The sequence below is a fragment of the Plectropomus leopardus genome, chromosome 10 (genome assembly GCF_008729295.1).
Source record: "Plectropomus leopardus isolate mb chromosome 10, YSFRI_Pleo_2.0, whole genome shotgun sequence".
Taxonomy (NCBI): domain Eukaryota; kingdom Metazoa; phylum Chordata; class Actinopteri; order Perciformes; family Serranidae; genus Plectropomus; species Plectropomus leopardus.
Window position 1 is genome coordinate 17039077 of NC_056472.1, and position 72089 is coordinate 17111165.

The 72089-nt window shown below is 38.6% G+C and overlaps 1 protein-coding gene across 1 annotated transcript; it reads right to left on the bottom strand.

The window, feature by feature from the left end:
• Window positions 1-32773: 32773 nt before the first annotated feature.
• Window positions 32774-58332, bottom strand: fign (fidgetin). Its single transcript, XM_042495166.1, has 3 exons — window positions 58203-58332; window positions 57359-57393; window positions 32774-35235 (listed from the first exon to the last, which is right to left on the bottom strand). Exons 2-3 carry the CDS (start codon window positions 57381-57383, stop codon window positions 33008-33010), a joined length of 2253 nt encoding a protein of 750 aa, XP_042351100.1. The 5' UTR covers window positions 57384-57393; window positions 58203-58332; the 3' UTR covers window positions 32774-33007.
• Window positions 58333-72089: the final 13757 nt, after the last annotated feature.

Sequence of the window (72089 nt, forward strand, 5' to 3'; positions counted from 1 at the left end):
TCCCTACTCAGCCCTCGTTCAGAGATACTGAGGACGATATATATCTGCTTTGAGGCTTTACATTTCTGAGGCCGTCCTATAGTGCAGCTGGAAATGGTGAATTTCTCTGAAAGGCTGCTTTCAACATGGTCAGCGCTGGTGTTGCAGCAGGGTCATATTGTAAACTGCTCAAATGATCCATATGATTTATGGCTTAAATATGTTCTGGCTGTGTTTCTGGCTTTCACTTTTAATCTCTGGACTTTGAAAATATATTGTAGGCCTCAGTGAAATGTATATTGCAGCTTAGAGGATAACTGAGATTGATACTGATTAAGTTATTTTGAGAGAGAGAGATTTAAGTGCATGAATAATCTGTTATTGCAAAAAATATGTTGTCATAAAACAGCACCAAATAACAATGATCATAATAACAATACTACTACTACTACTACTACTACTACTACTACTACCACTACTAATAATAATCATAATAATAAATCTATATAGCGCCTTTTAAAACAGTGTTAAAAAGTGCTTCACAAATTATACAAAATAATACAACCCCCCACCCCCAAAAAAGAAAAAAACATATCAAACAAGTCGGTGAGGTTGCGAGATGAATTTAAACAGGAAGACTGTTCAGAGTTTTAGGGCTCTGGCAACAAAAGGACAGTCTCTTTTAGTTGTAGGTCTAGACTGAGGTACTTTTAGTCGATTTTTGTTCAGTGTACAATCTGAGATTGCATGCAGGTAGACAGGGGCATAAAAGTTCACGGATGTATGTTGGAGTGAGACCATGTAGTCTAGTAAGTAAAACTTGAAGTCAATCCTGTGAACAACAGGAAGCCATTATACAGGTCACCAAAATGGGGTTTATGTGATAGTCCTATTTGTGTGTGTGTGTGTGTGTACAGTGCCAATTGACATACACCTCCTGGCCACTTTATTAGGTACACTTATACAACATAATACAGTCCTATACAATGGATTAGCAGCACCTCTCAATATAATGAAGTCAAGTGTCTCTCCAACAGTGTCAATCAAAACAGGATCTTATTATATTTGTAGAATTTATGGAACAGCTGTTCTATTGGATTGCATCAGATTGTACCTAATAAAGTGATCAATGAGTGTGTAGTATAGCACAGAGGCATTCTAGGCCCTTAAGTTTTTTATTTGTTTGTTTCCAAATAGTTGACGAATAGGTACAAGTTGTCTGGTTAACCGTTTAAAACCTGTGCAAATTGGTTTGATTTCTTTCACCAAATCACCAAAAACAAACAAGAAAATCACCTAGAAAAAGTTCTGGAAATATATAAACATATATATATATATTTCTTCTTTAGAATATTCTTTATTTAACATTATTGTATTAATAAATATATTACAATCGAAATGTTATAAATATAGAAAAATTAAAATTTCTAGGGCAAATTTCTGGCAATTTGTTGGATATTGCTTGTCAAGTTAGTCATTGCCTTTTCCCTCCATGTTTTCAAAAGAAATTTAAACCAATTTGCTGCATTTTCACAGGGTCAAATAGCTTGTGAAGGCTGTCTGAGGACAGTACAAGAAAACTGATGTTGATCCAGGTTTCAAAGGGTTGATGTTGTTGCAGAAATATTGATTATCAGTCTGACTGCTGTACCTTTATACTGCACGAATCACTGTGCTCAATAGGACACATGCACCTTCAGTATAGATCCTTTTATTAAACAAGCCGTAAACAACAACACATATTTTGTTGCTTGGATATATTTATTTTTGTAGTGTCTTGGAATTAAAGAAGCTGCTTCTAACTGAGAGCGTGAGGTACTGGGGAGGCCACGGCTGCTGGGAGCTGGATGAGGACTGACAAGGCCACCCATACAAAGGAAGGGGCAGCCTCTAGTCATCCAGTGGGGGGAGGGGAGGCAAATGAACAAGAACAGCCACAATAATAAACACACAATTACTTTGATATTTGCTGCTTGTTTCTTTCCTGTTGTATGCATATAGATCTTTTATCAGTCTCAGTATATCTGAACCCTTAATGTCTTTACGCAAAAGCATCTAAACAACAGAAAATGGTGCTTCTGTTAACCTCTCACGAGGTGTTCACATGTTTAAACAGAGAACAGATTTTTAAATTCACAACCATGGATCTAAGGATTGTGGAGCAGTGCCCCGACAAGGCAGCAGTCAAACGCTGGTTTAAAATCTGTTACAGCTTCTGTGCTGCCTTCTTACTGCATGACCAACCAAATGGAACTAAAAGCAATTATGAGCCACAATAACACTTAGGTAAGCATGCCATTTATGAGATTGACAAAACATCACAATTATTGTGTATGTATTAGCAACTCATTAGCAACATACATATTGCACAATATCCTGAGCCATTTAATTATATGTGATTTCATCACTTACACCCCTCCTCCCTCCCACACGGACTCCTTTTTAATTTATAAACAGACAAACACCTAGTAGCTTACAAATCACACACACACACACACACACACACACACACACACACACAAACAAGAATAACTGTATCTAATGATAGTGTGATGGTAAATTATCATTTGTTTTGTTTCTATAATTCATGACTTCATAAAATCTCTGGCAGGGCAAAGCAACATTTCAAAAAGTGTTTGTGCCAAGCCCTGGTTACTGTTTTTGGCTTCCTCTTCCTGACATCTTCTACAAAATATCTGGCATAAATGTGCATGTGTTGTGCACACTGTGCAACTGTTGGAGAAAAAAAGTTATGGGCTCAGTAAATAGGTAGTTAGGCATGCTGGTCATGCCAGTAACAGCTATGCAAAGGATAGCTAGACAATAGCCCCTAACTGGACTGTGACAGGGTAATTACTGTGCGCACATAATAAAATTCTCTTTACATAGGTCACTCGGAAAGTGTAATTAAAAAAGCGTTATAGATTATTTTTATTGAAGCAATTAAACCAAAAAGCAAAAAGTAATTAAGTGTGGAGGTAATAACAGTGTTGGTCAACAGCATTTGTTTTGAGGGAGAGATTTGTCAGCCTCACCCCTCTAATGCAGCACAGACATCATTTAATTTACACTCTACGATTTTATTATGTTAAACGTTGTTTTTTTTTTTTTTTATTGTGTGACAATTATGTTTATAATGCCAAAAACTGAGCAGGATTTAATGAAATCATTATCATGTGTGATAATTGTGAGTAAATGCTAGATTTGAATTATCATCTCCCTCTATGTGCTGAATTAATGAATCGTTACTATTCATACTACTGGTTTATAATTATGTTAAATTGGCCGTCTTATCAGCAGTCAAAGACTTGGGATTATCAGCGTCTTGACTGTGTGGACTGTGCCAAATTCCTTGTGGATATACGCCTGTTCCCTGCACAAAGAAAAAAGGGAGAGATAATATTGGGAGGTTAAACTCCACAATTTTCTCTTAAAAGATGTAAAGAGAGCTATTGCACAAATGCGCTGCTGCTTTATGAAGGAAATCAGACAGACGGGTCTGTGGGGCATTAACATCCACTTGACTTTGAGTGCAGCCGATTTCACAAGCCAACACATACATGTAGCTGACACATCAACTGTGTTGATCTCTGCAATTGTGTCAGGTAACTGAATTCAGATGATATGTTAATGTGAAGGGGAAATATGTTGCCCTAGTTAGCATATGGGCCGCTTGCATTTCAGAAACTTATTATCATTCAGCGTGCACATTTCTGGAAATCACAGCAATAATCTAATTGCCAGGTAGGGGGGAATGCATCATTTCATACAATGAGGTCGAAATTATTTTGTAAATCAAATGTGAAAGAGGTTGCTAAAGGTTTTTCCTTTAGTGTGCCAACACAAATGAATAGAATATGATGTGAACAGAACAAAGAATTAAAATAAAAATAGCTTTTTTGCTGTCAAAAACCTGTGTTGATCGCCTCACTGTAAACATCTGTCTGTGTCAGATTTTAAACAACGATCTGCTGAAGCTGAATCACATTAAACACTAAAAGCTTTATCCACAGGTACCTAATCAGCTACATCTACTAGCAGCTTCAACTCCACATTCCCCCACCCATCCCCATTATCGCTTACATCTACATCCCTGGTGTCACTTATGTGTAAGAAAAAGCGGTGATAATAACCCTTCACACGTGTCCTTTGATTGCTCTATAAATACCCACCTAATCACAGCGAGAGAAGTTCAACATGCACCATGAAAAAAAGATACCAACTAGTGATGTGCCATATCATATCGTTCAAGATAATACCAGTATAATTTTTCATGTGATAAGAAAAATTCATATTGTGATCACAGCAATATTTCTATTGACATCATACCATTATGCACAGCAACAACGAGCATGGCTGAATGAAATCAGTGGTGTCTCTAAGCCTGGGCATCCCCAGTGTTTTATGCACAGCCTTGGACTTTTCAGTCTCTTTCAGCAACTTACTACTAAAAGCAAAATCATCTGGCAGCAACATTTTTCGTATTCGTATCGCAGTTTGTGGTTGATTTCATTTTGTTGTAATATTTGTATTTTATACAGAATCTGACCTTCAATCTGAGTCACTGTTGTTTGCAAACTACAGAACTGATAGATTGAATATTTGAAGGCCAACTGTTACATTTATTTTGACATATACAACTATAAGGCATACTTTGTTGCAGTTTTATGGCCTGCATTTTTTTCAATTTGTCGTCATATCAAGAATATCCTTATTGCAACCAAAAAAAGCCCTGAAGAATTGTGATATTATTTTAGGGCCATATCGCCCATCCCTAATACCAACAAGTATGTTTCAAGCAGAGGAACATGAATGAACATGGAGGGTTGTGCTGCTGATTTCACACGTCAGACTCGCAGTCATTGTGATTTGAGATGAAACTTTTGTTTTTTTGTGTGTGCAATTTTCTTTTGTTCCACTCCTGTCATTGGGAATGCGAACAGCAGAGGGCAGCTTGAATACATAAATACAAACTAGAAGGGTGCATCTCTCAGTCATCAAAGGCATGCACTCTTTTACATCCCAGCACACCCCGCTCAGCTCCTGTCTGACAGCCGGCCGGACCACAGAGAGCCAGTGACTGTGATCAGCATCAACCCTATCACAATACCACACAGGGGACACAGCGGAGGAAGTGGGGGAATAAAAGAATTGTGGAGTGACAGGTAATTGACCAACAGCAGCCAAGTAGCAGGTAATGTTCTGAAAGCCCGGTGTCAATTTGTAAGTCACATCAAATCTTGAGCTCTCTGCCTCTTCTTTTTTGCCTCTCTCTGCCTCACTCTTTCCTGCAGCTTGCAAAGAGAGTTACAGCGCCTTGCTGCTGCAGAACAAACCTCAAAGACAAACACTCTGTGCTGTTTTTATTGTTAAACCTGTGTTCTGCCATTGTCTGCCCTCCCTCCTGAGCTCTCTCTCTCTCTCTCACACACACACACACACACACACACACACACACACACACACACTGCCTCTCTCTCTAACCCTCTCTTACTCTCTCTCTCTCACCGTGGCTCAAGATGAATCTGCCAGCATGTGCCCATGCTCTTCATCACTGTCAGGTGCCCCATGGTGGTCCTCCTCCTCTTTCTCAAACTGGGCACCAACCGCTGGCTGGAATTATTCCTCACCTCCAAAACTCTCCCCACTGTTTCTAAATAAATGTGGCTGTAGTAACCGAGGAGTGTTGCTCATCCATCTTTACCGTGCGGTGTGTGGAGTGTGCAGTGTTTACTGAACTAGACAGAGAGCCTAATAAGCCACACAGTCGGTGTAGAGACACAAAGTGTGTAATGTAGCGTAATGTGGATTTCAGGCAGTAGTTTGGACTGACAGTTTGTTCTTCCCTTAAAGTCAGAAAGAGTCTTCATTCATAATTGATTTTGCATTAATATCCTATAAAATCACAGAAATAAAGTCTACATTGTAGCAGCTCATTAGCGGATGTTTGACTCCTTATAAGGGCCTACTGATGGGTAACAGTCTGTTTTTGTTTCACTTGACACAAGAATAACTGCTAATGTTAAATTTGTAATTAAGGCACACAAGGTAGCTGCACCATCTGTTGACAGACTGGTGCCTTTAGTGTTTGTGCGTGTCAGGATGTGTCTGCTAGGTGGTTGTTGTTCAGGTTTACAATGAAAGCGTGCTAAAGACACAACACTATGTGCTTCAGTTTTATGTTAAAGCACACCTACACACGCTGTATCACGCAGCTGCTGTTGAACAAGGTGTGCAGCAGTTTCTTTTCTCGGCGTTGGTTATCAGCAGACAATTAAAGAGGATGCATTAATTTGTTTTTCTTTGAGGTAATTAAGCTCTTCCGCATGAGTGATGTTGTCCTTATTGTCCCCTGCTTCATGCAAATGTGATTAGCTTCCAATCCTTTGTTACGTCGACTAAAATGCCTTTCAAGCACATTCCTATGAACGCAGAGAAAACACATACACGTAGTTAAGCAGTTTTATTTTCACTTTTTGATGACACTTATTGAGTGCAGAGGTTGTAAGTCACTTAAATAAGGAAAGCACCTGCAATACAACTTGATTAGCTGTTAAATCAAATGACCTGCAACGCCAGACCTCTGGTTGATCTCTTGTGGAAACACATCATCCAGGATTCTCTCTCCTTTTTTTCATACTGAATCTCATTCCTCAACACAAATATGCACTTATTAAGTTCCCCAAGTTCAATTTGAAATGGTTTTGCAATTAACAAGTAAGCCAAGCTTTAAAATGTCACATTTATTGTATTTTCATATCTCTGAAATTCAGTCCTGAAACAGAATGATGTGTGTTTTATAGCAGTTATGATAAGAGGCTTACACAGTCAAAATCTCAATATAGATCATTTGACAAACGTCTTTGGTGGCCACTCGTTAAATTGGTTTCACCCGCATATTTGGGCCTTATTTAAAAGATATCTTTGAATAATGGTAAGCAGTTTAGCTCCTCTGAAAAGAGGAGGGTGATGCAAATGAACCCCATTTCACTCTGTTTTGTTTAATCTATAACACTGTAGGTTTTCTGCAGTCTTTTCTCAGAGAGTTTCTATATTCTAGCATAGATTAATGCAGCTTAGGCATACCTATCTGGAATTTAAGTCAGTCTAATACTCCTCATTGCATATCAAGGACACAAGAACATATTATCTGATCATTCCTTGCATTCATTACATTAATGAATCAAATATGAATAAGTGTTCCTCTTCAAAAAAAGTCCATTACCATAAACATTAATATTAATATCATTATGTAGTGAGCTACAATATCTAATGACGTGTTTCAGTATGTCAGTGTTTGCAAAAAGAAAAAGGAAACACTAGAAAACCAAAATAGTCTTTGCAATTGGTCCTTTAAAAATGCTATTTTGGATTGTGGGAAACTAATATTTCTTTACAAAAGCAAAACTGCTCCACTAATCATAATTAACATTTGCTTACAATTTGCAGTCTGTCACCGAGTTGCAGGCAGGTAGGATCTAAAAGGCATTGTCTGCTCTCTGTGTGTTTGCTTCTCTCAGACACATCTGTTTGGAATAACAATGTACATCTGCTGAAAATCACTGGATTTAAAGCACCTGCATTTTTGCTCTGTGTATGGGAGGTTTTTTTTGGCAAAAAGCATAACACAAGTCTATCATGGGAAAATGAAATTTCAAGAGATTAAACAACAAATACATACTTTATATTTTACTGATGTGAATGTACTTGGCACTTACTTACACACAGTAATCACACTGTGTGCATGAAATGCGGAGTGCAGATCGTCATAAAGAAAACAACACGTTATGGCACTCTTCTCAACAACGTGCCACAGATATTATGAAAAGCTGTTGCTATTGGTCACTTTTTGGTACCAAATGCATCAACGAGCTGGTTGTATTTTACCCTTACTGAAACGTTGGCTGTCAGCAGAGCTCCCATCAAAAAGCAGCGGTACCATCCAGCGCCTAGAGCGCCTGGCTCTGTCCTCTTTTTCAGCCAGACTGGTCTCTGGCAGCTGCACGCATGCACACTGGCCGAGGTCAAAGCTGTCACTTCAGAGGGCACTGTCAAATCTCAGCCAGCATTGGATGATGTGGTAGTGCTCCCTACAATCACCCAGATGTTTCCAATCAGCTGGGCTTCTCCTATACTCCTCACCCACTTTCGCCACCGTCTGAATTTGGAGTGCCACCATCAACCACTGGAAACATTTTATGAAAGTGAATGAGAGAAATCTGATTAATTGAAACCTGAGCTGACATTTCCTATGATAATTTGCTTTTTTTTTTTCATCCGACTCATCACCTTAACTGGCACATTTCCATTCCTACTGAAAAGAGAAAAAAAATATTAATAAATGAAATACTGTGCAGATAATGAGCAGTTTAATATGTGAAGTTTTGTCTATACTGTATAACAGATTTTCAATTAGACATGTATAAAACGTTAAAACTACATATTTTGAATGATTTAGTGTTATAATATGTGATGACAACTTCAGGTACATGCTAATTGCTTGGTTCTGTATGCGTGTGTGTGTGTGTGTTGCTCGGGTGCTGCGGATCTATGGTGTGTTTTTGTGCCTCTTAACCTTTCTATATCAAACCTGTATATGTTTCCTGTGCATGTTAACAGTGTTAATCAGCGATAGTAACTTTACCTTTCTTCGACTCAATTTCTATCAGCATGACTGATAATTCATGAACTTGATTAATCCCATATGTAACTGTAGAATAGCACAGTTTATATACTGGTTTCTTGTATAATTCTTTTTTTACATCTTGCAATTTGTGGGAGCTAATATAAAAAAAGGTGTATTAATATTACCTGTGTGTAAAACATGATATGAAGCAAATCTGTTGCTACGGTTTGACATTCAAGCAGCAAATGGTGCCTGAAACAAGTTGGCACTTTCTTCCAACTGACCTTGTCTCAAACAGAAATAGTACAAATCTTTTCTAATCGCTGGATAAAAGGACTGAGAAAAGGTGTGATGTGGACCACTTAACATCAGCCTTCACAGTACTCACAGATAAACTCCAAAGTATGAGTCAATAATAATTTTGTTAGATAATATGCTGTTTAGACAACATAAATCACTTTGTGCATGGAAATAATTTAACCTTGTACAAAATAAGTAATGAATACGGAATAAAAAATTAATAAGCAAATACTGCAGTAAGGATCTCAACAATGTGCCTCACATATTGTGAAAAGCTGTCGCTGTTGGTAACTTTTTTGATACCAAATGTATCAACAAGCTGGTTCTGTTTTACCCTTACTGAAACATTGGCTGTCAGCTCCCATAAAAAGCTGCAGAGCGCTTGGCTCTGTCCTCTTTCAGTGGTTCAGATTCCAAAATAAAGTTGTCTTTAACTAGTTGAGACTTAGAAAAGACTGTTCTCATTGTTTGTATGTCTGTCTACGAAACTTAACGCATTACAGTTCATATATAACCCACATAACCATGAGCCAGTAACCTGCGTATAACCCACATAATCATGAAGGGGTTTATTATGGGTTACAGGAGTAAAGAGGGAAGTATTATAAACACAGTCCAAGTTATCACTCATCACCACTTTGCCAGTGGACTTCCGAGTCTACACATTACGCTCTAGGTATCCTCCTGCATCTAGTGTTCATGTCTATGCTTCGCAACCAACGGCTATATGTCAACAAAAGCAAATGGTTAGGATTAGACAATGAAAGCATGTGGTTCTGTTAAAGCAAAAATTGCACATGGCAACCCCGCAGAGACGTCAACAAAAGCAACAGGTTAGGAAAAGGCTACAAAGACACAGTTGGTTAGGCTTAGACAAGAGAAGAACATTGGGAGGTTGAGGAAAAAACATTATGGTTTGGCTCTACATTCATATGGGAAGCAAATACCTGGCCCCCAAGTAAAAGTCTGTGGTTAGTTGGACCAATCCACCACGCCTCCCACTCGTTCTATAGTGACCTTCCAGTTCCTATTGGCAGCGTTTCCGTCTGGCCAACCGGTGGGGTTCTGTAGGGTTCTGTCCAGCTGGTGTACAAACTAACGCCGCCTTGTGGCGTATTATACTGCCATGAAAGGTGGCTTTTGACGTTGGTATCTCGTGCCCAAATCACTGACAAAATAGTGATATTTGACGACAGAATGGGGTGGTGGATGTAACCCTAACCCCTTAACCCCCCCACACCCCTTCCTGCCTTTACAATACATAACTAACTTAGCATTAAGTGCATACATCATTCGCAGTTCACGTATTATTCCAGCACAGGGGCAGTGGACGTTTTCAAGGTGTCTTGGGATTTTGGAGGAAACAGGGTACAAACACAATGCACAGAGGGCGGTAGGTTGGAGTGTCAATAGGAGGTCAACAAAAGTCCTACAGCAACAGGTTAATTCAGCCATGCGAGCATCAATATTGTACCAAAAAAGGTCATTATTCCTGCTACACTTGATGGTCAGTGGCTCTGAAACTTCAAACAAATCTTAATGATGTCCCATTTTTTTTAGTAAGCAATGTAAGCATAACTGCCCAGCTAAAGGCACATGCATTAAATGAGACGGATGGCATTATTAAATTCTAGATACTTGTACCTCAAGGAGCAAAAATGAATCATCCTTGACTTTACAACGGCACAACAGTGAGACAAGGCGTGCCTCAACCATCTAATGCAAATTACCACAATTTAGAGTGTTGTATTCAGCGGGAGACCATTGCTAAATGGTCAGACAAGCTAGTCACAGATATTAAAATAAATTATGTCTAATTTGAATTTTAGTCACGCTACATTAACTAATAGAAAGTTATTAACATTTCAAAAGACAGAAAAAAAAAGCTTTTGCCTGCAAAATTAACAGTGGCTGGGCTGACCTGTAAGCCATGCAGTCTGATCACTGTAATGACAGCGTAATGGCATATTTACATTAAAATCTGGGCAGCTAATATGGGATTCAGAATGGGAGGCTCAGTCAAGGATTATTTAGTCTGGCCTGCTGGCCTCTCGCTGAATGTTTCTTTCTTAACTTCAATACAAAGCAGAAAGTTCTCATTTCATGACTATTTATGTGGCTGGTCTCTGTGGCTTGCTTTCCCTCTCACCACCCTAATGTTCTCTTTAGTTCCAACCTTTTATCTTTCATCTCCTCTCTCTTTTCCCTCCTTGGTCTTTAAAGGCAATTATCATTTCACTTCAGAAATGTCAGAATCCTACACTTCAGTTGTATCTTGAGGAGCCTTGTTGGGATGAATGGAATTCTTCGCCGACAAAGATGAGTGGCTCTCTCCCACTAACCCCCAAAACCTTCAGATATTACTGGTCTTTGAAACAAGAGAAGAATTTCTTTGCATTTTAAATATTCCTAATTCATTTCCCCCTACTTTGATATTTTCCAAGAAAGTGCTGTTATTTCAAGATATAGGATATGTGAGCACAGGAGTGATAGAATCACACTGGTGAAGAGGTTTAAGGTTTCAGGTTTAATTGGTATGAAAGCAGCAACGGCATAAAATGATTCTAATATAGAATATAAGCTGCCTTTAAGTTAACCTATGTATGAGTGCATGGGTGAATGTGAACTGTACAATATCACTTGCAATTAATAATTCATATGTCGATTAATTTAAAGATTTAGTCGGAAAAAATTGAAAAATCAGAGGTTGATAATTTAAATTTTTTGTCTCTACCAACAATCCAAAACTCAAAGATATTCAAATCATGTAAAATGGATAAAAGCAGTAAATGCTGACTTTTTGGGAAAATGGAAGCAGCAAATGCTTCCTTGATAGATGACAAACATTTATTGGAATATCAAAATTGTTTATACATGGCTTCTTGCCAGTTAGCCAATCAATTCACTGACTCAAGGGCATAGGTTGTGTTCAACATTGGGGCAGACACAAATGAAACAGGGGGTTAGGTGGTGCTGTGAATTACAATTTCGGGGCTCAAACAATTATTTTTCTGCATTTATGCACCAATTTGTGCCTTTCATATATCACTTTATGGTGTAAATGTCTTAAATTTTGTCCTAAGCTACTTTGAATGTTTTTATTGGTGGGGACAAATGTACATGTTCTAAATATTAATGGGGACATGTCCTTTGCATCCCCCATGAAATCTACAACTATAACCTGACCAATCGTCTCAGCACAAAATATCACAAATAAAAATTGAATCAAATCACGTGTGATGTTGCATTGCACTGCATTTGTCTCAAAACAAAGAAAGAAAGATGAAAGAAAAAGAAAAATGATAAGTATCAATAATTATCAATAAATATGACAGGGAGATAATGAGTGTTTCAGATTATTGTTTGAGGATTTATATTAAGTTGGTAACAGTTCATTTTAAACCACAGTAACCACCTTTTTTGTTTGCAAATGCATTTAGTAAAGTATAAAGCATTTATTAAGCATTATCTTTGGTGTTAATGTACTGCCTGTGAATCGGGGTGTTTAAACAAAGAGTGAACATAGTCTTTGAAGGTGCTTTGACTCTACTATCCTCACTTTACCTTTTGATGAATTTTTCCAAGTGTCTTTGAGAAACAAATCTATTATTGCCACATGCACTCCACATGACTGCTGGCTGTGAATATTGGACTCTGACATCCTGCAGGTGGGAGGAGGTGATATGTATTTAAAAATGCAAAATGACATCTAATGTTTAGCGTTGCTGCTTGTTTCCCAGACCCGGGGTGGACCTGACCATCTGCTCCCCTGGTCAGATGGAGCTATGCTTTTGGCAGTGCTCAGAGCTGTTCCATTGGCCTCCATCTCAAAGGACACCCAGTATTATCAGATTTCTCTTCCCCAGAAAAACTGAGACAGAGGCGCTATAAGAATAACAATATGCTCGGAGAAGGAAGGGGGTGGAGGATAAAATGGGTTGCATGGAGGGAGTGGGACAACAATAACAACAAGTTGTCTTGCTAGCCGCCAGATACTGTCACATTACGGATGGAATCACTTCAGAAACGTGGAGAATTAATATCCTAATGAAGCTTGGAGTGGCCATTAGGTGTGTGTAATGTGGCTCCAGGGGTCTGGGATAGATGTCCAGCAGCTTTAGGCCCTTATTTGCGCGCAGTCACCTCAGCGGTTGCTTTTATTAGGGTAACATTAGAGGAAAAGGGAAGATGCCACAGAAAGATAGCGTTTTATTACTCTGGTTCCCAGGGAGCAATGCTCTACCTGTCACAGGCACACAAAGCATGCTGTTTTTTGTTTCAGTTTAGTTTTTACAGCTAAATATCTCTGTTACAAATGCCTTTGTCTGTGGAACAACATTTGGGTTATTATCACCAAAGTGTTCCAGCGATGTCTGGAGATGAGTTATTTTGGTGTAACGTTTCAAACTGTGCGAAAGGATTTTTGTGCGGACAGCCGTGAATATAAATTTCATTCACATTTTCCATTCACATTAATATACTCCATTTCTCCACACATCTCTCTCTCTTTTTCTCTTTTGACAGGACTATTGCATGCCTCTGCGTTTTATCTCCTTACATTTTCGGGGGGGAATGAATTGCTCTCCACTGTCACATGGGCTCTGGCCAAGAATTCATTTTTAGTGGGTCAAATGTTTCAGAATGTCATCTTTGACAGGAACCAACCAGCACGATGAATACAAGGAAAGACACGGCCTGGTGATTTTTTTGTGTGTGTGTGTGTTCGATCACTGCATACACTTAAAGCATGGTAACCATGCTGTACACAAAGCACAGGCATAGTGTCTATGCAGAAATCAATATTGAATTAAAACTCATTCCCCACTCGTGAATAAAAAAAAAAAAAACTATAAAAAAACAAAAATGAAAAATGGTAAGGGGCTATTGGAGCTGCAGGACTCTACAGTCAGCTAATGAAGGTTATGTTGCATGGCAGAATTCAGTAATTGCGCCGCACAAGTGAGGTATTAGACAGGATGTAGCTAATGGAAAACAATCACATTTAACATGGCTCCTTGGTTCTAGCTGTTCAATAAGTGAGCAGCAGGCTGGCTCACAGCAAACAGGAGGCAGGAGGAAGGAGGGGGTGTTCGCGCGGCACGGGGTTTTAATGTGATCGGACTATAACAGACAATCTATTTACAGTGTGCTCTGGGGAGCTAATAAACAAATGTTGAGTAATTTCAGCCAGCAGTAATTACCCTTGCAGCTGACAAGGAGAGTGTGATACTCTCTCCTTCACCTCCGGCTCGGTCCAGGAGGTGTGGGCTCTTCGGAGTGGTCCTCCTCTGCTCATATAGATGTGGCTGCTGGCCAGCAGTCAACCGCACAGGATCATTTACACTACACTGCTTCTCTCTGTGCACCAGGGTGTCAGATTCTACACCATTGTTCTGTTTTGCTTTGGCAATGGCCGGGCACAAACGATGAAACTGGAGCATATAACAATTTAGAGATTCACAACTTGTAGAATTTTTTTTACATCTATGTGTTGAGATAGTTTTCATATAATCCAATTAAACAGAAACTCAAGCAGCAGGTTACCAGCTGGAGTGTTAATTAACATTTTGTACATGATTTCAGTGAGACTCCGCACTTCCTTCAGCCACATGCTACTGCACTCTAACCCCATTTATAAATCAGTGGTGGAAGAGAACAAATATTAAGTTTAGGAAGCAAACAAATTACTCTGCAGGTTAGACGGGCGAGAAGGCCAAAGGCATCTTTATCCAGGGAGCTCAGTCCTGATCCTTCAGTTACGGTGAAATAGATTTTTATGCAAATATGTCTCTATCGATTGCTCTGCCTTTCTTTGATGGAACGGGATGGAGAAAACCGCATGTAATTAGATAGAGATAATCATTACAGAATAATCATTAACGGAGCATATTTACATTGGCGTAGAGAAGACAATCTGTTGCATACTCAACAGTTTCTGATATGTATTACTCAAATTTGTGCAAGGATTATTACCAGATTAAATGCATGATAATTTTCTGGTTGCACTGCACTTGCAGGGTTTTGTGTTTTAAGCAGCTTGTGCCAAACAGCGATGCTTTCTGCTGCAGATCATGCCTACAGTGCATTAGCCTTCATCCCCTCTGTCTTTCTGACCAGTATGGCACAAACAATGCCTCATATCAGATCCCTGCGTTCTCTCCAGAATAACAAGGAGGGAGTGGAGCAGTGACGTGAGGGGTCCAGTCTGAGGGGCTGACAGACGGATAGTGAGCCAGCCTGTCCCTTATCCTCAGACAGGCAGATGTCCCCTCTCCCTGCGTGGCCGGCTGCTGACCAGGGGAGAGCCAGGCGGCTGCTGAAATGAAGAAACTTGAGAGCTCCTCGGGGGGTGAGCTGGTCATTTGATGTCCAGCACAAGGGCAGGGTGTGATGCTGAATGAGCTGAGGGAGAGAGGCAGCCTCTGCAGTCTGTTACAAAGGCCCAGCCTGACGGGTAGGGAAGGAGGGGAAAAATACTGAGCACAGACAGACCATTACTATATTTCATCTATTTTGTCAGAGGGAAAATGGTCACGAAGCACATGTAGGAATTTGGTGTGTGGGGCAAACATAGGGGATTTTTTTCAAGCACACATACGTAAATCTGCTCACAAATGTCAACAAAATAATAATTATTTACAATGATCCCTTTAATTAATTTTCTGGAACGTACTGTTTTATCAGCTTTGTTATGGCCAGGAACTGTCCTTAATAACACACCGGACAATGGAGGAGTAATACAACTACAACTGAAGTCCCATTGAAATATATGAAGTACAGTCACAATGGAGCCATGGCATCTTTCTTACCTGGCCTAGGTTCAGTCTTACAGGCAGTGGAGAGCCCTTTGAAGGCTACAGAGAGGCTGAGATGAGAGGAAGCCCTGCCTGCAGAGGGATCAACCATGTCGAAGTGCCAGCACCACAGTGCTGTAATTAATCGCCAGCGATGGCAGCCTCAGTCCTGCAGCCCTGCTCAACTTCTCCCTCACGACAAAACCTGCGGTCAGGAGACGTTAGGCAACATTAACTGCTCGTACCATTTCCATTTTCTGAAAGGGGGTGTGTGAGAGGGGCTGGTGGAGGCGTCCCGGGGTGGGTCTGTAGATATAGGACTACCGTGGGGGCTCAGGCGGAGAGAGCGACGGTGCATAAGCCATGGCTATGTACCTTTCATCTTGGAGGAGATTTGGAGAGGTTTCAGACCACAGAGACTTCTTAATTCTCACTAATTCATTTGCGTTCCAGATTCACTGGGCCTGGGATAACCTGAGAATGATAATGAACTCGCAAGGGGAGTGCATGGTCCCTTGCCTTTGAATGTGCTCAGAATAGATTCAGATAATCTTTCCTTGTGAATCTTTCTGGAGGAGAAGAATCCCATTAAGAGTGATTGCTTGTCATGAGATGTCCTCCAAGTTGGGGTGCTTTTAAACTTGTGGACACACATACCCACAGAGCGTCTGAGGACGTGACCCTAGCTCTGTGAAAACACAAAAATGCAATATGGATGCATCCACGAAAAAAAATAGATCTGTGCAAGTTTTTCGATTTCAGAATCATACTTTATAATGAATATTTATTTGCAAGCTGTATATCCTCAATCGATAAATTCTACCCACAAGCTTATATAAAAAAGTGTTTTTTTTCCCTCCTTGGAAATCAAGCTTCATCCAAACAATACATTATCATTACAAATGAGGGAACAGGAGATTTACATTTATGGATTGAAATGCCACATTTTCAATACCATGCACAGGCAAGTAGACCTGCATGTTTACATCCTACAGGCAAGTAATAATGGCTCTCCAAAACTTATTGCCTTTATTTTCTTACTTTTTGGAAAAATCAACATTAAGCTATGTTAGCAGTTACAGTTCTTTTAATGTCTAAATAAATCATGCTTTAACTCATTCTTTGTATTCCAGTCTTGATATTCTGAACCACACCATGTTTGCTGTCAGATCATGACTGAAATTTGGACTGAAAGAATTTTCCATATGCTTCTTTATAGCAGGCTGACAATGACTAGAGAGATTTCGGAGAGATTTATAGGTCTGCGGAGTTCTAAGGGATAGATTGCAAACTCTTGTGAGAAAAGGGAAGGAAAGCTGCCTTACTTCAGGGCCTGGTCTCATCTTTGGTCAAACAGAAGTGAGCTTAATTTGTGGGTCTGCCTGGGGAATTTCAAAGGAAAAAAGCTTTGAGTGACGCCAAGCTTGAGCTCCCTGATGTTAGTGAGATGAATGAAAGCAGGGTCTATAGGCTACAGGCCTTCTCACACTCCCACATTAACAGAGGTCTTTCAAGTTCTCATCAGGATAATTGTATAGGATGCGGTAAAATGCAAGACAGTGTTTTAGAGGAGCCATGCAGCACTTGTCATCAGTCTGATTAAGATATGTTTACATGTGTGTTAATATGTACATGCTTTTTGTTAATTATAAAATAATATCACACAACATGTGATTCCTGGTGCATAATGGCTCGTGGTTACAGAGAGATTAAAACTCACTTAAAAATAGGACTGCAACAAATATATGTTTTGATAATCCATTAATTTGTTGGTTATTACTTTGATCACTTGATCATATTAGAAAGAAGCTAAGGATTTTATTCACAAAACAAAGTCTATACCTCGTCTTCATATACAGTGTCTTTTTTTACAACTTGCAAAAAAAAAAAGAACAAATGTATGATATAGGGTATTAAGAGTAAGAAATTAAAAAGGTACTAGCCTAAAATAAAAAAAATAAAAAAAAAAAAGGACACTGGGGCAGCAATTATGCATGGAGAATAACTAATATAATTAATCAGATATTGCTCAACTTTGTGTAGAAATAAAGGATTTACTTTAGTCTGTCAGTTTAAATTGATATAATCAAGTTGTAAGCAGATATACTGATGAAAAAGGTTTATTAATGCACAATATTTGTCATCAGTTATGACTGCTCCTATGAAGATTTGTAGTTCACTTTACAGAGATTCATCATCTACACCAGCTTTCACTTATGGATGCCCACAGGAGTAGTCATACAAATATATAAATAAACACTATCCGGCTCTCAGCGACATTATAGTGTATCAACAGTTTTTTAGATGTTAGTATACTCCTTATGAATGCTAAATTCAGAATTTAAATTATTGCTTTAAACATCACAGTCATACCAATTTGAATTCATTTGTAATTGCCCACCTTCTGTAAAAAATAAATAAATAAAAATAATCTGCATCAAAATATGGCGAATATGTGGTATTTACTCAAAGCACTAAGCTATGATATCTGGTGGGCAAAATAAAGGACAGCAGGTTCCTATCGCAAGAAATACAAGAATTCATTCTCTGCCTCTTGGTGTTTTTCAACAGAAGACTTACTGTGCTACAGAACAGGCTGGCCTTGATAGAATGACCTAACATTTTGACAGGACAAAATATAAAGCTGCTCTTTATTCTGTGGACAATTCACCAGATGCAGGCATGGGAATGGCTTTAATCAATAGAAATGTGGGTGTACTGCATGATTTATTCCAGGCTTTGCTTTATGTACAAAGAAATCTCGGACATTGCTAAGAGTGCAAGCAATAATGGGGCCCACTCAATTTTCCCTGAAAGCTTGTGTTGTGATGGTTGTTGCTGCGAGTATTTACAAGTGCTATCTGATCAGCCTCAGAGGCTTCCCAACGAGACAGATGATTAGGTGCGGCAAACGAGCCTCATCACCGGCTAAAATTGATGAGTCAATGCTGGATGACAGACAACCCTATTTGTATTAAGATAAGGCGCCGACAGTTGTGTATCAATCAAAATTGAGTTATTATTGAGCATAAAGAAAGGCATTTGTAATATCATTAAATCCAGATATGCCTCTCTTCACATCTGGCAGGCAGCCATGCATGTGAAAGGGGGTGGGGGGGGGGCAGAAAGAGAAAGGCAAAGAAAAAAACAAAAAAAAAACAAAAAAAAAAAAAACACTTGGGGCAATCATTCCTGGCAGTGTGCTGGCAGCTGCAGTGTTTTTTTTTTTTTTTGTAATTTCAATATGTTTCTCTGTACCTCAAGCTTGGGTGCAATAACAGCTTACAGATTGCTTATGTCATCAAATTTTGACAAACTTCTCATAATGTTTTGACCTTCATCTTTAGCCATCTGCTTTCTACCTTTTCTTCTTCTTAGCCCAACCCCTCAGTCTATATATTTTCACACTACACAAACCGTGTACCCTAAATAAGTTATGCCTGACAACAGGAATTTATAGTTATTAGTTTTGGCAAGAATTATTAGCCATTGTTTATCTTTACCTATTGGACAGAGTTTTTGCCCAGTAGAGGGCAGCGAAAACAGGCAGTGAACACAACTCTGACATATTTACATTTTCAAAACATGGCTAACTTGTTAGTATACATTTGCCTTTACACGTAAAGCAGATACAGAACAGCAATACTCTCGAGCCACCCCATGAATAACTTTCAATATTCACTCTCAGATTTTGGTCTCCACCTGCTTCTGAGGGAAATAACTGTTTCTTCATATGCTGGATGCTTCACGATGTTCACCAGCTAGTAGCTAACATTGCTTGTTCTTTGGTGTGGGGAAGGTAGCACACAGCAGGTTTTAAAGCCTTTTCTGTTAAAACAGCTGCCTTCTGCAGTCAAAAACATCACCATGACAGCAGTGAGATCGAACTGAAGCCACTAAGTTGTGGTCAGAAAACAAAAAAAATGAACTGATAGATGTTAAAAAGATCCTCAGAGCTGAGAGATACTGCAGTTAAATCTGAACCTATCACAAGACATTCTCCTACAATGGTCTGAATGATATCTAATGTATGATCTCTTGTTGAATGACACTGCTTACTTAATGTAAATGTTCTATAGTTTAAACATTTATCTAGGTTAGGTTTAGGGAAAAGAAACATGGTTGCGTGTCTTTAGGTTTAGGCAAGTAAAGGAATGCCGGGTAGGTTTGAGCAAGTAAAGTTACATAGGTTAGGTTTGCGAAAAGAAACGTGGTGACAAGGCACCTCAAAATAGGCTAACTCAAAGTTTACTTGGTTTTACATGGTACACAAACACCAGTCTCCTTGGGGAAGTTTTGTGTTTGTTAGACCAATCCACCACCCCAACCCACCTCCTTACGCGGACTCACAGCCTTTAAACTCAATTATAAAAGAATAATTGGCTGATGATTACATGGGTTATATTCAATCTGTAGTGCATTACTGTCCTAGGTATATGTATGAACAGTGTATGAAAATAATCTGCAATAAAAGATCACTTTCACACAGGAATAGCCTTGTTATAAAAATATTGATTATAGCAGCTTTAACATCTACATAAGATCTCCTTTAAATCAATCACCCATTAACATTTGTCCTCTTATACATGCTGCACAATACCTTAATCATCCTTAGTCCTGTCCATTCTGTTATTCCAGCCCTGTGTCCTAGAAATTACATTTATACACAACCAATTTGAAAGAAAAAAAAGAGTTTTTGAGAGAAATGTGATGCAGAGCTTTTCTATTAATGCAATGAGGAGATGTTGCAAATGAATGTACCAGCAAGTTACAAAAACGTTGATACTGAACGTAGCCTATCACCAAAGCACTTACTGACAAGGCATATCTTTTGTTTTCTACCAAATTTGCAATAGACTATCCATTTGTAGTGACAAGAGCATTATTCTTACCTATTAATACCTTTTTTATAAACATTCAAATAAAATAACAACCTTCTCCTAAGCTTAACCATAGTACTTTTGTTGCCCAAACCTGACCGCAAACAGGAACCTAGACACAAAACCATAATTCTGGAGTCACAGTCCTGCCGTTATATAAATGTAGTGTTTCATCAAGTCAAAGAAATACTTTCCCTGAGCATAATCCATGTACCACAATGTAATATACAAATGTAACTTTTAGGAGACGGGGCTGGTTACTCTGATGTGAGAAAACTAAACTCTAAACTCTTACAGATCAAAAGCAGAACAGAGACCTCTTAAACGGTCTACTGACAACGTGGCATTAAGAAGTATCTTGTTCCGTGAGCCGGTGATCAGAGTAAACAACACGCTGCGTATAATATAGTCCCTCCACAGTTTGACATTTCCCTCTGATTTTCATATCTTTGCTTGAAATGACAGTCTATGTAACATGTGGAGGCCTTAAAAATGCCATGGCTGATATGAAATCAATTTGCATTTCCCCAGTGCCTGGATAACATGGCCCTGTCAGAGAACCCTGCAGATCTGCTGGAGATAATGACGTTATAGAGGGCGGCTCGCACAGTGGAAAGGATGAAATTGAAAGAGTGACGTTCTGTGTTTCCCATGATTGCCTTGACTGGAGGATGTGTGGCTATCGGACATGTACTCCTCTGTCTTTGCTCCCCATTAGCTCCACTTGTTCCAGGGGTTAAGACAGACTAAAGAGATCCACCAAAGTCAAAGCCTCTGTGTGTCAGCAATGATATTTCAACAGTATCAACTTTTAAATAAAGAAATGATGATAAAGCTCATTAATAACTATTGGTCAAGGTTTTAAATTTGTGGTGACCTGCAGACAATAAATGCTCTAATTATTCAAATCTATTACGGATTTCATAATAGCAATTAGGATATTATGAAAAAAAATTAGACTTTAAAGTCATTTTTGATGTTATGCCACAATTTATAGACATTAATTAATACACTGATTGACTATTCAACAGCTAGAGAGAAAGAGAACATATGTTACAATGTGATATTATAAGTTAATGGACAAAAGAAGAGAAAAAGAATTTAAAAAAATCCCTCCATACCGACTGTTATCCCATTGACTTCGTACTGCAGCACTGGCTCTGTGTTAAAGGAATGGTGTGTGATCCCATCATTATATTTTTCAAAGAGGACCACACAGTAATGGTAACTACATGCCACTTTGGCCACTTTGCGAAAATGTGAAAAGGAATTATCTGAATGGTGTAGATCACACACAGGAGTGTACTGCATTTGTAAAGCCATATTACAGTGCACAACCCAGAATTTGTTATAAACATAGGAAGTGGATAGTTGACGGCGCTGACCTGAGGACATTTAGACGTGATCACGCTGGTGCAGGGGGCCAGCTTGTTATCGAGCTCAGCGTATGCTGAGAGAGAGGGACATCTCTCCCGCTGCTGCAACACTAATATACACTGCTATAACTACAGGTGATTCCAGCAGAGTTTTTCCTCACTTTGCCTATTTCAGGCTGTTGAATGTGAAAATGTTGACCTCTACACCCCGAGTCAGACAGCTTGCTCTCTCTGTGACGGCTGAAGAGGAAAAAGTTGTGAATCATGTCTATAAATTTGTGGTGGGCAGTAATGGATACACTGGACACCAAAGTCATCAGGCGGCTCTAATTTCCTCTCACGTTTACCTGGACACGGAACATGTTTTGTATGTAGCCAAATGTGAAAATCACCATTCGAAATAATCACTATTTTCACTACAAAATTTCAGGAAAAATGAAAGTGAGGTTAACACACACACACACACACACACACACACACACACACACACACACACACACACACACACACACACACACACACACCATATTTTGCAGAGGAAAGTAAGGATTACATTTTAAGCGTACAATTCAAAATCAATCTGTGGTGTCGCTGAAGTACATTTTCTCAAGTTCTGTACTTAAGTATAATTTTAAGGTACTGGCTCTTTATTGAGACAATTTAAACACTGCTTACATGTTAATTCATCAATATTTGATATACTAATATTTGAATAACATATACTGAGTTAATTATATATATAACACATATAATACTATTATAAGTACCGTTTTGCATTAGTGCTTTTACTTAGAATGCATTTTGCTGATAGTACTTTTACTCAAGTAATGGAGTTGGTTGATACATATTGCCATAGAATATCATGGAAAGATGAATAGTTTAGCAGGAATAATTCCACAGTGTTATTTTGAATTTACAGAATTAATTAAAACTTTTCCAGAATGTAATTATTTATTTATCATTCATAGCACTTGAACTATTATTGTTTTTATATATTTTCATGCGTACTTTTAAGTTTAAATTTTAAGTGACCTTCGCCTTACGTAAGAGTGATGTCACAGCATGCTAGTTTCGTGTTTGCTGTGAAACTTTACAGTCAGACTCACTGTCAATCACACTTTACGAATGGTAGGAAAAAGAGTTTCCAAAGTAAATATTTAGCAACACTTTGCAGGAAAAACTGAGAAAATCATGCAGAAGACATTCACACTCTAATTACATTCATAGGTCACGGTTTGACTTGTGAATACATTTTTTCTTTGTTTCCATACATCTCATTATTTTTTCAAATCAAGATAAAATTGCTTTGAATACCTCGGGATTAACAAGGTCACATCATAAGTATCTAAGAGTATATGGTGGGTTTGATGTTGCAGGGGGATTAGTAAAGTACAAAATGTGCCGTTTTCCACATAATGGCAATAAATAAAGTCTGTTTACACAACTGGTCCACTGAGTCTAATGTCCACCTTTTGTAAACTGTCAGGTGCGTATGAAAGTCGCTGCAGTACACTGGGATGTCCAACGTATAATAAAGAGCACCGTTACAATATATGAAGGAGACAGGCTGATAATGAGACATCCTGGCTCTAATCAACCTTATAAAAGTCTGAAGAGGAGCATATTGCACCAATAACAATTTTCAATTAATAAAAACATTATTTTGTCCAGTCCCCCAGGATGGGGATTCGGTATAACTTGAGGGCCTTCCCTCACATGGTGTGAACAAACCTTTATGCTCTGCAGCTGTGTGAATGTGTGTGAGACAGTCGCTCTCGATTGTACTCACAGACACTACACACACACACACACACACACACACACACACACACACACAAGGAATTATACTTGTCTGTATGGTTTGTTAGCACTCAAGAGATAAAACTTTACATGTTGCTCCCAATTAGCACAGCAGTGACCGTGCACTGTCTCCTGTGCTCAGCTTCCCCTCTGAAGAGGGGCTATTTATGTGAAGACTCATGAGAATGTGAGAATTGAGGCGAGAGAGACGAGATATGGACTGTGTGAGATAGAGTGTGTGTGTGTGTGTGTGTGTTATGAGGGAGAGAGAGAGAGGGAGTGAAAGAAAGAGATAGAGAGAAAGGGAGAATTGAAATGGCTTAAGCATCCATTTTGAGTGGAGAGACAGGTCCTATTAACATTTAACAGCATTTGTGCAACTTGGTGCCGAGGTTATGATGCAAATGAGGAGGAATTAAAACTGGCCAGAGGTTTGTCATTGATGGATTGCAGTCTGGCAGTGCTCACACTTCCCAGTGTCCATCAGAAGCGATTACTGTGTAATTAAACCTTATTTCTGGACTCTCTAGTGCATAATTACTTTGTGAATGTAACCATCATCTAAAAGCTACAGAAATGCTTTACCATTTAGTCTAGCAGTCAGTTCCACGGGCTTGTGTCAGATATAGCCATCAGACAGAGCAAAAGAACTGTCACTTTTAATAAGAGGCAAAAAATTAAATGAAACAGTATGCTTATTACAGAAAAATTAGGCTTTCAAGAGTCCTTTCTGTTATTTGCATAATTTATCCCCCCCACCCCACCGCACCCCACCCCACACATATACACACACCGCGAAGCTTTAGGCAATTTCCCTCACATTTAAATAGATTGCACATTTAAGGCTACTTAAGGAAAATTATCACTTTGCATATTTTAATTGTTATGAAGGAAGTGATTTGAGAGAGGTCTGTGGCTCATCCTCTTGAGCCATGCGGTTGCGAAGCTGTCTGATTCTGCTGCTCAGCGCTGCAGCTCCACAGATAACCTCCGAGTTCACACACATCCACTCCAGTTTCATCAGAATGCAAATGAAGCACAGAACACTGGGACAAGTGGATCTTTGATATTTACAAAATAGCCACTAATAACTTGAGAGTAATTTGTTTGACTCAACTTTATTTTTCTCTTATCAGCCCTGATTTTTTTTTCTCCTCCATCCTGGTCAAATGGCTCTTGTTTAAAAATTCAGTGGAAAGAAACAAAGGGCGTGTTTGCTGCTAGAATTTCAGAGACAGCAGGATGTGGACTGTGTCTATATATATCTGACTATCTAGCTGCCTCTTATAACAGGCATGCTGCTGTGGCACAAGCCCAAGATACACAGTGTTAAACATGAAAACAAAGCATGTGTATGCATATGCAGTTAGGTGTTTTATTTTATCTGTGTATGCAACAACAAACAGCAGTCGCGCTTAACACTGTGAAAGGCAACAACCTGCTTAAGGAACAATATTATGGAGAGGCTCGACAGTAGAGACTCAGCTTAAGGTGTTACTGGCAGTCGGATGCACGTTGCAGAGGCTACATCTTATTATGGAAAATGGATTTAGTTGTCATCACACTTATATGAATTGTCTTGATTCTTACCTCCCGGTACAGACTGAATTGAGCAAGTAATTTGCTGGATTAGTTTTTCATTCAGAACCTAATTATGTTACAAACACACACAAAAAAATATTGTAATAGTGGATTTCTACTCTAATTGCACCCATAAATCATTATCACATTTTTTTTAATTAAGATACTTTGTGTTTTTTTTCTTTCCATTCAAATAGCAGAAATCACAATAAATGGTCTTAACAGACTTTTTTTTTTTAAAACACAAAATGTAAGATTTTTTTTATTTTTTATAAATGGCTTACTCATATCAATGAGCAAGGTGGTATTTTGAAACACATTACATCTTTTATATTTTATTTCGTATTTGTCATCACGACTCAAAATATTCCAAATTTCTAAAGTATTTCCAGAAAACAGTACATGGTAAACCTCCTAAAATAAATATTTTGTGAACATTATAAATGAAGTTCATTAGAAACTGACTATATCATTAGAACATCAAATCAGAAAAATATCTAAACAGTATTTTCTCTGTTCGTTTTCTCAGTGACACTCAGATCCACTGTCCATGTTTTTTTTTTCCTTCACATTTTTTAAGTTAAAGTTGTAAATCTTTCATATGAAAGTCTGTGATTTTTTAAACATGTATAATATAACATCTCATGTTTACTCCAAACAAATTCTGAACTTTAACAACGTGATTAATAGACTGAGGCGTGTCGTACGCTACCACTTTTCCTAATGGTCAGCCACGCTTTTTAGAAAAGGGGGTGTCGCTCTGCTGCGGTCCACTTGAGATTATGTGAAACACTGTGATTGGCTTAAAGACATCCCATTAAATAGGTCAGGTGACAGTAATCATAGATCTTTACATCCTAGAAAAGTTCTGTCCATCGGCATGGATGAGTTTACGTTTAGGAAATGATACATATGCAAAGCAACAATGAACTTATTTAATAGAACACAACAGATTCAAACAGATTCAGGCTTTGTTATGCTGAAACTAAAAAAAAAGATTATGGATGTGGCTACGCCTGCATTGGAGGAGTAAAAATAAGTGGGTTTTTTTTCATTTTAAACTAAAAATACTAAAAAGCTGTCCATTCACACAGGCAATGTCTAGAATTACCTTGAATGAATTACACCTGTTTTCTAGTAGACATAATTTGTCAGGCAACGCTCTTCAACATAATAACCATGCTGAATAAGGCGAGTGAACAATTCCCTCCTCCAAGGACAGTTCTCCGTGGGAGACTGCAATGTTTTTAAGTGTTAGTGTTCTCGCCTTGACAAGCTTATCAATGCTTGTGAGGGAGAGTGTTCAGACACTGACAGCGCACTGATAATATGAAATTACCTTTTTCACACCCCTTAGTTGATGTAAATTAGTTAATTTTACTCCACATCATGTACGACTCTTTATTTAGAAAGGCTCTGTGGGGATGAAAACATGTTTTATTTACAATTTCGAGTGCAAAGTATGGATGTTTCCCCAAGTGATTAGCATACATGACATAATACAGGTACAAAACCTATGTTTTTTTTCTTTTTTTTCTGCAAAACCACTTTTCACCCAGAGTGCAGAATCATGATATATGTTATCTAATGATAAACTGCACCCACAGCTGATATTGATGTACTCCCATGATAAAAAAAAAATGAAAGAGAAAGAGAATCACCAACACTGACACAATATGCTGGGTCTTTTCTCATTTATGTTGATTGCACAGAAACTTCCCACGCATATAACACCTACTACTTAATGATAACATAAAGGAGGAATTTTGGCCATTTACTTCCTTATAAAATATCTGCAAATGTGGATTTATATATTATTATGGATCATGAGAGGTGTATTGGTGGGAGGAGTGCAACACAAAGTCAGCCTTAAAATCAGCCTCTGTAAACTGCTGCAAAGTAATTATTGTCACTGTAATATTGTTGAACACCGGTGAAAATAAAGAAACCATGATTTAAGTTGTCACGGATCGAACACAGACCTCCACAATAAAATTGCTTGAAACGGAAATAGCACAGGCTTTAAATCAATCACACCATTGCAAATTTAATCAAGTAAAGGTACAAAATGCATCCAGTTTTCAGGAAGAAAAAAAAAGAAGAAAGAAAACATCTTTATTCAGTATTTCAATAACCTTTATGTACCTTGAAATTAAAATACATTTAAATCGACTGTACTGTAAGTATGGCAATACATACACACATATAAACATGTATGTGGTGCATTTTTTTGTATGTATGCTGTATATCATTAGCAAATGTACAATACATACAGCTATGTGCAAGTTTATTCTCTGTACATGAATATGAAAAGTAAAAACTCAGATTTTTCATATCGTAGTGTTACCTCCTCATACTTGCATGTCGAATTGCAAGTGCACATACATACACATTAACATGCGCACTATGACAATTCACGAAGGATTAAAGCAGTTTGTTACTTTTTAGGGAAATTTGCACTGGCAATCTTGTAGATGACCTACACAGCCTGCAGCAGTCCAATGGAAACATGGTTTTGTAAATAAACTGTACGTCAGTATGAGGAGATTGACTTCATCTTTGCCCTCAAGGTGCCTTATTTTTTTCTGTGACTTGTATTCAACAGTGTAAAGACAGTCTTTGTGAGGTAGACTGCTCAGATTCAAGGGCAAGCTTTCTTTTTTTTTGTTCTTTTTTTTTGTTTTAACGTTTTTTCTTAATTCACAAATGCATGACATTCAAAATGACAGGACTTAAGTACTACATGTACAATATGTAGCAATGAGGTAGAAATGGTTATAAAGAATGCCAGACTGTAAAATGACATAAGGATGGAATCAAAATCTTAAAGCAGTTCTCCACAAAATGTAATTACAGAAATACTGAAAGGTTTTGAAAAAAAAAAGAAAAATCAAGTGGCTGAGTTGGCATCACTGTGAGACTCAATGTGCTTATCATACTGTAGGTTCTGCTCATGTGTTGGTTGTTGGCCCTTCACCACATCACCCCTCAATGACAAGTGATTATTATTAATGATAACATCTATAGCATGTGAAATGTACACCCTATCTGAATAACTGTCACTTTTTTATTTATCTAATATCAGATCTTGCTGTAAGGCTTTAGTTGTAATACAAATTCAAAGCAAACTAATGTAACATGTTATCCATGTGCCTTGTGTTGCACTGTGCTCTACTGCAATGTTAGGGACACCAAAAAAAAAAAAAAAAAGTGTGACAAGATCTGTTGTTTTGTTGGAGTGATAACAAGTACTGCTTAATTTGAGTGGAACATTTCCCCTTATACATCTCTCTGTAAGTTTTTGAACAGCCGCCCTCTTTAAACTCATGAAATCTGCGCTTGTTAATGGCACTTAGAGCTTCTTATCGCCTTCTTGTCAAAAACCATGCAATGAGTGTAATCACTTCTTAAAATCAGCAATCATGGGCAAACAATTATATTCCAGTCTGAGACAACACTGCAGTATCTGACATTTTCTGCTATTATCTATGTTAATTTTTTTTTTTTTAAGATAAACAAATTAGCTTTGTTTCTATTTGTACTCCAGGCAGAGGTGAATGACTGTTCATAAACTCAGACAGCATGAAAACAAATGTTTTACAAAGCACAACTTTTTTTTTTTCTTGAAAATATTTCACACACTGTGATACAATAACTAAACAATGCCCAGTAAGCGTGCTATAAAATCGCCAATTTCCAAACATTTGCAGCTCAAGCTGTGGCATTAAGGTCACTGAAATTCACAAGTTATTATAACAAGTCATCATAATCAGAGGAAAGCTTTTTTACTTTGGCTTCAAGAGGGATTTCAACCATGAATTAAACACCGCAAAATGGCACTATATTTAAGAGGCCTTTAAATTTAAATTTCCTGTTTAACTACATTTTTTCATGTGTGAATTGTCCAAATGGACTTAAATTCATGTTGGACATTTTTCTGTGTAAACAAATTTGTCTATGGACGCCCTGGATGTTGTTTTGTCTCCAAAAAAAAAAAAAAAATTGAGTTTAATCTAACTTCTTTTTGCACAGTATGAATGAAAACAATTAATCCATCTTTTTTTTTTGTAGTATGGTATTATGTAACCTTGGGCTAATCCATTATGTGTCAAACGTGAAAGGTTAGTTTAAACCAATGGACCCACATCTTAATAATCTGAGAAAATGTACTCAAGAGCAAAAAGGGGCATTCATATTCTACACAGTTATCTGTTCAGTTACATGACGGTCGAAAACATATATTGTATGTTGATTGTTTCAGTTCTAACAAAATGTCTTGCTTCTAGGTTAATAAAACTGTATGGGTTAACGTTTTACTGATTACTATCACTTGTGTGCATTCAAAGAAAATGCCGTCACCCATCTTATGACTGGAGCACATATCTATAAATATATAACAAAGATCATGTAAAACCACAACAAAGATAGCAGTTGGCAGGCTTGCTAATTTTCTTGACTGCTACAGTGCGTAGTTTCTCTGCTGTTGTCTAGATGCTCTTGTATACATCATAATACAGGTCTGGGAGAGTTAATGATACCAAACCAGGTGGCAGTGATCAATATGCACACTGTCTCAAAAAAAAGGACAGGTTACAATGTGCAATAGGCAACGAACATGAAGGGACCTCCTTTGAAAAACAAACACAAAGTCCTTCAGTGCCTCTGCAGTATTATACACCTACAGTGCTGTCTACTTCAGTGGCATGTTTCCAATGTGCGAGTGCTTTGCTTTCCTTACTGCTCAGAGGACGTAATACATTCAATAACAATTTTTACTTGCCAATTCAGCTGTCAGTCGTGCTCTTTCATTGCCAAAAAAATTGTTGCGTGGAAATGTACTGGTAGCAAGTAGTGAGTAATAGCACTGTAAACACAAGTTTAAATGTGAAAATTACAACACAGTAAAAACAACAGTTTTTGTGTACAGTGAGACGAGCCTTTAAGACATTTTCTTAAAAAGGAATGCCACTCATTTCATAACGTTAGACAAACTAATTCTTCTGTAAACTTTATGTCAAAATAATGGAATTGGTTTTTAGCCAGAGAGTATGTATCAAACATTGCTGCCAATGCTCTGAAATTTTTTTTGACATCACAGATTCAGGGGCCAAAAAAGCCACATCGTCCATTGGTGAATGTTAGCCGTTAGCAACACATTCTTACTCACAACTCATCAAATACAGCTTGGCCCTACGCATCACGTTATCACGGTCTAGGTAACCCTCTAGCATCAGTTTTGGATTCACAAGGACAGCTTGTCAATTTATGCTTGTTATATGCATTGTGTCTTTTCAAAATAAAATTCCATTTTGAAGCTACTATGTCATCACTCTCTGTTTTGTGGATTGTTGCTTTGCAGCCTCGAGTTTGGCACTTCAGCTGTCACAATGTTGTTTTTATAAAGTCAGACTTGACCATATGTGGAAGAGAGGGTGGAGCTATAAAGGAGCGTGGAGTGTCACTTAGGGCATTATACATATCTAAGGCCCCGCCCTTAACATGCATAATTTTGGGCCTTAATCAAATGTAAACAGGTGAAAAAATTATATCCCGTACAATTGGCATGAATGTTCAAATTAGCTATTGGGACCAAAAAGTTGGTCATTTTAACATGGCTGATGGGGGATTTACTCAGTTTTGGAAACAGCCTCAAGTGGCCATTCAATAAACTACAGTTTCTGACACTTTTGCACTGGCTTAATTTTTCCGCCTCTGAGGTTGCCGCTTGATTTTTACAGGAAATATGCAGTTTCTGCTCGTTAAATCCATGCAGTCTCTATTCAAAAGAAACTTAGAACCTGGTAAAAAAGCTTGGTTTTAAGGTCTACCTTCTTGGGTTTAGGTATAGTTTAGAAAAAAAGCATCATGGTTTTGCTTAAAACAAGCTCGTAACTAACATAATGTAACGTCATGTCACGTAAATCATGAGCATAGCATGCCACACATACTAGCAGACTATGTTGTTATTAAAATGACTTAACTGACTTTTGGTTTTCACGTGGGCTCGAACAGTGGTCTCCTGGGTGACAGTCCAGAGTTTGTTTGACCAATCCACCTCGCCTCCCACTTGCTTTATACCGACACTCAGTGCATCTCAGATTGTCAAGATTACCTCTGTATGTCACTATCTGATGCTGAGGGACACTAACCAAAAGGTCTGTACTTGATGAGTTTGGAGCGAGACAGGGTTAACCAAATTGTCCTAAGGCAAAGTGTATCCAAAGCCTGATATTCAGTGGTATTCCCCTTTAAGTGCATTATGTGGTGAGAAACTGGGTTCTTGGGATTTATAAAAAATGTAAAGCTAATAGATTTTGCACACAACAAAACACTGTTTGGTGTTCTCTCAAAAGGTTTCCTCATCAAACAAGCGGAATAGGTGCTGACATTTTGCTGTCTCCATGTATTTGTCTTTCAGAGATAACTAACAAACTGAGGTAGAAAGGAACTTAGGCTATACATAATCCTTAGGTTTCATTAATGATAAAAAAGCAGCAGGATGGAATGAAATAGCTCGGGGCAGCTGTCTTCCTCAACCCCGAGATGTTTGTCTGCACCTTTCGAATTTCTCTCAGCTCTGCATCACCACAAGCTAAAGTAAAAAAAAAAAAAAAAAAAAAATCCCCAAACAAATTACTTCTCAAATTTCTTTTAAATATAACCAGAATTACTCTCATACATTCATTGTAGGAACCCTCTCATTTCATTTTGAGCTTTTTGAGGTATTGTATAGCCTTACATGGTTTGATGGTGGAATTTCAAATGCAAGCCAAATGCTCTTGTAGTGTGTAGTGCTTCGACACAAGCTTATGAGGTACGATACATATCATCATCACTTTCCTGAGTTTTCAAATAGAGGACATCAAAACAAATAATGGTAGGATTTTACAATTATGTGAAACACTGTGAATTACTACTGAAACGATATTTTAACAGCAATTACATAGTAATTTATTCTTTAGATTGAAGTCACATTGTAAAATATCTGTTTTTGTAATTTCATCTATAGTGGAGAGGCTAGTACAGAGACCATATTCACCTTAAGTTTCGCAGAAAAACAAGTTCCCCCAAAAAAGTATGTCAGTGTTTTTGTAATTAAAGGATTTACACATACATAAAACCTGTGTAAGGTTATGAAGCCCAACTGAAACGATGCCAATAAATTTAATTTAGCTCAAATTAACCACAACTGTTCACAGAGAGCACGAAACAGACACAGCTGTAGAACACTAATGGAAAAGAGAAAGCAAGTTTTTTGTCTCATTTTAAAGCTTTTTTTTATATTAGCACGTCACCAATGAAGATTGTGAGGCAAAAAGGAAAAAAAAAAACTTAAACAGCACCACCTCAGGCACTTGATAGCAACTAAATCTCAAGATCAGCAGAATAGTATGTATATATATTTATATATATATATGTATATACAAAACGGGGGCATCTTCCTCCAAGTTGTTTGAGTTTTAGTCAGCCGTATAAAGCATTTAGTTAACTTTAACCAATGTGTGATGTCCAGACTGTCATCTTCTGTCTAAAGCCTTCAAGGACAATCCCTTTGCTGTATATAGTATGTTCATGTCACCACGGTGTGTTATTTTTCTTATTCACTGAAGGCCAAACACTTATTTGTATTCAACTACTAGGTTTAAAGAAATTGTGTTTGATGAGTCTCTTTCATTGACTACAACCAAACATTTTATTCCACTCAGTGTACATGTCAAGTTCTTTTTGTGATATGCTGGGCTGGAATTTGCAAAACACATTGTCAAAGTCTTGGTAGGAGACCGGTCTCATCTGAGTGGGGTGGATGGATGACAGGTCAGTGCCAGGAATGCCATGGAGAGGACCTACTATAGCCTCTTGACACAGCTGAGCCACGTCCAGTCCAGAAAAGCCCTCTGTCCTCTGAACCAATAGTGACATCTCTTTGTCACTGAGACAGTAGTTGTGCTGTGAAAGCAGTTGGCTGATTATCTGGTGTCGTGCTGTCCCATCAGGCAAGGGGATGAGCAGTCGCTTGGCAAAGTACCTCCGTAGGGACTCTGGGATCTCTTCAGGCTTATTGGTGGAGCAGACCACGAGGACATGGTCCTCAGTGGAGGTCAGAATACTGTCAAGCTGCATGAGGAGCTCAGCCTTTAGGCGATTCACCGGGCTCTCCTCGCTGAGCTGGGCTGACAGCAGCAGGTCCACCTCTCTGATGAACACCACAGCTGGCTGACGACACCGCGCCACCAGGAAAGAAGCTTGGATGATCTTGTCCCCTTCCCCTAGCCACTTAGTCACCAGAGCCGAGCTGCTGAGTCGCAAGAAGGCAGCCCCGAGCTGGCTGGCCATGCAGTGGGCTAGCATTGTTCTACCAGTTCCCTGAGGTCCAAATAAAAGGAGGCTCCGAGGTAATGTGGCAAGTCCACTAAACATATCTGGCCTTAAAATGGGCCATAGTATCTCCTCTTTGATGGCAGCTTTGGCCATATCCAGACCCGCAATGTCGCTCCAGTCCACTGGAGGACCCTGCTGAAGGATTTCTGTGGTTACCATCTCCACCAGGTTGGAGTCACTGTTCTTCAGTTGTTCCTCTGCAGCATGGATGGACGAGGTAGCTGCACCGATGTCGGGCCCTGTTAGGGAGTGAGAGAGGTGCTGTCTGTGCTCTTCAGTTTGCTCGCTCATGATGGGGGATCCAAACTTGCTGTAGGGCTCGCCAGTTCTGAGATCACCCACAGAGCTTTTGGTTGATCCATAGGATGGAGGAGTTAGTGCTCTGCCAGAGTGCGCAATAAATTTTCTCTGTTGATCCGAGGACATTGGCTGTTTGGTTGGCTTAAACGCTAAAGACGATGCCTCTGAATTTCTGTCGAAGCCATTGCCCCTGTTTGATTCTGAGTCTGTTATTCTGTACATTGGGCTCTGTGAGGAGCGCTGTTGGTTGTAGTTGAAATTACCATAGCTAGAGTCCATATCTCCATGTCCACTCATGTAGAAAGCTTTTCGTTTTAATGAGTTGGATGTGCTGCCATTCAAAGGTGTTGGTGCAATTGGTGTATGATTATGGGACTGGTAGGTGTAGCCGGGCAGGGTCGAGGGAGGGATTGGTGTAGGAGCTGCAATACCGGATGGCAGATAAGCAGAAGGAGGGGGTGCTCCCCCAGGGCTATAACCAGGGCCCACAGCAGTCTGAGAAGGATACCCTGTTGGAGGATAATTGTAGTTGGGAAGGTTTGGAGACCCGGCGTTGTAGCTCGGCACTAAGGTAGGGGGAGGAGGTGGGGGCGGTGGTTGTAAGAGCCCTGCACTGTGCAAAGGAGAGGGGTGCGGGGAGGGGAGGGCCGGGGTACTCTGGCCGCTGTAGCTAGAATGCAGGTAGGAGCCGTTGTAGCTGGCAGTATATTCCTGAGAGGGGAGGCCCGAGTGGAGAGTAGTGGCTGTGTGGCTCCCACAGTTACTGCTAGAATAGCTGGGCTCAGACAAGCTGCTGGCCACCCCCGGGGAGCTACCGATGCTAGCCGACACATCTGTAGGGGGTAGGGCAGCTGTCATTCCAGCTTTGCTCACAGATATAACATCTGGAGCACAGTTCATTGGGTAAATCCCCTCCTGCCAGGACTCATTCTCTGACTTTCGTCCATTCATGAGTCCAGTGGTGCTATCAGAGTAGGAACACAGCAGGGCTCTCTCATTTGGGCCCTCTAGGATCCCAGAGTACTTCTCTGCATATTTCTTGAGCAGATTTGAGGCAGTCAGTGCAGAGATGTCATCATTTGCCCACGCATACTGGTACGTTCGCTGTAAGTGCCCCCGGTAGGCCTCTACTTTGTGTGCCGGCGAGCGGGTAGTTGATGAGATGTCAAAGTGTTGTTCTGCCCATTGTGTGTGCTCTGGGGTCCACTGCATCTTTAGACCTAGATATTCCGCATAAGGAGGAAACATGTCAGAGTAAGTATTAAATCATGGTTAATCATCTAAAAATAGTACTCTGATATTTCAAAATGGTCTTTCATAATCAAAGTCAATAATGCATGAATTACTCTGAACTGTTTGGGTGAAAATAAGGTGGGAACTGAGGAAAAAAAGCATGAAAATATTCTGAAATAATTAAGGAAAAAATGTTTCAGAAATGTTTAAAGTCATTTGCACTAAATGCGGCAAACAGACAACAGTAACAGACACACACTGTGGTCAGTATGAGGAGATGGGACCCAACACCTGGTTTGCGTGGTATAATCCACCCAACGCAGAGCAGAATGACACAGACATTGCAGGTCAGTCTATAATCCAACTCTCATCTGAGGCATTCTGAGACAGTTTCAAATCTGCTTGGAGGAGAGCAGCAAAGCAATCTTCCTTGGCAGCGCTCTGTTGCTTTCATCACACAAACCCCTCAGCCCAGCATGAATTACATCCACATCCAGTCTGCCTACTGCTTCCTAGTCCACAGAGTGAGGGAGTGAAGGGAAAAAAAACATGCTTCACTTGTCTTTTTCTCCGCAGCATCTCTCAGCCAATCTGCAAATAAAATGTTTTACACATGCTGCCATCTTTTACTCTGTTTGGGATTATCAGAAGATATACTATAGCCCTAAAGAATGTAGACTATTAGAGAGATTAAAGCTAGAAACAATCAGAAATAGTGCGCAGATCCTCACACATCTTACTTCAACACTAATCTGACCAAAAGCTACAAGGAGAGACAAGAGGAGTCGCATTTATCCAAACTTTCCCTGCCTGTTACAATGGTCCATAGCTAATCAGGCACTGCAGTCCTATACTTTATAAGAGGTTAAATCCATATCACAGGATTTAGGCAACAAACAGCCACTGTCCAGAGGCAGATTACAAACGCAGTGTTTGTCTGCGGATTCCCTTCTGACTCCCTCCCAGCTATTTGCCCACCCACCACACTAGACACCAGGAGCTAATTAGCAGGATGATGCTGCACTAATTGTGTTAATTTACAAGGTTTTAGTCAAAGAGATCCATGCTATGGCTTGCATGGTTGTCAACCATCCAAGCTAATGATTAAGAAAAAACCCCGGAGGCAAAAAGCCCAGGCAGACAGATATGGTGGCCATACTGTGCTCGAACACGAAGGTTCACCAACCTACAGAAACTAGATTGTGAAAACAAAGTGTATTATCACAGGGGACAGTGACACACATGATTACAAATATAATAAAACGTCTTACATACAAATCAAAACCTAATTTATTTGGAATGTGCATGAAGTGAAAATGTATGAATGACACCTTTGAGAATAACAGCAGTGTCACTGACTACTGCGTTAGACCCATGTGCATCTACTTTGACTGAAGTATTAGTCACCCACTACATTCTAGGTCAGCTGTTATGTTAGGTTTGTAGGTGGGTGCAATGCAGAAGTAAGACTTCTGAAGTGGATTTTTTCCCCCCAGTGCAGCTTGTCCCTCTTGTTATATCTGAATTTAAATACCCTTTTTAAACAAACTGTTGAATTTTTTCCATAATATTTCTGAGAAAAATGTTCCTTTCAAAACAAACAAAACAGCATTTGGGTGACTAGCAACTAGTGCTGCGCTGTCTGCTGAAAAATCTCAGCCATTCAGAGCATTTACCGACACTATAAGTATCAGGATAATGGTTTTTGTAAAATCATTCAGTAGAGTTCATTAACACTCAAGGCACATTTTGTCAATAACAAAATTGCACACAGCTTATTGAGTGAGATTCTTCTATTACTGTTAATCCTCTCTGAACAATGTGCCACTTTGGACAATCAAAGGAGTGCTACTCACAAAGTGTACTTGAGATCTTTGAGCATCAGGTATTTTATAAAATGGAAACCATCCAAGATGATTATCTAAATACAGCACACGGCTAAAAACAGAGTGAGAAAGACTTGAATTGACTTCATATAAAAAGTAATTTATCTCTGAAATTTGGATTTGTGGAGCATTTTCTCTTCTAAGGGAAAAAGGTCTATTTTATGAATGCAGAAACCTACACAGAGAAATGCATGGAGAGGAGGATGAGCCGTGTACAATAAAAAAAGGAGTTTTACGTACAACAGCAATAACACAATGAGCATCATCATAATTTGTTGTGTGTAAAATGTTTCAGTGCATCAACCAGTTTTCTCTTAATGAGATATTTATAAGGCACTAAGACATTAAGTAGTTTGGTTTAGACAAAGGTTAGATAGTAAATGCATCCAATGCACATAAACACTAACACATAAATAGACACAAATGCACCCACGTGCACACACAAGCAGTGCATTAGCATAATGATCTCGTACTTTGGCATTACGGTAAAACGGTTGTCCTTTATTCCACCTGCCTGGATATTCAAATACAACATCCACAGGTCCCTTTGTCTTTCTTTGAAATGGTATAATTACAGAGCGCTCCATTAGTGGAATGTTTTCAGATAGCCTCGGGGCTGCAGCTCAAATTCCACTGATCAGCCACCAACAAATCCAGCCTTTGTTGGACTATTGTGTTTGTCAATTCAGAGATCTGAATAATCCCCTAGGGTAAATTTTGAGGTGGTGGTAACATAAGAAAATGATCCTTTAGTATTTCTTGCTGCGACATTTAATTTATTGAATGGAATTTTGTGTTTCTTAGAGGTGGCATATTTGGTCAAATTTGAGATTAATGTGAGAAAACATGTTCATTTTAACAGCACAAAATTCTAAAGAATCACCACTGGGATCAAAAGTGACAACTTATGTTATCATAATTTTTATAGATGATCTCACACTCATTGGATAAAAGAGGACCAGGTGGAGGAAAAATGCGTTTGACATGTGATGCCATGGCGTTATGCTACGCTATGGTGTATAATTTCTGGTTCAGTGATCATCGTCGATGAAACAGAGATGCTGACCTTTTTGGGTACTATTAATCTGGTAGCCTAGGCCGTTTTTTAAGCAAACAAGAGTGGGCCTCCACTCTGTCCATCCAATTTCCCAGTGCGTAAATTGGACCGCCGCTTGCACAATTCTCTATTCATTACTGTGCTGCTGAAAGGAAGCACAGAGGTGGCAGAGCGGTTTTCTTTTCCTCTTTCTGTGTGTGTGTGTGTGTGTGTGTGTGTGTGAGTGAGTGTATGCGAAACAGAGAGAGAGAGAGAGAGAGAGAGAGAGAGAGAGAGAGCGAGAGCAAAATGCCTTCCAGGAGGATTCCCAAGCATAAAGAGCTGGACTTTCCTTCGTCTTTTTTGGTTTGGGGGAGGGGAAGGTGGGAGGGTTGAGGGAGAGGGGGAGGGAAGTGAAAGCTGTCGTAATTGAAACGTGGCCTAATCAGACTCATTACCATTTTTACCAATTTGCACCACCAAAGATGCTTATTAGGTAACTGTGTTTAATAAGCCGCTCTTTAGAAAACTAACTGTAATGAGCTCTTTAAAGTCAGACTTGAGCGTGATTATTCACTGGAAGTGTTTTGCAGAGCTGAAGCAGACTGGTACATTTAGACATGTACAATGTCATAATTAAGCTGCACAAACTCTGCACTCCACACCACACAATAGTCCCAGCTGAGGCAGCAGACATGCTGAAAAGTATTTATAATTACTGATCATTACAAGCCTGGGATTTTCATCGCGGGACGTAAACATAATTATGGGAGCTTTTGCTTTTATTCTGTGCACACAGACCACTCTACTTGACAAGCGTGCAAATATTGCAGACAGACAGTAATTACGTTTATAAATAAAAACAAGCTCATATTCATATTCAAATTCATTGGAGATATTCTAAGTAGGGGTGGGGCAAAACATCCTAATACAATGTGAAATGGTAATCGGTACGGCTACAGAGTCTCATTCATCTCACATATCAAGTTAAGACTATTTAAACTCAATTTAGAGCTCCATGTGGCAGTAATTCCAATCTTTAGACGGCAGGGTGCCATTTAACCCCTCATTTAGAGAAGATATGTCTTCCTCAGTCACCGTCTTTTCCAGGGCTACTGCCCATACATTTCACAGTCTGACCACCCATGGCAGCAAATTACTACATGTCTCCACACCATCAAAGTCCACCGATCCCAGTAGATTCGATACTAATCCGAACACAAAAGGTGGAAAATGACCATGCAAGCATGCACTTACAGTGTGTTTATTGTAGTTGATTTGCCAGTCAGGCAGACAACTTCTTGCAACAGAACCTCTCTTTATAATCAGAATAATACTTATGATCGTACAGGACACAACCTGAACTGTGCAGTCCATTGTGACAGAGCTGATATCACAATTTAGAAAGCACTGATTTGTGTGTCATTTAAGGCAGCGTTCCTTATGCTTAAAAACCATGTTACCTGTAGCCAGTATTTGTGACTACCATGTATTACTAAAAAAACACGCCATACCTCAAACAAACTGAAAAAATAACACTTAAGACATCAATAAGGCTGATGATTATATTGACTGACAATGAATCACATTAAATCAATCTTATTAAATACAAGATAAAAGATTAAAGATCTCATATATTAGATGTGAGATAATAATAATGGTAAGATTTTGTATTTCCAGTGAGCTTTTGGTTCAAATTAATCCAATAACGCATGTAATTAACCATGTTGTCAGTGGAGAGTCAAATATTAATCACAAGAGCATACAACAATACATATTCAGTCTAACAATGACACAAATGTATTCACTGAACAACGTTAGAAATATAATAAACAGCAGCAGCAACTATGGGTGGGGCATATTTTACTAAATAAATGACCATTTCCAGTTGTGGTCACGGTGACAAAACTGGGTACTTCAAGCCAAAACATTATGATGTTGAACTGAGTGGCTCTCTGAGCTAAAATCTAACCTACGTAACTACAGTGTTGTCACAGCATAAAATAGACAACCGAATTGTAAAGAAACCAGAAGTTTCAACATATCTGCAACAAGTGCAACATTTAATTTTAAAATATGAAACTTACAAAATTAACATAGGGGGCATAAAGATTTAAGATATGAGACACACAAATGTAACATATCACTGGTTTGCGCAAAAATACTAAATATTCTGGTGGCTGATGGCTCTGCACAGGTATTCACACAAAACAATCACACTTAGATTACTCAACACATTATGCTTATGACAAGATTACTAGATCTTACAATATACTGTATTTGGTGTTTTTAAAGTAGACAGCTGTGTTGGTTGGTGTCTACTGAGCATTTAGTACAACTGATTTTCAGAGAGCCATCAGTCTTCTTCTACACCTATGCCATCTCATAAATGTAAATGCTAAATGCTTAATTATCTAGTGCATCTACTGCACCACCAGTATGACTGCAAGAAATGTTCAAACAGGTAGCATATTGTTTCATATAAAACAATAAACACCTAAATTGAAGAGTTTGAATATAGTTATGACAACAGTCATAACTTCTTGTGTCTATTTCTGAGGCTGCATCCAAGTTGTATACTAAATCATTATTAAACACTGAACACTTCTCTCACACGATTGTTTTTCAAACATTCAGTTACTGTAGAAATGTCACCCACCATAGTAATTTTTCTTGTTTGCAACATACATACTCTATATAAGGCTAATCTACAGTATACACATTGATATTTATGGAGTAAATAACAAGTTCTGTGTATTAGCCATGATGGGGAAGTGTCCTGATATGATCATATAGATAAAAGAAGGGTGGTTTCTGCAGCGGTTTAGCTTTTTGAAAAACGATTAACTGAAATCAGTTTGTCAGTTAAACTTTAAAAATAAATCAAATGATCAAAATCATTACTTCATTAGCTCATCATCTCTCTCCATAGCTGCAACCAAACTGTATGCCATAAGCCAGCAAGACGATCTAATGCCACATGGTTCCAGCTCTAAATAAAAGTGCAAATCCTCATTAAACCTATTTTATCTGGAACTACTGTAAATGTAGACTTACAGTTTCAATTATGCATGTCCTGTGTTTGTGTTGTACACAAGATGGTGGTTATGAAAAAAGATCAAGAAAGCTGGCTGCTCTTATGGTCAGTCTAAAGACTCCTAAAAATGTATATAAATATGTAGTATGTACAGAGCGGCACAATATTTTAACAGCAGCTGCAAGAGCTCGTAACAGAATAAAACTGTTTGCTGGCACAACACTGTTGATGATTTGAATAATTCATCTGAAATGTATTGAGAAGATGTAAATGTTCCCACTCAGAAATCATTTCATAATTTAACTGAACAAATGCCCACTTTAAATTTTAGATTACAGTTAAAGTAGTACATCTTTAAAAGAGATAGAATAAAACACATAAGTGAGTACTCTGTGAATGTTATGGTATTCTGAGGGTTGATAAAATTCTGTGGAGTAGGGACGGGAGAAGGTAATACACAGAGAAAGTCCTAAAGCTATATTGCAATAAATATGGGCACAGATGACGCGCAAGCCAGGAGCACCACAAAGGTGTTTATGCTTAATGTGTTGTATGGTGCAGTATTCTTCGAAAGGCCAGGAAGTGTACAAACAAAATATTCTGTAAAGAAGTCAAAGGGTGTTACCAGGAGAGCGCCTTAGAATATGCAACCCATGCAACCCTTAAATGCCATATGCCAATCTCATATGTATCAAAGATTTGTGGACTTTATCCGCAATATACAATCTCTGTAAGAGAAGTAAAATATTTGGATCAACTAATGTCTTGTAATGTCACAAAGGTTGAAAGGTTGAATATTCTGAGAACAGTTTCATTCAGCTGGCAAAATATTTACTTAAATGTAGTCTCAAAGAATTGGAAAAGCTGCAATCACATGACCAATGCCTAGGAAGTAGTAGTGAAACTTTTTAAAGATTAGTTTTTTGACATTTTTGCCTTTATTAGATAAAACAGAGTTATAGCGTGAAAGGGGGAGAGAGAGGGGATGACATGCAGCAAAGGGCCGTGAGTTGGAATTGAACGCACGGCCACTGCAGCAAGGACACTGCCTTCATATATGGGGCGCTAGCATTATCCACTAAGCCACTGGACGCCCTGTAGTGAAACTTTGTGCAGAGGCAGGTTAGGAAGGTGAATGGGTCAAACAATACAGGACTTTCCCCCAAGAGACCGGTGTTCAGAAGCATAGAAACCAAATGAATTTTGAGTTATTTTAAGATGTGTCATCACAAATTTCCTCTTACATTAAGTTTGTACTGTCATACATTTGTCATTTGTTAGATGTCGTACAAACCATCGTATGTAAATTTTGTAAGACATCATATGTTTTTTGTGACAGTCAGTACGTCTGAAAAGCCCCTCACACACAGCTGCGCCAAGTAAAGCAAGGGCTTTACACAAAATGACACCATTTTTGGCTCACTCACCCTTTTACCAGGGACACAACAGCAAGCACAAACCTTAAGTTTTAGCCACCGCTTTGCCCATTCTGCAGCTGAAAATATTTTCCAGAATATTAACTATATAATCCTTGTTTGCATGATTTTGACAATTATGTAGCTTTAAATAAAAGAATGAAATTATACATTTGTGCCTTTGTTTTTTTAGCTTTACATCTTCACTAGGAATAAATGGGCTTGGGGCTGAGTGGTATAGACAGAGTATGGACACATCAGGTCAGTCACCAGAAGAAAATATTAGTACTGGACATTTCTGCTAACCAAAAATATGCTATCAGCCATATTCATTTGCATATTATCTATGTTTCATAAATGACATAATATATAACCTAACTTTTTAAATGGACGGTGTATCACCTAAGTGAGAAACCTGCCAAGCTGCAGACCACTGCACTGTGGAGACAATGCTGTGTTCTCAAAAAAAAAAAAACTTATGCACCAAACATGAGCATTTTGTAGCGATCTGTGGCTATTTTTCCAGCGTCTTTGCAGGCACAAAAAGAGGTTTTTTAAGACATTACTGTTTTTTCTGCCGGGACTGTGTCCCTCTAAAACTGGATACTTTAAGGCAAATATGATCTTTTTCTAAAACCTAACCAAGTGTTTTTTGTGCCTAAAAGTAACCACACATTAACCACACTGAAACATAAATTTGCAACGAATTTGCTACATAATAACATGCATATGTAACTATTCATAGATTGCAGAAATGATCAGTGCCAACATTTTTTTTCATCAGTTGGGTATGGCAAAGTAGTGAGTTACAAACTAAAACTATTGGCCTTGGTCTTTCCTTAGAAATTGTTGACAGTAACAAAAACATTTGTACATGAGCAGCAGTTTTTTCCTTTATATTCAAAGAATACACAGATTATTTATATTTCAATGTTACATCCATTCTATTATTTTTTCAAGATTCCACAACCTTTTTGTTCAATCTATTGAGCAGCTACCACAGCATAAGAATAATGTATTGATTTATTAAACATAAGCATCTTGGTTGTTTTTAGAGACAGCAATATCATTTCAGCCAACTACTGTTACTGCCATAAAGATAAGACACCATATATGGCAAACTTCACAGAGATTCTCAGTGAATGTAAACAGATGTTGAAATCTTCAGTTTGATAATGCATTCTTTGTTACATACCCTGGAAAGTCTCGAGTCCCCTGGGGTTTCTGGGCTGAGCTAATGATAAACTCTATTGGCTTGAGGGGAACATGTATTTCTCATTTTTTTCCCCCTGTAATACAGTAAATCGTGAAGTTGAGAGATACTCTGAGCTGTGATTTCTCTGTCTCAGTGATGCTAATTAAACCATGACTCTTCAGGCCAAGAAGCCCCCGAGGCTACATCTTCCATTACTACCCTAAGTATAGCTAAATCCACACACATGCTAAACTAACAGCTCTCCACTCACAAGTAGAACTTGTACACTGAATAAAACTAAGACAATTATAGGAGACAGGCTTCATAGTGTTCTGTAGTGCATAATACTGATGAATACTCAAATGGCTTGTTAGTTAAAAGAACATGGTCGTTGAATTCGAGCACTTGGTGAAACTTGCTTAACTATAGAGCACATGTACAGTAGAGGCGGTGGTTTTTGCAAGCCTCTATGAACTTGGCTACTCTGCCTCTCTAGGGATCACTTACACACTTCAAAAGAGAAGAGAGGCAGATTGTGACCTTGCTACATGAAGGCTCATTGACCAAAAGCTACTCACTAACATCTTCATTCCCCAAAGTCCTGTTACACTGAGGAAGACTCAAATCAAAGAGGCACAGACCAGTCCAGAAAAAAACGCAAACAGGAGAAATTTTTGGTAAGGTTTTGCAAAAAATTGCATTTAGCACATTTTGACTTCTGTGAGGTAGCGGTGTAATGGCACCAGGGGCCAGTCATCTGATTTACAAACCAACAGGCCAAGCCCCAGTTGGAAATTAACAGATTATCTTGTTCACTGGTCCGATGCACAACTGTGATTACTTCACACTTCCAACCATTAGACTTTACAGCCATGTTAACCTGGTTAAAACAGAAAGGAAATCGTGTTGTAAAAAATCTCATTCTTCACAGTGTGATCTTATAAGAATGATTTTTCTTTAGCTACACAGCTGGTGGCATTATTTCAACCTTGTTGAACTGTTGCTCTGCTTAAAGTCTTTAGTTAAAAAAGATCTGCCAGTTGCTATTAAAAAATGTTTAAGCTATTGTATACAACAAAATAGAGCAACACATACTGATTAAATGGGTGACATCAATATAAAGAATGGAAGAAATCTATTATTTACTCTGTGGCAGAAACATCACACACAACGCAACAGGAAAGGACATTTAGGCCTAATTTGTTTGAATGAGTCTGAACTCATTCCTCGAATTTACACAGAAATTAATGCAAATGCACTTGTGGAGTTAAAAAGCGAAATCTGTTTTGGTTCACAAGGAATGCCAGGGCCATCTGTTGTTCTATTTATCGTTTCCTACACATTAAACTGATTAAAAGTTCAAATGGAACTATAATTGAAAATACCCAAGTGAACAGAAAAGGATGTTTGCCTGTAACCACTGCCAGCTTTTTCGGCGAAGCATTCTGAAGCATTCTGCGGTATCGACTGCAAGTCTCAAAGAAGGTCACTTCTCCAACACAGGCCAGACAAAAGGTGAAATGAGACAACTGAAGCAATCTTAGGTCAATATGAAATAGAAATCTCTCAGCTATGCTGTAATAAAGTTACTGAAGTGCAGTAGTGAAGCCATAAAGGGGAACTTTTACAAGGAAAGAGCTGTCTAGGAGATTGGTTCGCCCACTGGCAAACAATGGCTTGTGAGAGCTAAGGTGGCATGGTCAGTACTGTACCATGGAGCTGAATTCAAGCATTGGCTTTCACAAGTATGTTTAGGATTTTAGTGTTACATAGGTTTATGAATGTGACAAAATATTTGCTATCCTATTAAATTGGAAATATTCTTAAATTTACCTTAAATAAGTTTTAAAGCGTTGAAATGAGAATATCACTTTTATATTATCTGCAATGACTCGTTTCAACATTTAATCTCAGTCGTGAGATCCCCATGTGTTTTTATGGCTGCACTATCAAAGCAAATTAGATGCTAATGTTTTATTTTAGTTTTTTTGTGCAGCATTTTATACATATTTATTGTATAATTTAGCAAAATATGTTGGCTATTTTGATTTTGATGGGTTTGTGAAGAGGTATAACATAAACATCAAACTAATTCACTACATCGAAAAAAATAAATAAATGCAGAAAGCAGAATTCCCTGTTTCCTGATATACAGGGGGTGTGAACCTACAGTGTTTTTCTCTGATGAGTACACAGTGTACTATTATGTTGTCATTACAGTGATAGTTACAAGTTGTGCCACAAGCTGTTGCACAGAATGCTATCTCATAAAGATCTCACGAAATAAACTCTGAGATAAGATTTTTCTTCTGTGGTTTAAAAATACGAAACAGTCAAAAAAAATATATTGAAACCTCATTAGAAAAGTAAAGCTACGACTAAACTTCATATCAAATCAAATATCTGAACTCATCTTATTGTCGCCTTACTTCCAAGTGTAACATTATGGGTTTGGCTCTATGTTATTTTTTTCAACAACATTTTTATATCAAATTTACATTTATGGTGTGACTGTATTATAGGATTTTTTTTTCAGGTATTTTTGTATTTCTGTTCCTTTCTCTAATTAGGTTTCTTAACTTAACTGCTTAGTTCTTAATTACACTGCAACATAATCACTTATGTTAAGTGACAACATCTCTTTCAGGTAATGAAATGGAGGTGGTTACGGAGGATGGTGGGTGTACAAAGTGCAGGACTTTGGCGCCACAGCCTGCATTCTCAAGGTTAGGGAAAGACTGTGATTTTGGTTAAATGTTAACAAAAATTTGAATAATCAAAAAATAATGCTGTGGTCACTGTGACTGGATACTGCATTGGAATATTGCCTGTTTTGACAACTGAAGTATAATGTTCATGAACATTTTACTGATACCTTGGATCCACATTTTTGCGTCTTGCCAGATTCGTTAATTAGGGTCATTTTCTTCGTATGTTCATAGAAAACATAATTTGCCCATCATTACATATTCCTCAAATAGATATTTCCTGTTTCACATTAGTTGTATATAAACGTTATTTCTCTGAGACAGGGCCAAAATAACTGATATTAATTTCATGCTTTGAAGCTTTGAAGGCTAAAAAAATCAATAATACTTGAAAATGGCAACTTATGCCATGGATGGCAAGAATTTCGGAGAAACATGCTTTATTAAAACTGCAGACTACGGTATGTCCATACTTTTAACAACTTTAAAGACACAAAATGAAACACGGAAAGAGGTTAGGAGAGGAAAGATGGTTAAACACACTGACCGAAGACTAATGTAGTGCTCGATATCCTTATCTAAATTTACAAACTTTTTTGTTCTAAAAACTAACCAATCAAACAAGTTTTCCGAGCACTATTAATCAAAAAAATATCATTATCGCAATAAGGCCAAGTGCAATATTCAAACTGAAGGAACTGCAACTGTTTAAAAAAAGGCAAACTGTGCCATTACATATCATTATGAATGAAGCACTGTGATACTGCACAAATTCCCAAACAACCAATCATATTCCAGACCTAAGACAAAATACTTGTTTGGTAGAGACAGGAGCAAAATCACATCAATTTAATTTTTTTCCCTGTGAAAATTAAATGCGGAAATTACCATTTCCACTAAAATCATGACACATCACAATCTGTCATAATAATCACAATATGATTTTTTTTGCATGTTGTGTAGCCCTACTCCACACTACAACTCAGACCCATAATTTAAATTATACACAAATATTTCTCTTTTGCTTAAACTGTTACACAATAGTTCAGTATGCATGTTGTAACAGGGTAATACTATGATTGTTTCAGCTGTATCATTTGGATTAATGCCTCGGAATAAGAGCTGTCATTGAAAACGACTGTAAAGCTCTGTGAGGCAGGTGGATGAGAGAGTGGCAGCCTTCAAAGAGTTCAGCGCTTTGACAGAAACAAGGCAAGAAAGCAAGGAGGCCTGTGCGATGGTAATTATTCCAGAATATGTCTTAATAGATTATGAAATGAAGGAAAGAAAAAAAGGTTAATGTCTGGCACAAAGCAATTGTGAAAAACAGATGAGATAATTAATAGAAATGGAGAGGTAGGCATTTCAAATGCGTCTACATGCTCTTTGTTTAACTGACACATTTCTGCTGTTATAAATCAGTTTCTCTGGTAAGTTGGAAATGAAATTTACACCACAATACAGAAATGAGAATAAACACACACAGCAAACCCCACATTTCATTAAGTCGACCTCAATACGCAGTTTAAAGCAATGATTGTTCTACATTGTGCTGCATTTGCATGTACAGAGTTCAACCAATTAAAAGCTAATTAATTAGACACAATTCTATTAAGAAACAAATCCCACTCATCAATATACACAACCTAGGGTCAGCCATTGCTCAAATGTGAATTGGCTCGTTGCACCACATGGACTAGAGAATAGCACAATAGCACTATTGGAGCTCACAATAAACAGTCTGGCACGGATATATTTGTTAGAGCACGAACTCATCAGTGCTGATAGATTTTACTTCCCTGGAAAGATAGCGGGACCAGGAGGTGTCACTTGGACATGCAGCTCTCTCTCAAATTAAAATCACTTTTAAGGAAAAGGTCAGGTGTTCACTATCACAACTCACAAATGCTCTCATGTGACTGTAAACACAATACGGCAGTCATACTGTACTCTGGTTATCAGATCAAATGTTTATCGATGGTAACAATATGCACCATCAATATATTCTTTATTGTCTCTTATGGAAATCATGCTAAAAAAATGTCTGCCTGTAATTCTTCATTCATGCTATGTTGTTAGATTTATGACGTTATGAGCCCTGCACAGCTTTTCCACAACAAAAAAACTAAATTCAAACACTCAAAACTTGACCACCCTGACCCATAGGTGCTGCATAATAGTGCTTAAAATCAAGAAAAAATAGAATTTAACACAACAGCGTAGGTTTCATTTCAATAATGGAGGGACAAATATGAAGATGTGGAGATTCTTTGCCAAAAATTGTGAATGTAAAACACTTAATTTTCTGTAGTGTGGAGGATTTTCATGCAGCAATTTGTGCCTTTTCTCCATCAATTTGGTGTGCATCAGTTTTTGTTAAAATAAAAGCCCCCCACTACTTTCACATTTTTCTTGGATGGGACAAATACACATGTTCTGAATACTGAGGGGGACATGTCCCATGCATCCCCCATGAAATCTGCACCAGCAGCCAAATTTACACATTAAGTTGTATTGTATCTTTCAATTTAAGTCTGCATTTCACTCTAATTGGTGGCCTTTCATCGTACCCTGCCAAGCTGACTATTGTCTGCCTTTTTAGGTAACACTATTGTAAATGAGTATGCACTAAGAAAAAAAACAATTTTGGTGTGTTCATGTTGTGTTTTATTGCTTTAATAAGCCAAATTTCACTGCCTGTTCACTCGGGCAAAAATAATTCAATTTATGGCCATTAAGGTGGGAATTTAAACCACCACCAGCTACTGAAACAACTATAGATTCAACATCCAATTCACATTTTATAATACCAAAAACAGTTATGACATATACTGTATTTGTTACACGCAAACAGAGCGAGTAAAAAAGATGCTTTTCATGACAAAAAAGCATAATAGTAGAAGTGCTTCATGGCCTATGATTACAAGGCTTGAAATCTTTAATAAGAGCGTGCTTGATTTTTCACACTGGTTGAACGTCTATCTTCCATGTGCCAGCTTTCCGTCCATTACAATGAGAGCTTAAAAGAGGAAAGTAGGCAAACGGCCTGCTGGCTGAAACATCCAATAAAGAAAAAAAAAAACAACTACTCCACAGTTTAGTTGCTATGTTTTGCCTCTCTTACAGGTTATGTGCATACTGTTAAATAAATCTGCCTCTGGCTAATGCGAGTTCCCTTGATGAATTGTGAACGGCCGACAGTGAGGAGTCTACTGGTCCACTTTGTACAAGGCAATTCGTACAGCCTTGCTCATTTGGGTATGCATGAAATAACAATATCCTACTGGGAGCGTTCTGAGTTTCAAACATTTGGGGTCAACTACACGAGCAGATTCCACATGTGCAGCCCGTGGCCACTGAGGTCTGGAATCTACCTCCCTCCTGGCTGGGTGACGTTGCATGTTCTATTTCCAGACCGCGGGTTGAAGTGAGGCTGCAGGGAGTGTAACACTGACCCACATGACCTGTGACCTAGAAAAGCTGCCTGAAGCTCTGCACACTAAAAACTCCTCACTCCTTTGCTACAGCCTTTCAAAGGCAAACAAAACCTTTGCGCATAGCATGTGTCTTTTCATGCCAAATGATTTGCATCCTTTTTATTCACATCTTTGACTTGTTGTCAATGTATTCCATGCTGTTGTGCAGCCTGATGCTCGCTCTCTGAAGTCTCAAGTGGGAAGAGAGAAAGGAAGCCGAAGAGGCAAAAACTGCTTTACTTTCAGGCCCTGTGTCTACAGGCCACATGTCTCCAGTCATCTGTCACTAGTTTACATACATACTATGACACTTCCTCTCTCTGTGGGAACCCGTTGTCACCACTTGGCCGCCAGCAGAGGCTGACTGGGTGCTAGATGGGTCTCCCCCAGGTACCTCTAGGGAGCCACATTAGGCCTAACTGACAGACTGACAGGAACGCGCAGACACACACATACAGTTCGTCCCTCGCCCAGGCACTCACTCCTCCTACAGTACGCCAGCTCACATGCTCCCCAGGCATGGCACACTTTGCATAAAGCAGTGACTTTGCTCTACATCATTTTTTTTTTCAGACACAAAATTATTTTTCACCCCTCTAGCCTCTCCATGCTACATGGAAGTTTTGAAATGAATAATGGAAACAACAGAGCTGAAGACTCATGGGATCCATTTAAAGATGTGGGAGAGGCGATGCAGTCAGGGTTTGGACTGCAGAAACATCACGCTCCAAGTAAATGAATCTACTATTGTTCTGTGCAGTATAGAAATGCTGCTATAAACCGTGTGCAGGCGTATAAAAGCCAACATTGACATAATGTTAATGCATTTTCCTTTAAATCAGGGTGAAAAATAGAACAATAAAAATATACTTTTTTATTTCACCCTTGGAAAGACACAATCTGTGGCCAAACTGGCAAGAACCAGCTAAAAATTCTCCACTTCTTATTTCTGCAGATGTAATACGAGACTAAACACTGGAATCACACCTTTTTAACCACAACATCAGCTCTTTAGTGCACACAACATCCTAGACAGCACAATCGGACAAGTGGCTTGATTTCCCTTTGTTAAAGTGGGAGTTTATACTATGTTTAGCTTTTCTCAGCGAAACCTTCGTTTGGTATTTCCACCTTGCCTCCCCAGATACTTGGAGTGGAAGCGAGCGAGTGAGCGTGGGGCAGTCCGCTGTAACAGCTATTTTAGACCATGCAAAGTCAACACGACTCCCTGAGGTGATTTCCTGATAATGAACACAAAAGAAGTGTCAGCCCTCATAAAGCACTGTGATGATGCTCAACTCTTGAGCGCTCTTTTTTTTCCACTCTTATTTTTCTGATTTAAATTAATCTAATTCCGTGCGGACTCTAAGAGGGACTGTCAAATAGGCCACACGTCAGGCAACAAGACTTCTAGTAACTATTCACTTATACACCCTGCAAGCAGAAAAAAACAGAAACGTCTTTCTGAATTTAAATGGTCTACATGCATTGATACACCAGTAACATTTTCTTATCGTTTCATATTTTTTTGTCCACGTTATGGGTTTACTTTCACTCCTGACAGCTACCTTGAAGAAAACAAATTTGTGGTTCATGCAGGTAACTAATAAAGCACTTTACACCCTAATAAGCCCTTACAACACATAACATGACTGGCTATCCCAAAAATATCCAGTCACCCTGCCTCACTTCTGCGCATGCTGCTGTGGTCACGTCACAGTGTCACTGCAGACACCCGCTGCCTCGCCGCAGCCTGACACCTTAAACCTTTATGGCAGCATATACTCACCCCTCTATCCCCTCTCCCCTTCCCCTCCGCTCACCCCCCTCCTCTCCACACCATCAGGCAGACCTCAACCCATCCTCTCCCCGTCCCTGGCACTCAAGGCCCCCTCTGCCAGCACCTGGCACGACGCCAACCTGTCAGCCACCCGGCTCCACTGAGGATGAATGAATCGCTGATAACTTTTGCTAAAAAACCACTGATAGCTCACATCTCGTCTGATCATCGTTTCAGTTAATTGTCTCAAATATCAATTTGAGACAATTAGCATGGGAGGTGATGAATGGGACAATGAAAACAGTCGATTAACATTTATATCCAAAGCAAATCCTTGCATGCTCTTGAATATAAATATCAAAGTTAATTCAGGCGTTACTTCGATGAATTAGTACGCTGTTATATTGTCGTGCAATGACAAAATAAAATGAATGATATACAGCCTTATTCTGTGGGACAAATTTATTCAATTTCTTTTTTTCTTACAGTAACATATTTTATCTCTCATTAAATTTAGAACGAGCTACATTTTTGTCGAATCAAAGCGGCGGGATCACAGCCTCCCTGTGTTATCATAATTAAGGGGTTATATTGATTAAGACAGGTCAGCATCAAGACAAATTTGAGAGTTTGAATTCTAAAAAAGTACACTTCAGACACTTCGATTTACATATAATGAAGCGGACAAAAGTGGTGTGGTGAAGAAAGTACTTAAAGGTTCTGTCATTGCATTGGGTTTTCAGTCCAGATAGAATAGCGGCCTCGATTGCCAGATTAGTCAGACAGTTTTTGTGAGAACACAAGAGGAATTTCAATACAGCAAAAATATTGAGTTTTCTCTTATCCTCTTGTGAAAGGCTTGCTGCTCTCTCACAATACAAAACTCCCCAACAGCACGCAATAAAAAAAGAAAACACCTTGGAAGAAGGACAGGAAAAAACACCTCTCTTCACCAAGGTTATTCAATGATAAGCAACAGTACTCAGGCACACAATGACAGCTCAAAGTGCCAGCTATATTCAAAAACCATGGAACTGTAGATTTTGTTAATCATAGTCCTTGGGGGTTGAATATTCACTGCATGAGAGTAACAATAAATAATCTGGTCAAAGACATAATTTAAAGATATGGAAGCAGATTCATTCATAATGTCACATGATTAGTGGATAAATAACATGTTCATACTATCTGCCGTTTACTGCCACTCCATACACACTTTGTACATAACGCGTCCTACAAATGACGCTCTCAGCCACCATTAATCATTGTAAGGGGATGTAAAGAAGGCCAATAAGACAAGAACTGTGGAATTTTTTTTTTGCAAGATGCACACTTAGATCCAGGCAACACTCTGAACTAACAATAAGAAAACCTCCAATCTTTATGGCCACTACAAAAAAAAAAAAAAAAAAAAATCAAGAGTTTAGCATGTCTAATTAAAATGTAAACAGTGTAATGAGGACATCAGTGATTTAGGCAAACGTCTCTCTGGCTGCCACTGGGGGTATGATAATTACAGAGGCAAATCTATGAATGCACATGAATCTCCTACAAGTCCAGATTAAAAGCCTTAGTGCTAAACCTAGTTTAGTACACCTGGGAATTGTCTATTCTAGCCAATCCCCAACAGGCGCGGAGCTGCCTCGTCTCCTTATGAGTGCAAAGACACCTCATGCGAAGGAGATGAAACAAAGCCTGTGTTTCAATGTGTTGGGGAAATGAGGAGAACAATGTGTTAAAAGCAACAAATGCCACACTCCATGTAAATAATATTCCTGGCCTGTATGGCCTGAATAAAGCAGCCTTACAACATGACTTATGGATGTGTAGCTGCTATAATCAGTCATTTGGGAAACCGCAAGCACATTGTGCATTATGGTATGGATCATAAAAACATCACTGGATGTGGATGTTTATAAAAAAAAAAAAAAAAAAAGAAAAAAGAAATAAACCGAGAACACGGTATTGCGTCTGCCCTCAAACTGGTTCTAGAAAAAAATGCACGAAAAAAAACAGACATGAACACTCACAATCACATACAAAGACGTGCACTTGCATATAATCCTTTAAAAACATTTAAATGATAAAATATGTGCCACAACACAACCAGAGAAACCTTTGTAAGCAATGTAAGACAAAATGTCCACTATAATATGCAATCTGTGTTGTTTTATCTGCTAGAATCAGTTAAACTAAACTGGAGGTATTTTGTTTGAATTACAGGAACAAATAACACGACAGGCCTGCAGCTAGCAGATATATGAAGGGTTAGTACAAGCAGCCAATGGTAGGCACATGCATTTTAGAAAATGTCCATGCCATATGCTGTCACTCAGAGGGAAAAAAACACAAGTCTGAGCAGACAGTCGCTGTGTCTAAATGAGATGGTAGGAGGAGGAGGAGGAGGAGGAGGGGGAGGATGGGGGAGAGAAAGGGAGGATGTCAAGGATTCATGGTCCTTCATCTTTGCAGTAGAGCAAACACGTCCCTCAGTATAGCAACAGACAGCTGCCTCCACTTTCTAATGCAGTCCAACTTAGATCACTGCAAGAATTGTCAGCGTAGAGAGAAACACACAAAGATAACATAGCAAGCTGCCATGAGGGAAACGACGGAGAGATGTGGATAGAAGAGAGGGAGACGGCGAGAGAGAAAGAGAGGGGAGGGAGGGAGGAAGACGTGGAATATTTAGAAGAAAGACTGGAGTTTTTTGTCCCTTCTGCTAGCGTCTCTCACTCTGTTGGGGACTCCCTCGCTTTTTATATGAAAAGACACCACTTAACATATTTGCTTAAAGATGACAATCCTGCACTGATCTCATCCAATACAGTCGTTTGGCTGAGTGAGATTTCTTGTAGTTACTGACAAATAGATCCATCTGTAAAGATTAATATTTCATCAATTTACAGACAGTGCTGCAGACATCCCAGGGGGTGTTTACACAGAGTCAGCTCAAGGTATTCAGGAGCTGGATTTAATTCTCATCATTAGTGCACATATAAAGTGTCTGTCCTGTCATATGCCGCCTCCCTGTAATAATGGTTTACAGGGAGGCTGTCAATTTTAGCGATCACATCACTAATAGTGCTGCACACTTCAGATTATGGACAGAGCATTTAGAGCAGCTAAACTGCTTCACACAGACACATTAAGTAATGAATCAAGAATATACTGTTGTGGTCAAAACAGCAGGCAACACAAACATTACATTTGTGAAGATCTGATTTGATGTACGTATTCCAGTTAGTACACAAAAAATTAATAGCAGCTTATTTTTCTATTTTTATAAGTTTGAATTTTTTTCTAGAAATTTAAAGGCTACTTTGAAAATGTGTTTGTTTTTTACATAAATCTGTCTGACAACATTAAATCTTCCTTTGTCTGTATAACACAACTAAAAATAACAAGTATATTTATCCATTCTCGTGTCAGTGGGACATCTGTGGACGTAATTATTAACTAATTATTTACTTCATACAACTTCTTGTTATTATTTACAGTCACTTCTCAAAGTGTGAACATGTGTGACACTCGGTAAAGAGGGTGATGAAAACAGGAGGGTCAGCATCTGTCGTCAAATCCATCTCAGAGATCCACATCAAGCGACAGCTTAGATTGCTATCATAAGTGCTATCCTATCAGAAATAAACAGAGCTGTCAGCTCCTCTCCATGCACACCCGAGGTGTCCGGGGTTAAATAAGGACCTGCAAGAATCACCTAACACGCTGCAGGAGCTCAGACATGGAACCCTTCCACACTAAATATCCTCAGGTTGTAATTGATAGTTAAGATATTTAAGATAAAAAATGTGAGAGAATTGATTTGTTATAAGGATACTTTATATTTTTTGTCCAGATAAAACTACTGTTGTACCATATTTTTACAATAACTTCCAATAAAATTAATTGTGATCATACTGTAACACGAAAACATGCATTATTGTGATTTTTAGATGTCCTCAATTGCTATTGAGATTCCAAATATAAAATGGTAACTACCTTAAAACATATTTTCCGAAGGGTATTTCTGAATGTGAGTACATGAAAACTTTAGATACAGATTTAAATATCATTAATTGCTCCACATTATCTGCCACCCTGCTTTATCTGTTTCTGAGCAGTTCAAATCTAAGTTCTTTTGTAACAAAAATACCCACCACACACAAGGGGGGTCTAAATATGAAACACATAAAAATCCGACCAACAAATTTAATACCCACTTTACAAAAACACATTACAACCAAACACTCAAACATAATGAATGTGGTAGTAATGTACATTTTTTTCCCTCCACTGAGTGACGGATGGTGCAATGCTGTTATTTTTTTGAAGAGGAATGAAAACATACTTCAGTTCACTGCTGATGATGTTAATTTCCTCTCAAAGGAAAACATGCAAATGAAATGTGTGAACACAATTAAGTAAATTGTTCTATGGAGGTGGGAAAGGTTCGCTTAGGACAAAGTGTTTGCGAAAGAGAGACAGCACACAACTTGTTACACCTCATGACTTTGTATCCAGGCTCACATCCATTTACTGGATTGCCACAAACCATTTCCACTGGAACACGAAATAACAACTATCTCTGAAGCTGTCTTTCGACTCATTTGTGAGAAAATCTATTTTAAGTTCCGCTCAATTGGTATACGGTGTGACATGTGGATAATAGAAAGTACACCACAACTTCCTAAATGAAGACAAGATGACTTATCCTAAAAGTCAATCTATATCATATAGTTGTTTTTGAATTACCTATGCAATAGTAATATTGTCAACATACTTAATCATTGCTGCAAATTACAGAGAATTACAGATATTTTTTATTGTACTTGATTTTGCATCATCCTTCATAATTGAAATGACTAAACATAAGATTTAGTTTATCTGTGATGCAGCTGGTATTAGATGATAATTGTGACGCTACATGTATTGTTCTATGCAGTTTTCCTACAAACAGCAAGGGATTTCACTGGAGGTAATCATTTTCCAAATGTTTACAAGAAATCCTGGGCTGCAGCCATCATTAATTTTTAGAATATATGACATTTTAAAGATGTCATGATGATATATCCTATACACTTAATATTTAATTTATGGCAAATAAATTACATAATAGCAGACTATTTATCCACATGAGAAAATGTTAAAAATAAAAAGTCATTTGAAATTTAATCTCTTAAAGAAAAATTTGCAACACTTCTGGATAAATTAACATCTAAAAAATATGTATAATGTTAGAGTGATGCATGCAAAAATATAAAGGCAGTGAAATGAGAATGAAAAAGTTAAACTGCACATAAAGAATGCCAGTAACCAAATTAAAATGGGGGCAAATTCTTTAACCTTCACAAGATACTTTGAGCCTAATTGATAATGCCACTTGTATGAAATTAATCACATTACTCTGCACTAGCTCATTTAATACTATTGTTATTATCTAAATTAAGTAAACTTTTGAAGATGAACCAAACATGCACAAAGACAAAATGCATTGCTGCACCAACAGCATCTTTTCACATATGACAAATATGAAATAATGACAATAATATTAATGATAATTCCAAAAAATGAACATACCATAAATACTGGTGCTAGTGATCATGTCTTCAAGCCTAAAAACAAGAGGAGAGGGGGAAAAACAGCAGAAACGGAATTTTCACGAGAAGGAATTCCAAAGGTTGCTTCTCATTACAGGCACTTTTTTTCCTCAGCTATCGGATTTCACAAGTTTTTGAAAAACGCACGGTCCCTTGTTCGTTCCTCAGGTATTCATTTAGGTCGTGTAATTAAGGACAAACCAAAGGGAAACGGAACATGCGACATAAAATAAAATAAAAACAGCCCTGGACGGAGACGCAGAAACAGGCACGGCTGGAGCCTGTCACTTCTTGCGCGAGTTGAAACGAGAGAATAGGAAGCATGTGAGAGACTGTAGATGACATAAAACACACATTCTTCATGCCGCCTATTAGAGGAAGAGGCTAAACCAGCGTGATGCCCCCCTCCCTTTACTTTTAAAATAGATTACTTGCCAGCAGTTGTCCCACTAAGAGCGCAATGACAACCCATCTATTAACCTCCCGCCTGCGGTTATCGCGGCAAGTTTTATTCAGGCTGACATGCAAAAACTTCTCGTTGTAGTAAAGTTATTTAAGAGGCTGCTTACGGACCTATTTGCAACCATCTCCTAAAACTACGGAGTGGAAAAACATCAATTGCAAACTCGCTCTAATCCCGCAACTTTACAGCGTTTATTTAATGTTTCCTGCAGCGATGACAAGTCGTTTGTGTAAAGGCAGATTGCACAGACTGCAGTTCTGTGATGCGCGACACAGTCTCTCCGCGAGCGTTTGCGCGTACAGGGGCTGCTCCGTTTCTCTTTTTAATTGTCAACATCGCTGATAGGCAGGATAAGACTTACCTGTGTAGGTGCCAGGGCAGCGTCAGGGTTTATAGTACCATCGATCCGGTGAGTGCGCAGATGAATGGCTCGCGGAGGTTAAGCGCGGCTGCTCGCGATTTGAAACCATTCCAAGTTAGTGAGGGGAAGACTGACCACAGCCTCTGCCATGTTGGAATTCCAAACCCTGGACAGCTGCTCCGCTGACTGAAGGCAGCACGCTGCACACTGCGCATGATCTGTGCGGCGGGAGCCAAATTCAAAGAGAATCAACCTTAATAAGCGGCACTTCACGACCAGCCTATCATGACAACATCATGCTATAGGCTGCTTGATGCATTAACTGTTTAATTGTACTGTCTGCACGCAGTACTGCGGGACTGCTTTCTCCTGCCCTGTGCTGTATAGCCCATCTGCACCGCTTGGCACGAACTGAGGTGCATCATGTGAATATTACTGAACGTGACAGCATTTAGTTGAATTGCGTTTTACTGTTGAGTGTTACCAATGCTCTGTAGATCTGTAAAAAAATATATTTTACTATGTTCATTGACTGCTTATATGTGCCTATTTTAATTTCGTCTGCTTGGCCAGGACCTGCTCTAGAGTCAAATTCAAGGACTTAAGAGCACTAATTTTTATTTTCAAGGATGATATTGTTTTCTCCAGAACCATCTGCTGAATATTTAGTATGCTGAAAATATTATTATTGCATAGGTTATTTAAAAAACAAACAAACTATATGATGTAGAATGACTTTCAGGATAACTCACCTTGTCTTCATCTAGGGAAGTTCAGTTATATTCAATACAAAAACTGGAGGGCATTTTGAAAGACATGCAGATACCTTTTCATCTAGGCTATATGTCACACTGTTGCAAAAAAATGTGCAAATTTATAAACAGAGTAAACACATGCCACCAGGGTCTAAAATCAATTTATGATTAACTAACTGCTGCTTATTTACTACAAAATTTCAGCTAAAAATAGACACTAATGCCGTCTCCGGTATGAGTGTTTTGGAAGCTTGCTAAACATCCTGGTGCCGACTACTCACTGGGGTTAACCATCAACATCGACACCATGGCACTGACACAGCATTAGCAAAAATTGCAACCATGGCCTTTCAAAACAATTGTCTTAAACATTTTATAAAATTACTCATCATTCTGTTCTCCTCTTACAGGGACTTTTACAGGGGCCAAGTTAGAAAATGTCTGATTTTTAAGGTACTCAAGGTATTACATTTCTGCGTGTTGAATTCAGGTACTTAAAGCATCTCAAGCACCTTGTATGAACCCTGTCTTGCCATAGGGGACATTAGAGTTGCATATTTGTCTGAGGCAACAAAATCTAAAGCAACTGTTTTGACATATGGCAATACATAATTGGCTTTCTGGCCAAGAGTTAAATTAAATGTTATTAGCCGGCTAGCCTATCTTGGAATAAAAACCAGTGACTCTTGCTATAAAAGAAATGGAGACAGCCTCCAGGTCTGAAAAGCGATGTCTGAATGCAGATTTGCCTTGAAACTGCATTCTTTGTAATGGCCAGCAGGGGGCAACCTCACTGGTTATACAAAAAAAGGTCTGATTGTATAGAACTTCATGAGAAAATGACATTGCCTTTATAATACCTAGAGAGTGGAGAAAATATGTGCCTAAAAGTGTTCCAGGTTTCTTTGTGCAGTATGCGGCCCACTGAGGATGCATAGTAGGGCTTTGCCTGCTGGCCCCACCTGCCTCGAGTTCACGCTCGCCTCTGAGACTTTTCATTGCAGTGACATCATGGATTTTTAAATCGCTTTTCGCAGCTCTTAGTTTTACAAATATAGAAACAACATGGCTCAGAAATTCATTATAAGAAGAGTCACAATTGGCCTTGTTTGTAGTTTAAAGTGTCCTGTCAACAGTTTTCCAGATATCTCTTTTATAATGGTGGTCTATGGGCAAAATGCTTTCTGAGCCGGAGGGCATTTTTTCGCTGCAGTACTGCGACTGGGAAGAAATTGCAGCTTTCCTGGGCACCTGGAAAATGACCCTTCTTCTCCTTTGACTTATTACTTCAGTAAACATTTGCGTGATGTGTTTATGGTCTTTTTCAATACGTATTCATCTTGTAAATTATGGCCCCATTTAATGGAAGTAAATGATAAACCAGGGTATGCAGAGTGTGATTACCTTGTGGCTATCATTGCCAGTGTCTCAGTCAGATCCACCCCTCAGGTGGTGATGGCCAAAAATGCCAAACTCGAGGCTTCAAAACAGGAGTCCACAAACCAATGGGTGACATGCTGGAAACTATGTCCACAATCTAAAAACTGGAAATGAAGACAGAAAAAGCTGAAAGTTGCGACCTTACAGTAACAACAAAACAGCCTGCCAAGAATCAGTCCTTCACATAATCCCCCGCAAAACCACAATTTGTCATTTATACTATTTGTTTTGTTTTTTTTAATGCGGTTTAAACAAACAAGACACAGCATCTTTATTGATGAGCTTTAGAGGTGCTGGTAGGCATATTTTATTAACTTAGATAGAGAGAAGCTAGCTGTTTCAAGTATCTATGCTAAGCTAACCGGCAGCTAGCTGTAGCCTTATATTTACCTGACAAATGCAAAAGTGGTGTCGATAGAATTAGGCTAGCTGTTTACAGTTTCTATGCTCAGTTGTCCAGCAGCTAGCTGTAGCTTCATATTCACCCAACAAATGCAGTTTTCTCTATCTATGCTAAGTTAATCGGCAACTAGCTGTAGCTTTATTTTTACCTAACTAATGCGAAAGTGTGTGAATAGAGCTAAGCTAGCTGTTTATGGTTTCTATGCTATGCTAACCAGCAGCTAGCTGTAGCTTCATATCGACCCAACAAATACAAAAGTGATATAAATTTTCTCGTCTAACTCACGGTGATAAAGCAAAATACCATCCAAAATTTCCCACTAAATACTCTTCTCAACCTCAAACCTTAATTTATATGAAAAATAAACAAATAAATAAAAATAATTATTTCAGTCACTGACTGACACTCACTTTTTTCAGGTTATTCTCCAGTCTGTTATCTGCACATGGCCTTGAAAGAGGGGAGCTGATCTTTTCTCCTTTGGGGAAGCGTTGCACAAAGACCCTGGTTAGACACATGATATGAGGATCGGCACCAAAAGTCCCATTATGCCCTCTCATATCCATACCCAAGGCCCTCGGAGTGATGCATTGATTCAGCCTTCAGTACTCCCTTGACTGCACCATGCTAATTCCAACTGCATGAGCTCTTCTGAGAAATCCTACCCAAAAGGCAGGACACGGAGTAGCCACTGAGCTGCTCTGGACAATGACAGTTTAAGCACGTACACTCCAGTATCATACCCTGTCGCTGTTAATGTTTTTCTTTTCATCAGCAATATAGAGACAAAAGCAATCGCAGATTGTGTCAGCACTGGTCAAGATGTCAACATGAAAAAATATGAAGTAAAGAAAATGATCACAAAACAATATGTGCTTGATTTCATTTGCGGTGCTGCGTATTATTTGAGGGATTCTAGTGCTCATCGTGCAATAATGTCCTGTTAATACTCAGCTGACTCAACCAGAAGAGAGTGTCCATGCTTGTAGGAACAGCCTGTGAAAATCTCTGTGTGCTGTGGAGGTCACGGTGAAAACAACAGCAGTGCATTTCCAGGTGTAGCCACGTCCATTGTATCCTTCCTCATATGGGCATGTTCAGTCTGTGCCTTTGTCCTTGTGTCAGCAGGCAGGACATTCTAAATTATTTTGCTCAGCTGCCTCCCTGAACCCTTGCTACAGCACGTCAATACACACATCATGCAGACACCCGCACATACAGCTACAGGGATCACAGTTCATGTCCATCACACACTTGAATCCTCCTTGACACAGATCAAACCTTGAGGAAATAAAAAAAAAAAGTTGGCCAGTTCCTATATGATCTGGTGTTAGGCAATTTCAGATCAAAATTTCAGATGATGGATTTTGTAAATGAAGATTAAAAGCTGCATGATTAAATTGAGTTGTTGATCAATTAAAAAAGCAAGGAGGAAGAATATAAGAGTATTTTATAGATGGAGATAAGGTTTTATTTCTAAGTTTATTACATCTGTTATGAAAACTGAATAAATGTAAAACACTTGCTGACATCCCCTTTCCTGTCCGGCACACACACACACTGTGGAATTGTTCATTTCCCCAGGAATGAGGTTAGGGGTTTACATGGCACGTGACTGCCTGTTTTTTAACCTTCTGCCTACAGACTCTTATGTCATGTGTGATCACTTCAGCCATGTTGCTGGGCGTTTATCGTTTCTGCCATGAAACACTGACTTTGGATAAACCAGCTGCATAGAGCCTTTTCTCACAGGAGCATGCATCTTGATGTAACAAAGGAGATTTTTATTGCCCTGATCAGTAGTTTGTAGAATTACTGACTCATTTTTACAGTGATAGTTGTTAAACATGTAATAAAAGCAGCCTGTAGAATCTATCTTAAATGGAAATAAAAACTATATATATATATCAAGTAATTACACCAAAAAAGCCAGTGTTTTCTTTCTCCAAACTGTTTGTATCTATCATTACAGAACTTAACCAAATCCGATTTGGGGTTATTCATGGAATAATGCTGTAAACAACATTATTTGCCCAGATGCTGCACTGTATCTCTGGGCTATCACAAGCAGTGATTTTCATCAGGAATAGAGATCTTTGAGTAGAAATAATACGCACACACACACAAACACACACACACAAGAACAGGCTTAAGAAATTGTAGTCTAGTCACAGCGATGAAACATTTAAGCGCACAAGCTATTATAGAGAAAAAGATGTGCAAAAAGTGCAAAATCACAGGCTTGATTTCCCACATTATTTCAAGATGTGTATCCAAGTCCCTGTATAGACTAGGGCTAAAATCCTAATAGGGACAAGCTTGAAGTGAATAGAGCCCACAGAGGATAAGCTACTAAATCTTGCAATAAAAGCAATGTGATTTACAGTAAATTCCACAAGGCTGACAGTGCCACAGCTGAGGGCATAAACACTCCTTTCAATGCTGCGCCTCAGTTCTGTCTGCTGTGAACTACAATCACACAGGCATGCTGCTCAGCAGCAGTGACTTTGATAAATCACCAGGAAGTCCCACTGTTGGCTTAAAACTAGAACTTGTTCAGTTGCAATTCTGCATTTGTCCCTCTTTAATGTGTATGGAAGTGGCTTTAGCAGTAATCTGTCAGTGATTGATTAGGTGTGGCCAAATCCCCTCTCCGTTCTCCTCTACTGACTCACTGTTCAGCCACAGCTGTGTATTTACAGAAAGATGGCTGTATTAGGGAAGAGGCTGCCTTATTTACCTGCAACATAAACATAGTTACTTCCACTTGGGCGGCTATGCACACAGGATGACCACCAGTAAACAAGAAACAAGAAGTGACATGTTCTTGTTGGTGCCGAATTCATGCACCAGTGGATAAACAAACAGGCTTATAGACCTATGACGGGTTTGTTTTGGGAAGAAGAAATCACATCTTAAGCTGTCATCCGTGTTTATAACAGTCAACAATCACAGCGGTGTGAAGTCTAGACAGCAGAAAAAGATCCACTTATATCTTAATGCAGCACAATAACCCTTTATACTGAGAAAAAATGTATGTAACTATATAAACATATTTATTTTGTATGTGACACAAGAGGTTGAAAAAGCAATTTAGACAGGGTGCTGGATATTGATCACACTTACCAGCAGATCCATTTTAATTAAATATTAAGAGAGTGTGCTGCATTGATAGCAACTGAGCAGCGACCGTTTCTTGCTTTTCTTTTGCCGTCACTTATAAAAAAAAAAAAAATATACAAACTAAAAAAGAAGACATGCTTTAATAACACTCACATGTAATTAGACTTGAAGTATTAAAGCAGGGCCGGGTTGTATCCGATGAATTTTGTATTCAAAGAATATTTTAGTTATTTTTAAAAGAAGGTCTGAGTATGAACATCCGTGCATGAATTTTAATGGAGATACTTAAATGGTAATTATTCCACTCAGGCTCAAACGTAGGTAACAAATGGAATTCAATCAGTGTCCGTGCATAATGATGGTCATTAGGAGAAAGAAAATAATAATGACATCCTATCTGCATTAAACCTGCAGACACTTTACACAATGATCCTGCAGCCATTATTGATCTCCATGGAGATAAGCAATTGTCACTTTTCAGCATTGTGCCTGAATGTTAAATACAGCTCATTTTGTTTTTCTGCAAACTATTTCAGCCAACACTAAATTTTCATTTAATTTACTTCCCTACTTGAAATCCTTGGTCTCATTCCACATGATTGTAATTTTGGTTCATTGTCACAGCTGCCTCTCCAGTTACAACCATTTTTTTCCCCCAACAGTTGAAGGTTTTATAAGGCTCACAGAAAATCAACATCAAACCTGAATGTGTCAGTAGAGATAGTTTATGAGCTACTCTTGTGTGCGTATTTTAAGTATGCAATATGTAATGCAATGTGACCATAAAAAAAGATGCACAGCCTGTAAAGAGTGCTAAGAGAAAAATAATGTGTTTTTGAACATTAAAGCATGTAAACAAGTATGAGCCTGAAAATGAGCAGAATATGGGACCTTTGCAGCAAAGACTCATTAGTTCATTAACTTAAGCAACAGATAATCCATGTATACTCCAAAGACACAATGTCTTAGTTTTCATCTTTTGTGTAACTCATTATTAGTTGAATATTGTAACAGTTGCTTACACATATTGTACAGTAGGCAGCTTGTATTGAGTCTTCTCCAAGATGGCCACTTGGTTGAATAATTAAATAAGATCTCCAATCAAATGATCCATGATTTGCATGCCTTCTGTTGCCAACTAGCTCCATCTGTTTGGTTTTGAGAGCTCTGACACAGTGGCTCGTGTGAGTGAAACAGCAATAATGTAATTGTGGATGTGACAGATACACCAGATGATGCAGGGACTGTTCGAAAGTCTGGTCCAAGGCATACTGTACAACACGGTGTCATATGGTCTGCAAAAAAGCATGACAAAAACAGTTTCATGAAGGCTCTCTACTGTCGCCTCGTCGCGATTAACTTTAAAGAGCCTCCGTGGTGACGACGTTCATTCATTTCAGTGCAGGCTCCCGATGCTGCGAATACGTTTAAAGCATCTCTTGAAGCATGCATCACAAAGTTCATGTATCTTAATTGAATAGCAGGCTTCAGAGCTTGGAGGGTGAAGGACAATAGTAGCAGGGCCAGTTTGGCTGGGTGCCAGTGGACAATGCAGAGCGGGCCTCAGCTCTCAGCAGCAGGCAGAGCCCATGCCGGAGTCCACATCAGGAGAGACAGCCTCCGCTGCTTTGATGGATCTGTCATAGCAGCCAGTGTCTGCCCTCAGCTGGGGTTCAGGTATTCACCACCAATAACGTGTTACTATTGCAGCTTAGGGTCTGAGTGTACTTCCTCTTGTATGTCTTTCTTTGCTTATGTATCTAAAGGACAATGCAATACCTCATCACATTATTTTTAATATAACTAGCCAGTAATCAGTTAAATTGGTTGTATAATTACAGTCAGAATTTGACATTCTGTTTCAAACTACATCGAAGTTCCCTTTACAGCTTAAGACACTCCTGTAATGTATATTATTTATCTCCACTAACATCATTTATTCAACTTTCTAGTTAACAATTAAACATTATTCGGGCCAACAATAAACACCATTCAAGCAGCGGTCAAAGATCTTGATGTTAAAATAGCCACCAAGACACAATTTTCTCCAGTTGTGGGCTTTTTATGTTGAAGTACATCCGCTTATTAAAACCAGTGATGCCAAGGTCATTCAATTAATGTCTCTCCCTTTTATCAGCTTCAGTAGCTCCACAGTGACTGAGTGCCACTTCGCCCATCACACTCAAGTGCTTTTGTGCCCAAGACTGAAGCCCACTATGATCACACGATGTAATTTTTTTAAAATTCTGGTTGATGGAAATTGGAGAGAAATAATGAAGATATTTAAAAGTTTTTTCTTTCTTTTGTGCAAACTGGGTATTATTTTAATAGGTATGGTCATCAATCGTATCGGTTATGATAGAATTATTCATTACCAGGTGAACTACAAAGTGAACAGGTTACAGTGATACGTCTGCCAACAGCTTTATAACAAAGCAAGTTTTACACTACTGTCTATCTAAGTTGATAAAGTAATACACTGATTACTGTAAATGTATAGCTTTCTCCTGGTTTAATTGTGACCTAATGTAATTTTCTCAGCTGTGTGTGCATACAGGTTTATAATGAATGGACAATTCATCTATGTTCAATTTACCTTGTTAGCTGTTAGAATAATGTGGTTGAATTGGGGACTTTTACAACTCTTAAATGCATAACATGTATATTTAGAGCCCTGTGACCATATCGCACCTGTCTAATCTCCTCCCTCATCAAGTCCCATCTTGGTGTCTCAGGATGTCAAAATTGTTCAAAGTCATTGTTTTTCTCTTCATGTTTGTCTCTTAAAAGGATATAGACACCCAATGTATCTTTTCATTTTCAAAGTATGCAGGTAATATAAAGATGGTGACGGGGAATCTTTTTTTGTAAAAAGTGATCACATATTTAAAGAAGCAGAATTTAAATACAAGTCAGAAATGCTAGCTTAAAGGTCATGACCTTGCTTGTCTAATAGCAGACTGGGGCTCACATTATGCACAACCCTGGTGCAAGACAATAACAATAACTGCTTACTGACTTATTTGTGTGCAGTAAGTGCCAGTTACTGACAATATTTAGTATGGAACTTGGGAATAGTTACAACAAACTAATGCAGCAACCAATACTTTGCAAGCAATGTGTGACAGGTCTCTATAGATCTGAAGTATGCAGGGGTGGCCACACATTATAAACATTTGGGACTCAGCCCAAACCTAAGGGGGTCTGGGAACATGCTTTTTCCCCATTTACAGCAGCTTATAGATACAATTTTCAAGCCATTTGAATCATTGCCTGAAAATCTCTATATCATTTGGGAAAAGCATGATAGTTGCCAAGAAAAAAAAATCACCCTGTAGAGTCTACATCCTATTTTGTTTCTAGCTGTTCTCCAACTGTCTTCAGTGCTCTGAAGCCATAACACCATCAATGTTAAGGATGATAATTTTCACTTGTGCCACCGAAATTTTTTTTCCATGATTCTTTTTCAGGGCACCAAAAAACAAACAAACCTTCATTTCAACCACGAATCCTTAACAAAATAAAGCATAAACACTCTACGTAGGAAACATCACCACAAACATGCTTTCATAGCTGCCCAGTATAGCACAGACAAATGCGAGCGAGGCAGAGGCTTGTGAAACACAGTGCCTGCAGTTGGATTCATTTTGCAAGGCAATGCTTTTCCAAACAGCTCCAAGACTTCCTGATCGGCTGTAATCCCCGGCTTTCACACATAAGTCATTGAGAGCGATGGAGTCCCCTCTGTTTACTCACTCCAAACCAAATGATCTTTCACAAGTAGACCACTTCAGATGTGAAATGGAATTTGCCAGGCTGTTCTATCCCAAGTCTATTTCTCTGTACGCTTTACCAATTCCCAAATAGGGTTCAGTCGCTCACAGGTAATGTCTGTGAGGATTGAGCTCGGCTCCTCTGCTGTTTTAATGGCCCACGGGAGAAGGTATTTGACGGAGGTAAAGAAGTGCTCTTAAGCACATACACAGCACTGAATTTCATTTGGTTTTAGTTGCTGTAATGCATTTGTTCATTGGACAGTAGGTGATGTTTATAATAGTGTTTAAATGATTTAATATTAAAGCAGGTGCACTAAAACAACCTAAATTGTTTCATTCAGATTCAATTCCAAAATTCATACAATCATTCAGTTAATAACGTGGGAAAAAGAGGATTGATGATCATATCTCGGTAGATGATTTTAATGTAAAATATAATTATTTCCTCTTAAAAACAATACTACTCTGTCACAAATGTGAGAGTTTAAAGAGCGTAGCTGATGGCTTTATCTTTCCGGTGGTTGACAAGTGTTACTGCTTTGGTATGTAGTTATGATAAATGGTTGTTTTAAGGGGGCTGCATTTACTTTGTAGAGTCATTATGAGAATATTATGTATGAGAAAACAGTCATTAATATTCATTATAATTGCAAACTACTGAGCTGAATGCTGATGGCGTGTGCTCGGACACCAGCGCAGCCCTGCCTTTTCTAATGTATCTCTTCATTGCATCTGTGCAGCAATAAACGCAGGTTTAGGAGGGTGACTGTAACAGGATCGGACATTTACTCATTTTTCCTCTCAATCAGTAATCTTGTGACACCCTTGTGGGAAGTAAAGATTAACATACAACAGTAATAACATGCTCAAAAACATCATGACGATATGATATGAATTCAGAAATACCACCAACAAAATCATTCACTGTGTGTTTCACCTTTGTAGAATTCACTGCATAAACTACCTCACAGTCTCCAAAGGATACAGTGTTCCTATTCCAGTTGATAAGGGCTCCAATTTTGTTTGTGTCTGGTAATTGGAGCAATGTTGAAGTGAGGAGCACTGATACATTTCTCAGTCTATGTGTGAATGAGGCTGGCTATGGAAGGGAAAGGTCAGGCCCTGGACTTGCCTTTCTCCCCCAGGGCCCTCAGCAGTAGGGGCCAGAGAACACCACAAACAATTAAACATGTTGCTTCTCGGGGTAGAGCAGCCATACTCCTGTTGGTTAGAGAAGTTTTTACCTTAGTGGGTTGCTGTTGGTCACTCTTCAGAGCAATAATCTGCAGGTCTGAGCAATCAATACAGCCACGACAGCTTCAGCTTCCATTAGCGCGGACATCTCTGGAGTGCCTGTGCATGAGCAGAGGAGCACAGAATAGGCATCAACTAACACATCCGCACGCACACACATACACACACAGACAGATGTATTCAAGCTCATGAACAGAATCACCCATTCACACATGTACAGAGGCACTGACACTTGTATATACAACAAGTATATACAACATATATATATACAACAATGCAGTCCTTCCTGGCACATACACAGGCATGAACACATATTAACACAAACACATATTAATACAAACATATGTATCTTTAAGGTGAAATAATTTAAAATTATTTTACTGCTTTTTTAACATGTTTTACTGTGAAAGATAACCTAGGTTTTAAAAATATTGTGTCAGTTTATATTTCTCAAACACATCTCCTTGAAATTACATGTGTGTAGACTATTAAGGCTGTGTATTAGCAAGAATCTGGTGATACAATACATACCATGATAAAGGGGTTACATTAGGGCTGTCTAACGATTAATATTTTCAATCGAAATTATTCATGGAATTTCAATAGTTAATTGCAATTAACTGCATTTTTTAATCATGTTTTCAATTCCTTTATTTTGCAAGATGACACATTTCTTACCAGATTGTCTTGACTAGGAATCAAATGATAACAAAACACTGCAAGGGATTAGCATGAGTCTGTAAAGGGGATTCACGTGGGTACCCATGGAAACCAATTTCAGAGGTCAAGGGACCCCTGTAAAATGACCATGTAGTTTTTTCATTGCCAAAACTTTGCCTGACTTTGGAGCGTTATTTAGAATCTAGCATGACATGGTTGGTACCATGGATTCCTGAGGTTTTCTAGGTTCATTTGATACTAGTATCATTGCTCTAGCTTTAAAACTCAGCCCAGGACAGCCTCTCTAAGACAGCAATGTTGGCCAGTGATTAACACGAATATTAATTAAAAAAAAAAAAAACATGTTATGTGTTGATCTTAATCGCATCATAATTAGCATGTTAGTGCTTTAATATATTGCAATATATTGTGATACTATAAGCAAAGCAATATATTGCAAATCTTTTAAAACTAATTTTAGGAAAGATGTCATCTATTACATTGGTGCATTCTTTATGATTCTGCCTGTTTTATAGGCCCATGCTCTTTGTGTTTATGCTAGTAATATTTAGTTACATTGGAGTAAAATAGTCCGGTGGCTGAAGATAGATTTTAACACTGAAGGATCTAGCGGTCGGGGGTTTAAACTGAGCTCAGGAATCAATAATAATATCTGCTCTCTATGAATCACTTCCAGTTTCCCTACTTGGAACGTATTAAGCATTAAAAATAAAAGTCATTCATCCACATAATAGTACATACAAACTTTTTTGTTTTATATAATATCCATCCAATCTATTACATGACCAAAGTCATCAGCTGATCATGCCAAGGCTTGCAGAATTAGTTGAGCATACACAAGAAGATTGAAGTCTGATCACAGAACCAGATTTCAATAATGTAAGGATACTGAGCAGCACCTCACTGAGAGCTATATGTTCGTCATCTGTAGTTCCTGAATAGCAGATAATAACAATGCAGCCCTGTGGGCCTCTGAGACAGCACTGTGTGTGCTGGGGCTAGTCCATCTGTGTGCTCTTGCTTGCTTTTGAGCTAGCACAGTAATGCACTCAACAAGTGAAACACCATTGGCATATCTCCAACAAGACACGGCCTCGAGGAAAGCAATGCTACAATAGCCTTACAATTACGCAAACAAAGAGATACCTTGTTAAATGCTTCCTTCACAACATAAAGTATTTTTTCCAATTATTCCTTGATGTGAAAAACACTAATTGGTTCCCTTGCCTATTGTTTGTCATCACTAATGCTGTAGAATTGCATGTGTACTACTCAAAGCTGTTCGTCAGGACTAGGAAAAAGCTGAACTGCCTAAACATTTCAGTTTTAGAGGACTTCCTGCTGTAAAGTGCTATATAGAGATGACTGCTATAAAGGAATGATTGGAATAAAAAAAGTAATAGAATCATCATATAATCATACGATTTTCCATAAAATTGATAAAAGGACAATAAAAAATGAGCAAAGAAACATTTTCCCTAATGCAGACACACGTATGCCTTTTCATTTTATCTTCGTTTTAAAGGGGCAATGAACAGAGCACAGCACATCCACGCTGACAAACAGCAGAACAAATTTCCTACTGTTTGCAAAGTCATTGCGATGAATGTAGGAGAGCAATCCTGAGTGTGAAAAGATACTCAAGGTTGGTTTAAAAGAGGGCTGTTTTTCTTTTGCATTCTTATCATCAATAGCTTTATCGCTGTGCTGACAATACAGTGCCGAATAGCCCTGTGGGAAGGTGATTCACGATCTGGATACACACCACAAAATTACATGCTTTTGTACTGCAGAGCAGATAATGATTAATAAAAAGGTTCAGCGTAGATTAATCCAAACCAGAAACACTTTACACATCTATTGTTGCAGACACGAGGTGTGACCGCAGCTTCCAGAGGAGCCAGCTCTCTATTTTATGATAATGTTATGTGCTTGTCTGTCCTTTCTTTGGACAGGAATCTGCTGAAAGAACCTGAAGCTCTTGAATAGAATCTCACATGAAACATGGGGCACACTGATATTGTTGTATCACAAAAAAAAGAGAAAGAGACATAAGATATATTAGGTTTTAGTGATTGTATCTTCTCTCCCCTTTTTTATCCAATGTGCGATATATACACCATCTTTTAATTTTGCTTGCATAAAGCAGGTTAATGTTTAGCTTGTGTTTTTTTCTTTTCTTTGAGCTGTGTGCAGTCACAGTCCCCTGCAGGTTCAATTTCTCTTAATTGTTCAGTGACCTTTCTATATACCCTTAGCAATTAGCTGATGAGTTTGTCTGTGCTGTGGGTCAGTATCATTGGGTTGTAATCAACACAAACACAAGTAGGCTTTGCAAAAGAGCTTGGCTTGGCATTCAAGGACCCTTACCTTTTTACATTTTATTAATTACAAAACAATAATCAAATGGTGTTTGATGAAGGGGAGGTACATAAGCAATGATATCCTAGATGCA

Bases quoted from the DNA above. Each gene is read 5' to 3' on its own strand.
- fign (XM_042495166.1), bottom strand. From the start codon at position 57,383: ATGATCACTAGCACCAGTATTTATG. The intron at 35,236-57,358 runs GTATGTTCATTT...CGGAATATCTAG, and splicing joins CACTAGCACCAGTATTTATG to GTCTAAAGATGCAGTGGACC.